This window comes from Ascaphus truei, chromosome 3, assembly GCF_040206685.1.
Source record: "Ascaphus truei isolate aAscTru1 chromosome 3, aAscTru1.hap1, whole genome shotgun sequence".
Classification (NCBI taxonomy): Eukaryota; Metazoa; Chordata; class Amphibia; order Anura; family Ascaphidae; genus Ascaphus; species Ascaphus truei.
The window spans coordinates 260,743,191-260,815,279 of record NC_134485.1 but is presented as its reverse complement, the minus strand read 5'-3'; the positions used below and the strand labels follow the sequence as shown (position 1 = coordinate 260,815,279).

Here is a 72,089-nt window from a genome sequence, read left to right as displayed (position 1 = left end):
AGGGTATGAATGGACCCAGATAGCTTCAACTCAGCCCCCTTTCCAAAGCACACCAAGTCCTGTTATATTACCTTCACTTAATTAGAAAAGCAGCAGTGAATACAGACACTTGTGGATGTGATGTTGTGTTGGGAGAGTGATTCTCTATAGGTGCTTCGTAGTTAAGGGCAGGTGAAAAGGAAAAGGCCTTGCTGGGAGGAGTGTAACAGAGAGGGGTACTCACTCAGCCAGTGGTCAGGAAGTAAAAGAAAGAGGGTCCTGCTTGTGACACAGGAATAGGGGCAGGCTAAACCAACCATCAGCAGGGACAGGGGGGAATGGAAAAGTCCAATACATAGGAGGACTGGAGATGTTGCCAGGGCAACCAGAGTACTGGCAGACTGGAAGGAGAAAGGCAACATTGTAATATATCACACAGGCACAGTGTGTGTGTAGAGCAAAATACATGCAGCTGGACATTAAGGAACTGACAAGCAGAAGCTGCAAAGAAGGGGGGTGAACAGAGATATAAATCTTGTTCCATGATACTTATCACTGCTTAATGAATCGCGCTGACTGGCAAACAACTGCACATTTGCCATTTTTTTGCCTGATCGGACATATTTTTATTCATTGGCTGAAAAAATGCCTTTTTTGGCCGATAAAGCACTGTTATCACTGCTTAGTGAATCGTGCAGCAGCCAGTATCGGTCTTAAAAGTCATTTATCATACTTAAAAGCAGTTATCACTGCTTAGTGAATCACTCCCGTAGTCACTCTTTCACAAGCATAAGCAGTGGGGTTTTTTTCTCTCTCTCAATTAGGAGATTCACACAAGCGTGATATCCACAACCGCATATTACCTTCTATTGACTTGAATGACAGTTAGCATAATCACAGTTATCACGTTTTTGTGAATTCCTCCTTAGGCTACGATTATACCAGCTCTGGCAGGGCGGCAGCACGATCCAGTAACGTCATCCTCGTGATGCCGCCTAGCAGCGTGTGAACTGCAGGCAGGAGGCAAGCAGAAGAGACAGGGAGGTGTGGCGGAGGCGTGACCGTGAGTAGTTCACCCTAATTGGCAGAACCGTCGCCTGAACATAACACATTTTCAAGTCTGTACTACAGTCTACCGCTTTGCAGTTTGGCACGGTATGTTCACTTTAATTGGATTTCTGCCTTTTGTTTTTGAGCCGCCGACTGATTTTAGTATAATCACAGCCTTAGATTTAGTTCAATATTGCAAGGCCATAGTAAACTACAATACTGACACTACTACCTACGTGCCCCTGATTATATTTACTGTGAGCACACCTCGACTGGTTCTAGCTATTTTGGGGCACATTTCCTCTATCCTTCTTGTTCTGCACCACAATCAAGTTGGCTACATCCCTCTCCCCTGTAACCACTATATAACTGAAGCCCATTTTCCCCCTTACTAAAGGAACCACCAGTGTGGCTGTTACCTGTTGGCTACCAGAAGGCCTGGGGTGTCACCTGTTCGCCTTGGTGCAGCGCTTCCACCTGCGAGAGATCAGAGTGTAATGGGATGAGCCCCTCACAGGAACCAATATGAACAGTAATTACACACATATATATATATATGACGCAGCATACAGTACACCAATTGTGTGTCCCCAAAGTACATTGGGTGCAGGCATCAATACCCTGATGTCCCATTTCCAATTTCAAGGCCCACCCAAAAGTTTGTATGGTAGTGCTGCCCATGAACCGTTGGTGCACTTAGATGAGGTACCTGCCCGGGTACTCCAATACCCGGGTGCTGCCGAAGAATGAACAGGGATCCAATGATCGAACGATGTTATCGTCTGCGACGGCATCCACCTCTGAGTGGGATGAAGTCCGGTTGGAGGGTCTCACCTTTGAGAGTCAATTAACGTAGGTGGTCTGGTCTCAGACCACAGGCTTGAGTCAACATGCAGCGTCTTCGCTGGTGCCTCTACTACCAGGCTACTGGAGAAATTGCCCTATCTGGGGCCTTTACCTGAAGCAGCCACAATCTAATAGGTGAGTGGGGCCTAACTTGGACCTAAGGGGTAATCTGGCCTAGTGTGGGAGTCACTGACACCCAAACCCTACCTTCCCCTTCTGTGTCCTGGCTCCAACTGCCTGCGCACGGTCTAAGCATGCCAAAAGTATCTTTCCTAACTGCCGAGATTGCTGCAGCCCTATTGGCTGTGCTGCACCATGTGATTTCAGCCCCTGGGGCTGCTGGGATATGTAGTCCCCTGCGGATGCGTGAGCTATCAGTAATGGTGGCGCCCTCCCTGGGCATCCACCACATAGCTCCCTGACACCGGAGCTCTCTCCCTCTACCGCCCGCAGCTCCTGCAGCCAGTCACAACCTGCATGCCGCACCAGCGGCACCTGATTGCTCCCGCAGCCATCCAGCCCCGTTCCCCACCTGGCACGGAGCTAAAGGGGCTCGGCTATATAACCTTGATAGGTTATAGGGTCAGTACCACATGTATTAAAGTGACTTAATGACAGTGTAACTTTCCTTACTCAACTCCAAAGGAGGTCACATCAGAATGACTATATACAGAAGGTAGGAGATGGTGGCTGTATTGGTGGACAATGGTGGCAGAAGCTTAGGAGGGCAGGGATGGAGCCTACCCCAGCGGTCCAACCCAGAAATCAATTACACCTTCTGATGTCAGCTATTAGGATGGGTTCCACTCCACAGGTAAGAGCTATGGACTCCAATTGGACAAGGGCTGAGAGATGTAGGAGGGATGAGAGATGCACAGAAGCTGTAAGATGCGGGAGGGGCTTAGAGTTGCTGAGAGGAGGGAGGCTGAGAGATACAGGGTGTCTAGGAGATGCAAAGGGGCCTGAGAGATGCACAAGGATGGGAAATGCAGGTGGGCTGAGAGATGGAGGGAGGAGGTGGGGAACAAATGAAGGGAGGGAGGAGAGGTGAAGAAATACTCTAGAGGAGAGAGAATGATGGGGGTGTAGGAGGGAAGAAATGAATAGATGGAGGTGAAGAGAAAGAGCTGGGGGGAGATAGAATGGCGGAGGGCCAAAATGGTGTGTGCTTTGTCACTAAAACATATAGGAAAGATATGGCTTTAAATTTAGCTTCCTACTGAATTTCGGCGTCCCCTATTATAAAACTTAAATGTGACAACTCTATTAAATGGTCAAAGCTATGTAGTACCATAGAGACCTAATGACAGTGTTCCCCAATAAACTAAAGCTGTAAATTCTGCATTCTTTGTATTTTTTTCCCCGTAGGAACACATGCACAAAAACTGGCACAGACATTGCTGCATATATTACACATGCATCGCAAAATAACAAGCATGATTATAATTAGCTAAGTATTGTAACCAGAGTTCAGATCCTCTCACCTACCTAGAACCATATTTGTTAAAGTGTAAATTAATCATTCACTATGCACAGGACTCAGATCAACAGTCACATAGTCACAGTCATATAGAGCTAGAGTTACAACTTAAAAGGTGATATTGAATAAAATGTGCACTGTCGGGGAATATTGCTAATGAGCATGCAAATAAGTAGTTATTGCAAAATGACTTAATCACTAAAGTCTGATGTCTGGAGCTATCAGGCTACCACCACGAAATGTTACAGATTTGTATACTATGATATATTTATATATTTGTATACTATTACCTTTTTCACATCATTTAGTGAGTCCAGACCAAAGGGACATATTTTCTAAGCATTGCTATTTATAATACACTTTCCAGTGCCAGAAGCCAATTCATATCAAGGGAATGAAGTGGCACCATTTAGTAAATATAGGTCACAATCTTTGGTCTCTTATGGTTTTACGACACAAGGCAAAATAAGGCAAATATGTAGAGTTCAGCACAACATTCATAATGTCTAAGGACACAATGCACAAAATGCATATTTTATTTAAAAAACTGAAACACTATCATTATATGTTGTCGGGTGTATATAACTGTGACATCTCTGAATATACAAGACCCAATGAATTCCTGCTGACAGTTTGTTTTCTCTGTGATCTTTCTACAAACAGATTTCCAGAGTGATTGGCTCAAATTCAGTCTTCTGCACTATCCTTTGTCACTAGCAGTCATTCAATGCTCTATTTATAACAAAGCCACCTACCGTAACACATTTCAGTGTGTCTAGATGTCAAGAGCAAAATGATTTATATACTTTAGGTATTTGTTAATTTGTATAATGCACTTCTAGTGTACACACTGTTTCAAAAGCCAGGACAAAACGGACACAATTCATCTTAAAGAGATTACAATACAGTTTGAAATGTGATAATGTATTAAACAAACTCCAATAAATGGTATGGTTGGTTGAAGGTCTATTTCATTTCAAACATTAGAGAGGACTATAACCCATAGGGTTCCGCGGCAGACAGGAGGGGGGAGCTGTCCCAGACATGCTGGCGCGGTGGCCCCCCAACATAGCAGTGACCCAGTGACTACTGAGCTCAGCAGCAACCGCATGGTTACTGCGATCCTTCCTCACCCTACTCCTGTCGGCACCGGAAATCGTGTTCAACTTCCAGCTGACAGGAGGGAGAGGACGGATCAGGTAAGAGCGTTCGCTCTCACTGCAGGGATATTTGCCACGTGCCAGCAGCCCCCTTAACGTACGTGTGTGTTTGCATATAGAAGAGAGAGGGGGAGTGTGTCTGTGTATAGAAGATTGTGTTTGTGTGCGTGTTTGTGTGCATGTTTGTGTGCGTGTTTGTGTGTGTGTGCACGTATATGTAGCCAGGTTCCCTCCTCTGAGGTTGTGCCCCCTTGTATGTAATTACCTCCGCACAGTTGGGAGAGTTGCGGCCGGTTGCGGGGTCGTGCGGATGCGCGTGCACGTGTGTCAGGAGCTCCGCGGGAGGGGGCGTGCAGTGGGAGGTTGCCGTGTGCGCCGGAACAGCAATTGCGTCGCCGGGGGCTCCGGTGATTGAGAAGGGAGCTGCCATCTTGGAGAAGCTCGCACATGCACAGAGCAGTGGCGGACATTCTATGTCGTGCATGCGCAGTGGAAAAATGCGCTAACGCTAGCCAATCAAGGAAGGCTCTGGGAATGGACTACAAGTCCCATGAGCCTTAGAAGTGTCCCACCTGATGCCAGTGAGCCAATAGGAGCTGTGGAAGTGCTGCAGGTAGGATAAGGAATTGTGTCACAAGGAGCATGCAGGCAAAGTGTGACAGGGAGAGGTAGGGGACAGAGGGTCCATGCAGAGGGCAAGTAAGCCTTTGCACTAGGCCAGCAAATACCCCCCCTAGGCCCAAGTCAACTCTAGCTTGTGGCTGCTACAGGGACAGGCCCTAGCATAGGGAACGGATCCCTGTAGTACCTAGATATAATTAGGGACACAGCAGACGCTGAACCCCCTGAAGAGAGGTTTGGAATTAGGCCTCATCGAAGAGACTACAGAGACATTGCTTGGTGGGATCACCCTGACGACGTCGGTGTAGGAGAGAGGATCGACGGATCCTTTGTGAAGTCTCATCAGACCGGGTGCTGCAGCACCCGGCAGGTAAAAGTCAACAAGTGCACCAATATACCGGTCTATACCCAGGCACTGATCACGCCTATAAGGGTGGGTTCTTTGGTGACACTGTGGGACTAGTGACCAGGGGACTTAAACATATTATGGTACTATTGGGGACTCTGTGAGGTACACAGTATTCGGGACACGGTGGTGGGTATCATTTCAGGGAAGTAGCCCTGCGAGGCGTGTGGTAGTTGTGCCATATATCTTATCCATAAGGGAGAGTAATCCTTTGACCTATAACAATTGCTAATACAGTAAAGGTTTCGTTATTTTACTGTGTGGGTGTTATTATTGTGTCCTGTGAGGGGCTGCTTCCGCTCTGCTAGGATCCCTCACAGGTGGAGGCGCTGAACCAGAGTAAGTATACGCCCCAGGCTCTCCGTGGAAGAGGCTCAGGCTCCTGGAGCCAACAGGTATAAGAGTAGCAATCGGTAGATTCCTGTGTTCTAGAGGAAACATATAGAAGAGAGAGGGGGAGAGTGTGTGTGTGTGTGTGTGTGTGTGTGTGTGTGTATATATTGAAAAGAGAGGGGGAGAGTGTGTGTGTATAGTAGAGAGGGGGGAGAGTATGTGTGTATAGAAGAGAGGACAGTGTGTGCGTAAGGGGAGAGGGAGTTTAATGGGGGGGAGGCAGGAGGTGAAGGGGTAGTAAGGCATGGGCGAGGGGGGGGGGGAAAGGTTTGGGGTTCCCCAGAATTTCACAATCTAATTCTGGGGTTCCTTACCCAGAAAATGGTTGAAAGCCACTGCCATAGGCCCTTACTCAACATGGTATAAAGCTGTTTCCTGTGCTGGAGAAGACTGTAGACACTCATTTGAATGGAGCTGAATGCTTCTGGCTATAGTTAAGACTACACACTTTGATACCAAGTAAAAGACAGTGATTGTTAAAGATCATGTGAAAAATATAGCCTAGTTTGGCAACAGGAATAGCTGCTTTAAAAATGTCATTAAACAAAGTTGATGTGGTTGTTACTCTTGTTTTTGAGAGTATCAAAGACTACAAATAAATGTCAAGTCATTGTTCAGGCATTTGTCTATTTCTGCAAAAAGTGATATACCAATAGTGGCGCTCTAATTCTAATTCTAAACACGTGTTAAATCAATATTAACAAATAAAAACCATATATTTAAAAAAAAAAATGTTGGTGATACAAACGAATCCTTAGAATGCTGCTGTGACCCAGTGCAGGACTGTTCTCTCAATCCCAGGTGAGTATGGCGACGTGGTGATCAAAGGGAAGCGCAAACATGTGGAAATAAAAGATATAGCTGATGGTGCAATATTGTCTTATAACAGGTAGGTATTCTTCTATAGGTGTAGGAATATTATACTCACAAATGTGAGGATGAGTCAATGTACATAAAGGTATCTTTAAGTAGTTCTCTTCGGTGGGGATGGATTAGCTTGGACCGTGATGTAAAGGTAAGTTCCTTAAATGGTTAAACACAGAGAAGCCAACATAGTGCGATCTGAATAAAAACTGTATTGAAGTGATGTATGCTAATTAAAAGCATTTAGATACGCAATCGATCTCGCCTCCGGTGTCTTTGGGCTTTTTACTTCCCTTCTCCTCAGCGTGCGTCTCACGACTGCATTCCAGCAGGGCGGATGTGATGTCAGCGATGTTGGGGAGTTCCGGTTTGGCGAGTTGACTGTGAATCAAGAAGGGTGAAACGCGTAGAGTGAAGGTGACTCATCCTCACATTGACTCATCCTCACATTTGTGAGTATAATATTCCTACACCTATAGAAGAATACCTACCTGTTATAAGACAATATTGCACCATCAGCTATATCTTTTATTTCCACATGTTTGCGCTTCCCTTTGATCACCACGTCGCCATTAGTCTATTTCTGCCTGCTGTTCATACCAAATGGACAATTACAGTATTTCTAAAAATGAGGTGACCAATTTATGAGTATTATCTTTCATTTGATGTGAAATAGAACAAAATCATGTTGTCTAGTCAACAGCATAACCAGATATATATGGTACGTCAGATTTTAAGGCGTATTCATAGAAGGGCGAAGAAGATAAAGCTGCATAACAATCATACCAGTTTTAACATTCACTTGATTAACATTATACAGCAGAGCAGCAAATGTCACAGAAAATAAAAAGCATACTAAGCTAAAGTACAAAGAATGCTGCAGTGATTCCAGACTTGCAGTGATCACGCTGACTTATGAAGTAGCTATTAGAAAAGACAGTGGTCAGTCTGATCATGCCTCACAAAAACAATATTTTTCATCAGTAGAAAACTGCTGGAGAATGTAAATTCTCAAAATCTACTATATTTACGAAGAACATTCCTGTTGATCCTTTGAAAAAGAATAAGAACCTGCAATGATGTATGTATACTGTTATTTACATCGCTCTAACAGTGTACACAGCGCTTTAAAAAAGGCAAATACAAGGTAAAAATAATATATGATCTACTATATCATATAATCAGCTTTAAGGCCAGGATCCACAAAGATCCATTCAGAAAATGAATGTGGCGTTAACGGAACTTAACATCACGCCAACACTAACGCTGTATCTTCAAAGGGGACATTACACACTGTGGATATTCTGAATACATGATACATAAAGCTTGGCCCCCTGCAGACGCACTTACCAGAACTCCCTCCTACTGTCTCTGTACGTTCTACCTACCTACCAATTAGACTGTAAGCTCCTCGGGGCAGGGACTCCTCTTCCTTAATGTTACTTTTATGTCTAAAGCACTTATTCCCATGATCTGTTATTTATATTATCTGTTATTTATTTGATTACCACATGTATTACTACTATGAAGCGCTATGTACATTAATGGCACTATATAAATAAAGACATACATACATACATACATACATGTGAGCCTAACAGGTAAAGCACCATGCTGGGTAATGCATATAGATCCCCTCATATACACCCTATCTGCGATTGGGGGGGAATATGGGCTACATTTGGAGGCACTGCTGAAAGCAGACCTGGGGTGCCAAAATAGTTGTAGAGTACCAAAAGTACGCAAGGAAAGATGTTACCAACCAAAAGCCACGAGGTCATATCTGGGCCAGTACGGTTCGGGAGCTGTATAGCCAAGTGGAGGCATTGGGGAATGGTCCCGCTCATGAGGAAGGGAGTGCCCTTCTAGAGTCCCTAAAGGAAATCCTGGGCCTAGACAGAATGTCGACAGATCAGGAAATATGCCGGGCAAATGCCCTACCAGAAGGCTACCCCCTTATGTATGGAAAGAGCCCTAGTGTAGTTGAAAGGATTGTAATCAAAATGGAGGCTCCATCAAGAAATGCTAACAGTGAGTCCCACCTAAAATGGCGTCTCGCGCCGAGTCAGGAGAGCGCACATGTTGTATGCCACCAGCCTGCACAAAAATGTTTTGCAGAAACTTGTCCGGGTCTGGCGGGCAAACCCGAGCCCCGCCCCTGCGAGGTGAGTGGCTTAGCACAGAGACAGAATATCCCCTTGATAGAATGTGTTCCTCCTTTGGATTCCACCAGGGGGAGGAAGCTCAGTGATCCCCAGTCAGTAACTTCTGTCCCCCGTAAGAAAGGCAAAAGCTGCCGCAAACAGCATCCTCAGTTGTATGGAGTCTGGAGAAGAAAGGGAGGGGACGTACCCTTTCTGTTGTGCCCAGGTGTACAAAAGGGCTTGAAATTGTCTGATGGTATGGATTTTCACCCCTTTAAGCTACCGGCAGAATATCAGGTGGCAGAAGTGGATGATGAGGGATGCATACAATGTGTCTGTAACCAATGTGACTTTCCAGGTGGCAAATTGACCTGGGGACCCCAGTGTGCCTGCTGCGGAGCACAGTTCCTGAAGCCGGGGCTGCTGCGGACTACGGAACCCGCCAAGAAGGAAGCGATCGACTTCCATACTGGACATGTCAATCCCGGTAACTCATCTATCCCCCTCACCGATGTTTTGGAGGACACTTGCCCTCTAACCGTGGTTCCAGATCCGGTTCCAGAGTCAGCCCCAGAGCCGGAACCAGCAGAGAAAGATGTGAGTGGCCTCTACACACAGACGGGAGGTACCCCCTGCTCTGACTTTCAACCCTGGCTGTATAGAGTCGTACGGGCTCCAACGTCAAGCTTGCCACTGGTAGTGTGCCCATGTGTAGTCAAAGACTGGACTGTGACTGGTGGCTAGGCGGACGGGTCCTCTACGCTACCCGTAGCGCTCACGACAACCGTGGTAGATGGGGAGGGATGCCTGCACGGCCGTCTGAACAAATGTGCTTGCCCCGTTGGTGAATTGACCCGAGGGCCCAAGTGCCCCAACTGTGAGGTACAGTTCCTGAAACCCAGGACCGCCAGAGAATGGAGAATTATCCCGTCTCCTGGAGGAAAAGGAATCTCTTGTGAACCAGCTGAGCCGGGGCAAAGCTTCCTTCACCCAGACCATCGAGGAACTGAAGAGGCAGCTAGAGGAGGAGACCAAGTCGAAAAATGCCCTGGCGCACGCGCTGCAATCATCCCGGCATGACTGCGACCTCATGCGGGAGCAATATGAGGAGGACCAGGAAGCCAAAGCCGAACTGCAGGGGTCTCTTTCAAAAGCCCACGCCAAGTGCTCCTCACTGGAGAAGACCCAGCACCGTCTACAGACAGAGATTGACGACCTGGTCAGTGACCTGGAGAGATCCAACTCTGCAGCTGCCGTCCTGGACAAGAAGCAGCGGAACTTTGACCGGATTCTGTCGGAGTGGAAGCAGGAGTACGAGGAGACGCAGGCCGAGCTGGAGTCTTCGCAGAAGGAGTCCCGCCGCCTGAGCACCGAGCTCTTCAAGCGGAAGAACGCGTACGAGGAGTCTCTGGACAACCTGGAGACCCTCAGACGGGAGAACAAGAACCTGCATGAGGAGATTGCAGACCTCCCCGAAAAATTATTCATGAGCTAGAAAAGGTGAAGAAAGCTCTGGAGAGCGAGAAGAGTGATATCCAGGCAGCTCTGGAGGAAACGGGGAGCGCTGGAGCATGAAGAGAGCAAAACTTTGAGGATCCAGATGGAACTTTCTCAGATCAAAGCCGACGTGGATCAGAAACTGGCAGAAAAAGATGAAGAGATCGAAAATCTAAGACGGAACCACCAGCGGGCTATGGACTCCATGCAGGCCAGTCTGGATGCAGAGACCAAAGCCAGGAACGAGGCCAGCAGGCTCAAGAAGAAGATGGAAGGTGATCTGAACGAGATGGAGATATCCGGTGAAGAGGCCCTGCCCGGTGCTTACTACGCAAAGGATCACCAAGTTCGTCTGTCTCAAGACCCAGAGCTCATGATGTATCCCGAAGGCATCACTTCAGAAGTGGCTAATGGAGCCAACAAAGACTGTGCTGTGACCACCCTGGTAACTATTGCCTTCTTCATGTGCCACAGGGAGCTTTTTGTTCATCATGTAGTGGACAGAGGAAAAGGTCAGGACCTCCCGGTATACCGCATGTGCGATGCGGATGGCTGGGTAAAGATCTGGCCAAGAGACATTGCACTATTCCTTCCACCAGGAGGAGGAAGTACTAAGGAGCCAGCGACTGTTACCTTTGAGCATGATCTTCAAGAGATTATCACGGCGAAGGCTCAAAAAAGTCAAAGTGAGGTACCCCCACATGATCAGTTAAGGGCACCCAACGCTTGGTCTCGGCAAACAGCAATCACTCAGCTGGCCTCGGGTATCACTGTGGGTGTTATGTGGTGTACCAAGTCATATAAAGGCCATGTGATAAGTTGTATATTCTATGTACTGCATTTTGCTTATATAACGTTTGTGTACATGGTTGAGTTGTGTCCCAAGCGAGGACGTTGGGGTTTTCACCAGGGGGAGGATGTAGCCAGGTCCCCCTCTGCCCGTCACCCTCCCTCACCTGATGAACGATCGTGGGTGCCGCCGAGCCCAATGGCGGACCCATCAGCGATTGCCTGGGTGAGGGGCAGACGAGAACCGGAGCGGAGGTTGCTGGGGACGCGAGCGGCTGGTTGTCAGGGCCGCGGGCGCGTTGCTAGGGCTCTGGCGGGTCCCGTGGCAGGGCGCCGCCATAGTGAATTACGCGCGCATGCGCAGTGGGGATTTCGGCGCGGGGACCGGCAGGGAAGTTCGCGCATGCGCAGTCATAAGGTGCGAATGCAAGCCTACCAGGGAAGGCTCTTTGAAGGGACTACAAGTCCCATGAGCCTCAGCAGCACCCCATGTGACGCCAGGGAGCCAATAGGGCTGAAGGATTGCCCTGCAGACCAAGAAGGGATACATTTCGCGGGGTTTTGGAGGAGAGAGTCAGTTGGCGCCAGGAGCAGCTAGGGGAAGGAGATAGGGTGCAGGAGTCAGTGACTCCCTGCATTAGGCCAGCAGCCCCCAAGGCCCCAGCTAGCCCTGAGTCACCCTGAGAGTTTTGTCTGGGACAGCCCCCAGGTTAGGGACCCTGCCACTTACTATCTAGAGTCAGTTAGGGGCCCAGCACACGCTGCGCGTCCGTCCAGAGGTTTGGGCTCAGACCTTCACTGTTGCTGCATCAGCCATCCGGGTGGGATCGCTCCGGATGGTAGTTCCTGTGTAAAGTCGACATCAGGATCCTTTGTGAAGTTCCTTGGCAGGCCCAGGCACCGGAGTGCCCGACAGGTAATCTACAAGTGCACCAACGAGTCATATCACATTCACAAGGGACATAGTGACTGCGCAGTCACACATATCTCTCTCACTTGAGGGTGGGGTAATACTGTGTGGGGTTACTGAACACTGGATGGGATCATCCGGTGGAGGTGGAGGTGGAGGTAGCATCCTGCGAGACGCAGTAGTTAGTGTCTCCTCTAGGGAGGGACACCTGTTGGTTATATGCAATAGTACGTTTCCTATGCTCACAAGTAAAGTCATTGTTGTTTTACATACTCTGTGTGGAGTGATATATATTGTGTCCTGCGAGGAACCACTCCCCCTCTGGTGGGAGCCATCGCAGGTGGAGGCGCTGCACCAAGTACGAGGTTGTTCATATTGTGTCATACGTGCCCCAGGCTCTCCGTGGCGGAGGCTTAGGGCTCCTGTGAGCCTAACAGGTAAAGCACCACGCTGGATAATGCATATAGATCCCCTCATATACACCCTATCTGCGATTGGGGGGGAATATGGTCTACAACAGTATTAATGATTATGTCACTGGCAAGACAGCCATGGTTCCTCATTAAAAAGCTGCAACAACAATGATAAATATTGTCCTAGTAGTAAGTTCAGGACAGTTGAACACTAGTACTTCTTGTTGACCTTAGCTTTTACTATTTTGTAGAGTTTGTGGCTCTGGGCACTTGGAGGCATTGGCAGAGTACATGGCAATTAACTATGCAAACAAAGATTTGTGCGACATCACTGCAGGAACCGCATCTGGTCCAAGGATGAAGAATTGTTCCAGGAGATGTGCAGTTCAAGCAAATGAAACAAACAAATGTTTCTGCCTGTACTGCGGCTTTTCAAGGCGAGTGGAGAGTGCTGAAGAGGCAGACAGATGGGGGCAGATGTGTATGAACAATTCATCAGATATGTAAAACTTGCATATTAATACCTTGTGCTGTAAAATATGATTTTCAAGTAAATTGTGATGAACAGCTCTAGAAATGCTCCGAACATAAAGAAGTCGATTTCTGCTGCGGGAAATTACAGATTTAGTGTTGAAGGGAGTTTTTTTTTTTCTTCTTCTAGGGAAACAAAAGCATGATCTATGCGAGCTGCACAATAGCATGTTATAAATATGGGTGGATGACGCCATTTTGTAAGAAAATCAGTCAGGTCATTGATACATTCCTGCCTGCTCCCCCCTTACTCCCTACCCAAATTGCAATCTTGCACAATAAACACAAATAGGGTTATTCACTAAAGTCTTCTGGCTGCATAACTGGGGGAAATATAACTGCAGCAGATTGCATTGGTTTTACCGCAGTGTAAAGTCAGAGACTTTAGTAAGTAAACCCTAAATTAGCTTTATTCATTGACACCATACTGACTAAACCCCTATGTATCAGTAGACTCGCTGAGAGTGGGTAATATGGAGTGGGCAAGGGTAAATAACATGGTGGTGGGGGGTGGGGGGGGGGAGTGCCCCTAAATTCTTTGGTGCAGATGTAGGGTCTTCAGGGGTTAACTGCAGATGGAAGGCTGCCTCTCTGCTGTTATGATGTGATCCCTGGTGTCAGGGGAGACAAGGAGTCTCTGATCTACAGTTAAACCATGGGGACAGACATTTTTCTGCCTCGGATTTGTGCCCATCCCAGATCCCAGTCTCCTTTGGTTAGACTTGGATCTATTGATTAATTAGGGAAGGGGAAGGGGGCTCGAATTACAAGCCTGCAAAACCTGCCTATTCTGAAAAAAAGGTTGATTTTGTTATTTCCTTTTTTGCCAGTTCCCTCTCAATCCAACTGTTACCAATGGAAGATGTCAGGGGTCGTACTTATTTTCCTCCCAAGTCTCTTCACGTGTTCAAAACACATACATAGCCACTGACTGGAGAAATCCAGATTCATACTGTACATAGTCGTTCAATGAGTATAAAACCATAATATTTAGACGTTCCCTTGTTATTATATATGCAAAATGTGATGAATTTGAGTCTAAAACTTGTGCAGTAAAAAGTAGTATTTTTTCCTCCTTTACTGCCAGAGAGGTTTGTAATATATTATGAATAGTTTAAAAAAAAAAATAAAAGCGTACAGGCATACCCCGCATTAACGTACGCAATGGGACCGGAGCATTTATGTAAAGCGAAAATGCACTACCTTTTTTCCATTTATCAATGCATGTACTGTACTGCAATCATCATATACGTGCATAACTGATGTAAGTAACGCATGTGTAACAGGCTCTATAGTCTCCCCGCTTGCGCACAGCTTCGGTACAGGTAGGGAGCAGGTATTGCTGTTCAGAACGTGCTGACAGGCGCATGCGTGAGCTGCCGTTTGCCTATTGGGCGATATGTCCTTACTCATGAGTGTACTTAAAGTGAGTGTCCTTAAACCAGGATATGCCTGTACCGTATTCCTATTCCGTAAAGTCTATAAATGGTTCTTAATCAAAGTTTATGCTTTAAAGGTGACCCTGAGAGGATGTAGGAACATTTAAACAGACTGCAAAGGAGCCTGTAAACAAAGACTTGTGTGACGCCAACATGCAAAACGTCCAACCATAGGAAGCTTTTATTTCACTTTCAGGTCTACTTTCATTGGGAAAGAGACGCACATTAAAGACACATGATTTAAGGGTCCATAAGGAATAAGGCAAATAAAGTGACTTGTCTCAAGTTTGCCTGGGTCATGAACCTGGCCTCCTTATTCACTGTTCATCAATTTAATCACTGAGGCGCTTAATCTAGCATCCTACATGATCTCAGCACATCATTACACATTCATTCTTAAGGCAGCCTAGTAAAGCAGGCACCTTTTGAGGACTACAGACCTAATAAATTGTCACACAACCCACACATTCACTCTCAGCAGTATTCCATTCTATGGCTGATTGCTCTCCTTTAGAGTTCTTCTTGCGCAGTTACCGAGTGCAAGCTCGTCTTGTGTACTTAAAAATGTGCTTTTACAAACCACCGAGCGGGTCATTTAAGTGGATTTACCATGGCAAAATCACGAAAGCCTTTAAAATAAATTGATTTGGAACTCTATTGAGGTATAGACTTTATCGTGTATTTTACCTCGTATCAGAGTGTTCATTCAATCAATTGCAGTACAGAAAAAAAGACAAACATGTTTTTTCTGAAATTGCACAGAGGTACATCTTGGGAGATGACTGAACAAATAGGTAAAATGTCAGATTAACTACTTCAGTGCTGGATGGATCTGTAAAGTATGGCTCAGTATAAACAAAAGACAGAGAACCTCAATGCTATATCCAACATGATAAATCACACAGTTACATATGTATCTGTTCTTCTCGTATAAGTGAGGGTCGCTTAGTTACATTCTTTGGCCAAAGCATTTGTAATCTTTTTTTGCAAGTCCTAACACTACCTCTGCAAATGTCTCTTTACTTCTTTAATATGAGGTAGAAGTCTAAATAGACTGGTCAGTCACAGCTGCATCTCAGGACTTGATATTTAAAGGTATGACTCAGTACATCAAGCCCAACCCAAGTTTTCCCTGTGTTTCTCTCTAGGGTCAACCTCATCAACCACTGGTCAGATTACTTTCAGCTCTTTACTTGATCCACAAGTGTTCTGAGGGCAAAAGGAAGACCCCTTTTTATCTCCACATGATGGACAATGTCAGAAAAGAATGTAGACAATAAATAGCAGCTAAGAGTTAGAAGAAAAAAACACGAATCCTCCAATGACACTGCTGGCTAACAGTTTGCATTGTGCTCCTTGGAACTGGGACAGCCCTTTTAAATATATATAGGTCCAGATATCTTTAACTGTGTCTGCAATGTTTTGTATATAATGTACTGTATAAACTTTTTCACTAACTGTAACCATGAATTTGTCATCATAACTCTGTTCCCAGGACATACTTGAAAACGAGAGGTAACGCTCAATGTATTACTTCCTGGTAAAACATTTGATAAATAAATACATATTTACTAAGTGGTACTATTCCGTGGGCTGTGAGGTTTCTTATGAAGCAACGCTGCTTAGTAAATATGGGACATAACATAATATGTGTTTCACATATTTTTCATAGGTGCTTCATCAACAGTGTTTCTACGGTAATACACTTAATTTTATATAGATGTAGCCAGGTCTTCCCCGTGCCTCTTACCTCCCGGTTGGTAGTGCGGTTGCGGGAGTGAACGGCTGGCTGCCGGCGGCTTGCAATGGTGTGGCGAGCCATTAGAGATAGGCGCGCATGCGCAGAAGGGCAGGAGAGTGAGGTGGTCATTACAGGAACTGACGCATGTGCATTGGCATAGCAGTTGAGGCGGCCATATTATATCATGATTCGCAGGGAAACTACAACTAGCAGGATTCCCGGGGGCAGCCAGATGACGCATCATAGCTCAGTCAATAGGTACATATCAGGACATTATAACAATCATCTGTTCCTTAGCAGGTCTTAAAATTAGGTAAATACAACCACAGATGAACAATAACACATGACATATTACACCGTGTCATGATTTATTTAACAAAAATAAAGCCAAAATGGAGAAGCCATGTGTGAAAAACTAAGTATACCTTATGATTCAATAGCTTGTAGAACCACCTTTAGCAGCAATAACTTGAAGTAATCATTTTCTGTATGACTTTATCAGTCTCTCACATCGTTGTGGAGGAATTTTGGTCCACTCTTCTTTACAACGTTGCTTCAGTTCATTGAGGTTTGTGGGCATTTGTTTATGCACAGCTCTCTTTAGGTCCAGCCATAGCATTTCAATTGGGTTGAGGTCTGGACTTTGACTGGGCCATTGCAACACCTTGATTCTTTTCTTTTTCAGCCATTCTGTTGTAGATTTGCAGGTGTGCTTGTGATCATTGTCCTGTTCATGACTCAATTTCGGCCAAGCTTTAGCTGTCGGACAAATGGCCTCACATTTGACTCTAGAATACTTTGGTATACAGAGGAGTTCATGGTCAACTCAATGACTGCAAGGTTACCAGGTCCTGTGGCTGCCAAAACAAGCCCAAATCATTACCCCTCCACCACCATGCTTGACAGTTGATATGATGTGTTTGTGCTGATATGCTATGTTTGGTTTTCACCAATCGTGGCGCTGTGCATTATGACCAAACATCTCCACTTTGGTCTCGTCTGTCCAAAGGACATTGTTCCTGAAGTCTTGTGGTTTGTTCAGATGCAACTTTGCAAACCTAAGCCGTGCTGCCATGTTCTTTTTAGAGAGAAGAGGCTTTCTCCTGGCAACCCTTCCAAACAAACCATACTTGTTCAGTCTTTTCTAATTGTACTGTCATGAACTTTAACATTTAACATGCTAACTGAGGCCTGTAGAGTCTGAGATGTAACTCTTGGGTATTTTGACATTTCTCTGAGCATTGCACGGTCTAACCTTGGGGTGAATTTGCTGGAATGTACACTCCTGGGAAGATTGGCAACTTTCTTGAATGTTTTCCACTTTTGAATAACCTTTCTCACTGTAGAATGATGGACTTTAAATTGTTTGGAAATGGCCTTATAGCCCTTCCCAGATTGATGGGCAGCAACAATTGCTTCTCTAAGATCATTGCTGATGTCTTTCCTCCTTGGCATTGTGTTAACACACACCTGAATGCTCCAGACCAGCAAACTGCTAAAACTTCGGCTTTTACAGAGGTGGTCACACTTGCTGATGATCAATTAATCAAGGGCATTTGATTAGCAGCACCTGTCTGCTACTTAGCATCTTAATTCCTATGGAAGCATTAAGGGTGTACTTAGTTTTTCACACATAGCTTCTCCATTTTGGCTTTATTTTTGTTAAATAAATCATGACACGGTATAATATGTCATGTGTTGTTTTTCATCTGAGGTTGTATTTACCTAATTTTAAGACCTGCTAAGGAACAGATGATTGTTATTATGTCCTGTTATATAAAACCATGGAATTCAAAGAGGGTGTACTTTCTTTTTCACATGACTGTGTATATATATATATATATATATATATATATATATATATATATATATATATATATATATATATATATATATCAATCCCAGAAAGCTCTAACCCCAGAACCCACTCTATATATATGCACACTGCACACACTGACACACTGCACACACACTGCTCATTGGACACACTGCACACACACTGCACACTGCACACACACTGCTCATTGCTCACACTGCACACACTGACACATTGCACACACACTGCACACTGCACACACACTGCTCATTGGACACACTGCACACACACTGCACACTGCACACACACTGCTCATTGGACACACTGCACACACACTGCACACTGCACACACACTGCTCATTGGACACACTGCACACACACTGCTCATTGGACACACTGCACACACACTGCACACTGCACACACACTATATATATATATCCATGTAGAGGTATCAGTACCGTGTTAGCCGAGCTTCAATAATCAAAAAATAAATAGATGATACCGTTCTGTGGCTAACGAAATGCTTTTATTTGTGCGAGCTTTCGAGATACACTGATCTCTTCTTCCGGCGATGTTACAATGAATGAAGCAAGCAAAAGATCAAAAGATACCTCTACATATATATATATATATATATATATATACAGCTAAACCCCGTTATAACGCGCCTCGTTATACCGCGATTCGGTTATAACGCGGTTTTCCCGTGGCTCCCGTTTTTAAAAAAAAAAAAAAAAAAAAAAAATTTAAAAAAAAAAAAAAAAATTTTCATTTTTTTTTTTTGCACACTGCACACACTGCACACACTGCACACACTCACTGCACACACACTGCTCATTGCTCACACTGCCACACTGCACACACACTGCACACTGCACACACACTGCTCATTACTCACACTGACACACTGCACACACACTGCACACTGCACACACACTGCTCATTGCTCACACTGCACACACTGACACACTGCACACACACTGCACACTGCACACATACTGCTCATTGGACACACTGCACACACACTGCACACTGCACACACACTGCTCATTGGACACACTGCACACACACTGCACACTGCACACACACTGCTCATTGCTCACACTGCACACACTGACACACTGCACACACACTGCTCATTGGACACACTGCACACACACTGCACACTGCACACACACTGCTCATTGCTCACACTGCACACACTGACACATTGCACACACACTGCACACTGCACACACACTGCTCATTGGACACACTGCACACACACTGCACACTGCACACACACTGCTCATTGGACACACTGCACACACACTGCACACTGCACACACACTGCTCATTGGACACACTGCACACACACTGCTCATTGGACACACTGCACACACACTGCACACTGCACACACACTGCTCATTGCTCACACTGCACACACTGACACACTGCACACACACTGCTCATTGGACACACTGCACACACACTGCACACTGCACACACACTGCTCATTGCTCACACTGCACATACTGACACACTGCACACACACTGTACACTGCACACACACTCCTCATTGCTCACACTGCACACACACTCACACACACTTACAGACACTCACACACACTCACACACACTTACGCACACGCACACACACTCACACACACTCCCACGCACACTTACGCACACTCACGCACACTCACAGACACTCACACACACTTACACACACTTACACACACTTAGACACTCACAGACACTCACAGACACTCACAGACACTCACACACACTTACACACACTTACACACACTTACACACACTTACACACACTTACACACTCACAGACACTCACACACACTTACACACACTTACACACACTTACACACACTTACACACACTTACACACACTTAGACACTCACAGACACTCACACACTCTTACACACACTTACACACACTTACACACACACTCAGACACTTACACACACTCACACCCACATACACACACCCATATACACACACACACTTTCTCTCCCATATATACATACACACACACACTCTCTCACTCTACACAGACGGGGGGTGGGGTCGGAGCACAGGAAAGGCCGCGACCAGCACCACCACCCGCTCCCCCCCCTCCTCCCGCGCAGGCAGCGGGAGCGCCAGGGACAGCGGTGGGGAGAAGAAACACCCCGCTACCACCTCCATGCAGGCAGCGGGATCTGAGGTAAGCGGCGACCTGAGGGACATCCCCGCTCTCATCTCCTGCCCCGCGGGCTGTCACGCGGTGACAGGGGGAAGCGGGGACAGGAGGGACATCCCCGCTCCCATCTCCTGCCCCGCGGCCTGTCACACGGTGACAGGGGGAAGCGGGGACAGGAGGGACATCCCCGCTCCCATCTCCTGCCCCGCGGCCTGTCCCGCGGTGACAGGGGGAAGCGGGGACAGGAGGGACATCCCCGCTCCCATCTCCTGCCCCGCGGCCTGTCCCGCGGTGACAGGGGGAAGCGGGGAGCGGAGGGACATGCCCGCTCCCATCTCCTGTCCCGCGGGATGAATATGCGCTAAAGCGCGGCGGCCATTTTTTTTTCTCGCGACCCCGTTAGTAACGCGGTGGTCTCGGGGTGGACCCCGAGACCCGCGTTATAACGGGGTTTAGCTGTATATATATATATATATATTTGTGTCAAAAGGAGTGTTACTGAGTGTAGCCAAATGTATACAACAAAAGACAAAATTAGCCAATGCTACATCCAATATGACAAAATACATAGATAAATACTTCAATGTTAGTATTCTCATGAATAAGCGTCATTTAGTAAAACCCTTTGGCCAAAGTGTTATAAGCCTGCAGCCATGTCACAGCATGACCAGTATGCAGGTCCTAACACTACCTGTGAAAATTCTCATTTACCTCTGCAGTGGAGGGAGAATGGTCTCAGTGGACCTTTCCTGCATAGGTACATGCAGAAACCTGCTTCTTAAATGTAACAGCCCTATCCCGCCCGGCAGCCAGAGACAGGGTGTACATGAATAAACAGTCTCTCTCTCTCTGAAAGAGTTTATGCTTGCTCGTAGAGTGTTAGATCAGTGGCTTACCTTTCTCTTCAGAGGGTCTCTCTCCATGGGTCCAGGCCAAGGCTGTAGTGGAGTGAATAATAGAACAGGACGCCAGGAACTTTTCAACTAGTGTATTTATTGGTTCACAGATCAGCCTACAGTCATGGACAGAATAGGTACTTTTCCTCTTGCAATTGAGATAGTTCCACTCACTGGTCCCTACATAAATCAGAGTAATGACCTTCACCTTTCCCTTCCAATCCCTACTTAAACTGGAGGTATGATGACCCTCACTCTGTCCCTTCCAATCCCTACTTAAACTGGAGGATAGGATGAAGTACTCTCTCTTGCCTCAGGATCTGCCCTTCTTGGTAAGAGAGGCTTCCAGTGGCTTGAGCCCCTGGCCCTCTCATAGGACTGCATACACAGGTCCCTTTCTGTCTCTCTTACCCTTCCCTACGGTCAGACTAGAACTCAGTAGTATGGCTCCCCCACCCAGGGGCCTCACTACCCCTGGGCAGGACAGGATAGTCTTCACCCCTCAGGGCCCCAGTTCTCCCTCAGCTCTCTCCTAATTGGGAGGAATCATCTTCTTATACCAGGGGAGTGTCCAACCCTCCCTACCACAGTAACTGGGCAGATCTGGTTGTATCCAAGCCACCCATCCTGCATGTGACACCAACTGCTCCCAGACACGTGCCTGAAAGCTGCAACATAGTACACTTTTAGAGGAAGCTTAACTCACACGCAGGGCCATGTGCTAGTTTTTAACCCTAACTCTGCCTAACTAACTATTACCAGAACGTATATGCTAGACCTTATAGATATAACAGGGTGCTACATTAAAATGGGGTGGGGTGAGTGTAAACCCTGGTAGGAGGGGCAGCCAACCTCCAACCAACTGATACAAGTTGAAAATTAAAATGAATTAACCCCAATCCCAGAAAGCTCTAACCCCAGAACCCATCATATCATATATATTTGTGTCAAAAGGAGTGCTACTGAGCGTGGACAAATGTATCCAACAAAAGACAAAAATACCCAATGCTACAAAATACATAGTTAAATACTTCAATGTTAGAATTCTCTTGAGTAAGGGTCATTTAGTTAAACCCTTTGGCCAAAGCGTTATAAGCATCTCATTGACCGGATTCTTGGTACAAAACAATACATGTATCATTTTGTAACTTGTACCACATTTTCAGACAATTTGCTTAAAACATTTCAATGAACATTTTCAATTAAAATAAATGGGTAACCGTGGTAACCAACAACACTGTACTACTACAACAACAACAACAACAACAACCTGTAGATTTCCTTTGACATCTAGGTGGTAGTGATACTCATTCACTGCAGAATAGATTTTTGATTGTTTTTTCCTGGTATCCACGATGTCATACATCATGGCCTTGAGAATAATGAGTTTTGTGTGTTGTTTTTTTGTTTTTCAACTTTCTAACAGTTTGTTGTGTGGAAGAGATTGTCATTGTTACATGGACGTATGTTGCAATTGGTGATATTATATCAAACATATTTATTTTCAAGTCCCAATAAAGTGGAATTCAGTATTTACATTTTTGTTTGAGTTCCAAACAGTGCCTGATTGTTGTGACAGACAATAGCGCCAATCTGGACAACTTTGTCCCCGGTGCATCGACTGCCAGTGGAAACCAGGCTTATTTATAGGCTTGCCTAGTACCACACAATAGTGAGAATTAAATTGGCCAGAAATTACCATTTCTAACCAAAGTTTGAGACTAATAAGACAATGAAACAATAATGAAACAATTCCCAAATGTATGATGTTTCAAATGTTGTTTTGCCCGTGTTTAATTCCAAGTTATGAATCTTTGTCCTATGGATTTACTCGTTCATTCCACAACGCTGTTTAAAATATAGTATTTTCCTAGTCATAGTTGAATGACCTAATTAAATATTTTGATTTATTATCATTTTAAGATTATACAATCATTATTTTACATTATAGGGAGATGATAGATACATACATACATTTATACATAGAACAAAGGGTGTAGTCGGCACTAATTAACTACCATCTGCGTAAATGTGAAAACGTGTTAAAACAGTGAATATAGATGTATATACAAAGCATAACAGCAAATGGTGAATATGTAAGCGCAAAAATCAAAAAGGAAGACTCAATGAAAAAATGTCAAAATAAAAATTATGTGAGTATCCGTGAGAATCAAAAAATACTTGTGGGTCTTCTCAATAAAAAGACCAGAACTGGGGGCAGCTTCTCAAAAAGATGAACCACATCATTTAAATAAATCTAAAAAAAAAAACACTAAATAAGAGATATGCACGCTCCAAAAATAGAAAGTGAGAGAAAATATATTAGACATGACACATTCTGGCAGCCTTTTTGAAGTCTCCCCAGGAATCAGATGCCGTTTGGTTGCTGATTTTGAACTCTCAGTGATTGTATTTACCCTGTATCCACACCCTCCGATTGGATTATTGACATTTATATTCTCAGGCTTCCCCATACAAGAGTCCTCACACTACCACATTTGCAATTTGATCTTTATGTCCTGTTTTCCATATTCCCCACCTTGTAATTTTTGTGAGTGGGTATTTGTCTATGTTGTCTAAAACATTTTTCCCCATATTATGGGCCTTCTATTTTTGGACCGTGGGCATCTCTAATTTTGATTTTATACACGTGTGTATGGTTGGACTCTTTACCTTTCTTTTTACACTGTTGCACTTACACATTGTTTATTCTGTGAAGTTTATTGTGTCATGTATTTTTGTTAATGTTGATATATAATCTAGATATAGTTATACGTAGTATATTTACACAATTTAGCTTTTATTTATCACTTTAGTCACCATTAAGGTTTATTATTAGTTATACTCTGGCGCTACTACTTTTGTTCCCATATATATATATAGCGCCAGAGTATAACTAATAATAAACCTTAATGGTGACTAAAGTGATAAATAAAAGCTAAATTGTGTAAATATACTACATATAACTATATCTAGATTATATATCAACATTAACAAAAATACATGACACAAAAAACTTGACAGAATAAACAATGTGTAAGTGCAACAGTGTAAAAAGAAAGGTAAAGAGTCCAACCAGTCCTTTAAGTTAGTCCATGAATATAACAGATGATTGATGCTGATATGGGGGTCTCCGGCTGCTCTCAAGTTGGATGGACCACATCCAAGGGTATCTAGAAAAGAGAAAAAAGAGAGAGCGCACGCCCCATAGCGTAAAACTGTGTATTTAATATTAAAAGGGAAGGGGGGGGAAGAAACGCACTCACAAGAGTAAAATGTCAATAAAGCAATTTGTGATAAAATCACCACCATCCGGTCTCTGTGCTGCAAAAGTCCGCAAGTGTAAGCTCCCTCAGGGCAGCGTGAAGAAGTCGTTGCTCACCGGAGGCCAGAGGTGTAATTTGTCACCTGGAATTCAGTCCATGAGGTCCCAGAAATCGCCTCTCCACCTTGAATGGCCGCAGTATGAATCTCGCGCTTGGTGCGGCCTCCTGCGCGTGCGCAGCGTCGTGATGACGTAATTGCGCAATCAGATTCCCTGACGCGTTTCGTCACCAGAGGGCGACTTTCTCAAAGGGCTGACATTTTACTCTTGTGAGTGTGTTTCTCTCCCCCCCCCTTCCCTTTTAATATAAAATACACAGTTTTACGCTATGGGGTGTGCGCTCTCTCTTTTTTCTCTTATATATATATATATATTTTTTTTTTCCTATATGGTAAGATTATACAGATGATAGATTCAATACTCAAATCTTTCCAAGAAGACCATTACTACTCTGACCAACAGGGCATTATAGAACAACAAATATCACCTGACATTTAAAAAAAAAAAAAGAAATCGATTTATTAAAAAAAAATCGTTCAGTTGGATTCTTTTTTCGAGAATAAAGCCAGTGCTGTTTTTTGCCCTAGTTGTTACCCCAGGTTTGCAGCTGGAGGACTTTAATTAATAGCCTAACCAAACTTGTTTTAGTTTCTTTCATCATTCGGTAATGCAGGTACATGCATTTGTAGCTGAATGGTTGTGCTGTTATCTGGTCAGACTGCCGAAAAAGATGCCAGTGGTTAGATGGGAGATAATCAGATTACTAAATAGTGTCGTTTTAGTTAATTAAAGTGGCTAGTCTGAGTACACAAAGCTTCAGGCATTTTAATTAACTGCTGGACAGCTGGCCCAGGCTTTGCAACAGATTGTCATTTTAGTGGTATACAATATCGGTATAGCTCCCCAATGAAATTCGTGCTAAGATTTGTCACTGGTTTCATGATATTTTACTCCATGCCTTTGGCAATCAAGAGTCTGGGAAGCAGACTTAACAATAGTAATGTTGTATGCCCTTATTGTGTGAACTTTATAATGCCAGAGTGGGTGCCTCACACAGAGATATTTGAAACAGAATTTCAACATATCCTAATTATTTTCCATGTTTCTCTTCTTTTTTTTCTCCAGGATTTAATGTAACTAAAAAAAACAATGTGTTCATGTATTCTTTCTTATGGTTTAAATATAGCAGAAGGCAACATACATTTTACTCACACTTCACTGTGCGTATGTTATGCCTGTTCACTTCCTTTCCCATGAGTTCTAAGTGCTGTTTCCTTTGTTACAAGCACACATCTTGAACATCATCACACTCACAACGAGGTGTGTCTGGGCTGATTATGTAAACATTTGTTACCTTCATAGAACTGCCTTTCTTATTGTGTGGCAGATTCATTTTTAAAGGGACATCCACTGGTTGAGAAAAGAGAGGCACATAGCTTCCAACATGATAAATTATAAGCAACACTGTATTATTGGATTAGTACATGATAATAAACCATGATTTGTATAAATGGCAACTAGTAGGCAACCACTGATAATATAAGAACTTATTGTATAAGTCAAAGTAAAAGACCTAAACCATACCTCCACAAAATCTTCTCAACCTTAAAGTCAAGTTATCTGCTCCTGGGAAGCTATAAAACATATGATAACACCCACATTTCCAGAAAATTATGATTCTTCTGGAATCAAATCCTACTAGTAGCGCTCACTCCATGAGAAAGTTGGCAGAAAGCGTAGGAGGGGAAAAAAAATCTGTATTCAAGGACAGCCAAGAGTATTGCCTGGAAAAGAGTGAAAACAACATGTTTGTAATGTACTCAAATGCATGCTTACAATAAGCATAATTGTGGGCAGATGGATATCATTTTTGAGGATGGATCTTTCAAGACAGATGCCCTCAGCCAGATGCACTATAGCCCTAAACATTTGAAAGAAAGGCAATCATGAGTTCTAATATTAATTAACCCATTCAGTGCCAGGGGAGCCTATAGCTCGCTGCCAAACATGTGGATGGGTTTATAAATAAACAATAATAATTTGCAGCCCTCAATGACACATATAGAAAATGTTTAGTCCACGTAAAATCCCTTACTGCCACCCAACATGATGGTCCCAACAATTGACCATAAAAACCATGCAACAAATTTTTGACAGATTTATTATAAATCATTCTTCCTAGTAACGTAGAGGTTATTAAGAATCTATTTTAGTTTTAGGAGCCTTGAGGCATGGTCTGCCTTGGAGGGGCTCAAGGGCTTACAACACTTTGGCCAAAGAGTTAAACTAAAAGACCATTTTATTCAAAAGATATAAATAAATAATACAATATATATATATATTTAGGCATTGTAACGTGTATTAGTGTATTTGGGTGTAGCACAGAGCTGTCTGTGTTTCATGTTCTGTCTCTGGTTTTAAATATATATTGCCATGCTCAGTAGCACTCCTCCGACACTTATACACATATATATGTTTTGTGGTTATTTTGGGGGTTCAATAGGAGCTTATAGGAGTCCTGTATGTTTCATAAAAACCATGCAAGGAAAATAGCAATAGCCACAGGTCATATAAAATGGGCAATATTAAAGGGGGCATTCGTGTGAGGATCTTCATTAGTTGGAACAGAGGTAGGGTACACTGCATATTAACTTTTTTGCTTGTATGCCTCATAGCACACTTACTCATGGAATATTATTTAAATTAATATACCCACATTTTTCTGTTATCATTACTGGGCTTGTTCATGTGTGTCACTGTTTTTTTTAATTTTTTATACAGTGTATATAACCCAAAATATTTTATAGCACATCTCTCATATTAAAGGTCATCAGTTTAGTGACTAGCAAGAGAATAAATCATTATGCAATAATTACTCGTGTAGACAGTAATTTACATCTATAAAATGATGGCAGGGACTTTTGAGCAAGCATTATTGATTGACTATCCAATGCAAGCAGCATTTATTGCATCTAGTAAAATAATATTCTAATCAAACCCGGTGTTGTCATTCAAATGAACCTTACCGCAGTTAGATAAACCAGTAATTGAACGAACTTAAAAGATAAAGTTGTATTTATATTGATATGTTTGTGTTTTTCTTAACCAGCCATTTTGGTGAGAAACATTACTATGCATATACAGAGTGCGGAATTTAAAGTGACTATCAGCATAACAGCAAACACACAAAACAACCTCATTCCTATGTAATGCTAATGAATTGCAGTAACAATGTTCAAACAACAAATGTATCACTGTCAGCACTAGCAGATATCACAGGGTAATGTTCCTTGTATGGGATAACCCTTTTTCACGTGGATGACAACCTGAGCTTTTGAGATAGATATGACCTGCACATTACCATTCCCCTTTTCATTGAACAGCTCCTATCGACTCATACAGATGACTCTTCATTCACAACTGAAGCAGTAAATTCCCATTTTGTCCTTGTTTGATAATTAATAGTGTCATGTGAACAGCAATGACACAAATGCAAGTACCTCTTCTGCTTGAGCCATAAGATATGCTAGAAGCCATAAGCAATTGCCTTCTTTTAGGATCTGCTCATGCTAATGTATTTGCAGTCTAACACAGAGTTTGACCCTGTAGAGCTTTAGGGGCTTCAAACAACATTTCAGAATAATACATGCAGACCCTTCTAGTGCAAGAGGGGCGAGCAAAGGTTTATTGAGGGGGATATCATTTGAAGTCTCGCCTTTTTAGTATTCTGCCTTCAGCATGCAGGAGTTGCTTGGCTGCAATGTCAACAAGGTACATTTAAAACCATCTGACAAGCTACAAGGTTACTTCAAGTCGAGTATTCAATAATGATGTGTTTTTCCCCCTATATGCCCATGCTTTAGCAGCATTATCTTGTCAATCATACCATCTTAAAAGACAAATAATTCGACAAATGGGAGCCACGGAACCACATCACTGAATATCTTGCAACGTTGTGGAATAAAAATGCAGCCGTTAGAAAGCAATTATTAACCACCATAAATCTTTGGCAATTCAACCACATTGCTTCAATGCAGAAAAAGCTTAAGGTACCACTAATTAATATAACACACACACACACACACACACACACACACACACACACACACACACACACACACACACACACACACACACACACACACACAAACATACATATATATATATATATGTTGCCTTTTCTCCCCTTGTGAGTGCAAGTCCTGGTGACTTTCTTTCTATGTGTACCTTAACGCAGGGGCACGCAAACTATTTTTGCTGTGCCCCCCTGCCTGCTCTCCTCCGTTGTGTGCCCCCCTTCTTACCTCACACGGTGTCATGTGATGTCACGTGACCGGTGGCGTCATTTGACGTCACGTTGCCAAGGCAACCTTGACGTCACATGACCCAGTGTCGTCATTTGACACATTGCCATGGTCACGCGTCCTGAAGCCGGCTGAACCTCGGTAAGTAGAGGTTTCAGAGGCCTCTCCCGGTTCCCCGGAATTTAATTTAAATGCCTTGGGGAAGAGCGGGGGACCTCTGCAACCGCCCCCTCCCTCCCAAAAAAAAAATCTCATGGCCCCCAGTTTGCCCACCCAACCTGATTTTTGGCTGGATCTCGAATTTGGGTAAGGTATGCATTGTGCATATGTGTGTGTATGTGTGTGTATATGTGTGTATATGTGTGTGTATATATATATATATATATATATATATATATATATATATATAAAAATATATATATATATATATATATATATATATACACACACACATATACACACACACATATATATATATATGTGCACACACACACACACCATTTTCGTCCTCCCACACCTCCTGCCAAATCTCAAAAGTCTTTCAAGATGACAGTCCAAATGATGCCCTTCATATAAATGAAATATGCATCTTTGTTAAATTACTGGTATTTGCGGTAAAAGGAGATATTATTTATGAAGTGTGGGTGTGGATTCATTTATTCCAAATTGTTGAGAGCTCCACAGCCACATATCATCCATTAGCCCTGACATTTACTTGTTTTATAATCTATGAACACACGAAGGAAGGGACACCTGGATTCAAATTGCTTTTTTGACCTTGAGAAAGTCACAACTTATAAATATATATAATTATCCTACTACCATAATCATAATATATTTATACCTGCCTTGTATTATGCACAATGTTTCGAAATTAAAACATATGGTGTTAAACATGGGACAAACACATATAAATAAATCTCACAACACAACAATATCCATAGGAAAAAATATTTTATTTTTTTAAGAACAAATTCAGTTTGAAACAGACGTGGAATGTGAAATTTCGGAGGTTTGTTGTCTGGGAGGGAACGGGTAGAAGGGCTAAATACAATGTGGAACTAAAGCAAAATTTTAAACCTAGGAAAGGCTATTTAAAAAAAGGAAACAAATATTTATAAACTCAGGCATAATACTGTTACTTACAAAATTGAACAAAAATTATTTTAAATAAATATTCATGGTACACAATTACGGCACATATATGCAGCAATTTGGCAACCTTTTTTTTTTACCATTTCTTCCTCATTACAGTGCAAAGGGGAATGACACTGCCTTTAAACAAGCGGTAGCTAAATACATTGCAAAAATTCAAATTTTATACAAAACATTTTGCTTAGACTTTGTAAAAAAAATCCAACATTGCTCTATGTACACAATCTGATTAAGAAAATCAATTTTCTGTCTTTTTTTTCCATGTGTAGTTTTTTTTTTCTTCTTCTCTATATTAATATTTAAAAAGGTGAATAAGGCTACGGACACACCCAAAATCCAGATACAGTTCTCAACTTATTTACAGCATCTTCAATTTGACGTATTGGTGCAAATTCCTAAGTCGGGGGGACTAAGGAAGGATCGGAGGACGATCATACAAGCAAGGCATTTACAGAAACGCTCAGAGGCTGGACCAACTTCCAAATAAAAGGGAAAACAGTTTAACGATTGTCATTCGGCGTCAGACACAAAACAGACACACAGTAAATTCTTTGACACTGGTTGCAGGTTGCTTTTCACCAATTGATCTGATTTTCACAGCTTAGCTCAGAAGGACACTGTCAACTGATAACAAAAGAAAATGCTGCCCATCCCTTTCCATGCCATAGGGGCAGGCAACGCTACATGTTACAGATCTCTGTGGCACAGAAAGAGTTAGACCTCCCCCATCTTCTAGCCCAGGGGTGGGCAACTCCAGTCCTCAGGGGCCACCAGCAGGTCAGGTTTTCAGAATATCCCTGCTTCAGCAGAGGAGCAGTAGCGTAAATGCCACCCGGGACTGTCCCGGGGGGGGCCCCAGCTCGGGACATCGGGACCCTTCCTCTGGAATCGAGATGAACACCCCCAAGTGGTTACAGAGGTCCCAAGCTCTTCCCCACAGCAATGAAACCGATTGCCGGGGGAGAGAGCAGCTCCATCGACGTTGCGGCGTCATACGACGTTGTGTTTGTCATGGCAACGTGTCGTCACGTGACGCAGCAACGTCATGATGTCGCGGGATGAGGTCCGGCAGGTAAGTGAACTGCCCGGGGGTCCATTACACTGAAGTTACGCTACTGCACAGGTGGCTCAATCAATGGCTCAGTCACCTGTGCTGAAGCAGAGATATCCTGAAAACCTGACCTGTTGGTGGTTCTTCAGGACTGGAGTTGCCCACCCCTGTTGTAGCCTGACTGTGAGAAAAATAAATACATACATAACATTTGTGTGTTTAAAAAAAAAAAAAAATTCAATTGCCAAAATAAACTTTACTTGATGGTGAATATGCTAAGAAATAGTGGCCGAAGTCCTGACCACAGAACCAAGCTTTCACGTCATCATTTTTAGATTCAAGAAAAGAAGAAAAAAAAAAAAGAGCAATTATTCCTGCGACAGTTCATTTTTGCAGGTGCTCCTTAGAGATTCGAGAACCTTAAAATGCTGTTTGCTAATTTTTTTTCTCCCCCTTCTCCCAATTCAGAGAGCAAAGTGTTACCATAGTAACAGGACTAGGTTGATGATGTCTGTTTTGCATAGCACATAAAATAGGATTCTCTAAGAAAGAAAGAAAAGCCCAGCAAGATATTGCGCTCGGTGACCTGCTGAATTCTAGTAACATTAAGGCGAAAGGAAATCAGAACGCAGAATAGAAAATTCCCGAACATCTTCTTGCCATTATTAAACACATGATGCAGTAACACCAATTTCCTGCCTTTCGGGGCCTTGACTTCCTAGTCTGCTCTTGTGCGAGACGCCTTAAGAGGACTTTGTTATTTTTGAGTTTTTTCTCATTGTGTGTTTTTTTTTGTAACACAGTTGTTTTTTCCCCAGAAGCGGTGTCCAATTCTCTTCTGCAATACTAACAGTAAAGCCTATCTAACTACTGCAAACATGAATTTCACATCTTCTGTTGGGGCACGCTGTGCAATTTTTAAATTATATATTAGTAAAATCTTTTTACTATATATCCCCCGTGTGCTATACACCTATTATAAATAAGTCCTTTTTTTTTTTCTTTCCTGCGCTCTAGACTAATAATTTATTGTATTCCTAATAACCAAGAGGTTTGCCATCTGTGCTTTTATTTGAAACAGAGCACCGGTGAACTGGCATGTCAACTACTACCATACCTGTGCGGCACTTCTCCGGGATAGCTTTACCGTAAACCAAATGTGCCCAAAGATGTAGATAAAGAGGCTCTCTCAAAACAAACTAGTTTAAAAAAAAAAAAAGTTGTTGTTAAAGGACGTGGAATCAACGTCCACTCTTCTTTGACCTTGGCCTCTAAAACCTGTAGGCCCGATTTGGCTTTCTGCTATTTCCTTGAAAGCTTTCCCTGTCTTGAGGAATAATATGGTCAGTATAGCACCTGAGTCTGCCAATAAAATCAGTCACAACAGACTAGGAGTTTCATACATCTTCCTTACAGTAAAGCTTATTGCCAGTACCTCCAACAGTCTTGCCTCCACATATCAATGCCTTACTACTGTCCTTCTCCACCTGCTTACTCCTTGCTCTAAGTATATGTCTTTGTTCTACTGTAGTGAAGGTATGATGGAATTCTGCACACTGCTATTTGATTATAATGAATTCCTTCAGTTGCAGCCCTACTCCACTGCATGCCGTGTCTCTCCCTTGCCGCTCAAAAATTGATACCAAAGTGCTGTGCTACCTACATTTTTTTCTGACTTCAGTTTAATTTCAGAGGCAGCCACATTTAACTGCATTCGGCAGATTATCCCAAGGACTTCTGGATTTGACTCTGCTGACACTCTAACTTCTGGCTGGAAGGATCTGTATTAGCAAATACAATTTCCATAATGTATTACCCATTCAAGTGTGACTAGTAGAAATGGAGGAAGAAAGAGACTCCAAAGGTTAATGCACCATTAGTGATACATGAGGTGGAGTGAAAGATGGTGGGATCCTGGACAACTGAAGAAAATGAAACAGTGATGGACTTAAAGCAAGAAAACTTAGTTTGTTTTTTTAAGTCTTACTTGGTTGCACAGTCCTCTGAAAAATCCAGTATGCACTGAGAAAGCTAATAGATATTAAGTCAGAAGATTGCATTTCAAGGTAAATATCCTAAAAGCACCTTTAGGATGCCTAACATTATTAAGGTCCATGAATCACTCCATATTCACCTGGCTTTTGTATATGCCTGAATGCCTGGCGCATATGGCTTAGAGGAGAATGAATATGACCAGAGTATAGCTATCAGAATGGGTATCTTTTTATAGAAAGTCTTCCAGCTTGCAGTGAAAACTTCTTCCTAGCAACAGGAACCATCAGACTCCATAAGCTATCCAGCTTAAGAAGGCTCTCTCTGAAGAAAGGTTTTCTCTTGTGCCATTTCCCCATGCAAGTCCACTTTTAATGCATAAGGAATCACCAAAAAAAACCATCAGAAAGCACTGGACCAGTAAGTGTCCTCTACGTGTCAAAGGTACCACAGAATTCCTCAGACTTTGTAGTAAATATTTGCTGGGCTCTGAGGTGGCATCTCCTGGACGATGTAAACAGGATGTCCATAATCTCCGCTGACCTTTTCATAATGAGGGCAGAAAACACTGTCTGCAGTCCTTAGTGGGATGATAATGTCACTTGGCTCTGAACCATTATTATTGCCACTGCGCTTTGGGGTTGCTAATGTACTAAGTGACAAAGTCGTCGTGTGCTGAGGTGAATGCTTTCTGTGCCGTCTTCGGTATTTCAACAAAAGCACCACCAGAGTGATTATGATGACAATGAAGATGATGCACCCTGAAGCAATCCCTGAAAATAAGGCCACCTCGGATCCAATGATGCTTGAATGTCCACTGTTTTTGCCGTCTGTACTAGAACCTGGATGGATGAAGAAGAAAACACAGAGTTACAACTCTCCTGAGCCTTGGCTTACAGTCATCTTACATTCACTCTAGAATTTTATTCCGCTATCTTTAACATTTCGAAATCTCAGCAGAATCTAAAGAATTAACTGGCAGCTGAACTTTGACAAACCAATTACCCTTGGAGGTAGCCAAATGCAAACAGCGGGAGTCAGCAATCAATATTAAACAAGACTTTGTGTCTCATGATCTTACTTTCATGCTGCTCCTAAGCCACATTGTTTTTGTTATGTACATCATCATCCATCAGCAAAGTGTACCAGAGCTGACAGGCAGGCAGGCTTTAATGTATGCCTCATCTCGTAACCGGTGTTGGCTGCTCTGTAACTCCACTGAAGAAATAGCATTTCCCAACATCGTTGCCACTGTTAGTGTGACAAAGCGGTATCTTATTTGATTCCTTTCTAATGCTGATTAACCCTTTTAACACTGCAAGACTGATGCCTCAGTTATAAAATGGGTTAAATTTTTCACTGGTGAAGAGGCCTGTAACATGTTGCTTGTATTTGGTGCGGTTAAGAGGGTTTATCAATGCAGTAGAAACATGAAAGCCAAAGTAAATGTGGGCAATATAGCAGAAATATTAATGATTCAGCTAATTTGTAATACACAATTAACTAAACAAATGTCTGCACATCTGGCTAATAGTAAAAAGTGTCACGTTGAACAGGCTGATATTCAATGCGCTCAGCACATTATGAATTCATTAGAATAATAAGCACAGATAACAGAATGAGCACAATGGGGAACATTGTAGAATGCGGACGTTGTTTATGACTCCTCCCATCTTTCAGTGGCTTGGGTTATAGTTTATGTTAAGAGCACAGATGATGGAGATCTGGCACATAATACATTCTACAACAGTTAAGCTACATAGAGTCAACTAAAGCAGATGTCACTTATTCAAATGATCCAGCAGCTTTGTTTAAGCAGTTTCAACTATTATCAATATGACTTTCCTATATAACATTGATAACATATGTAGTGTCTTGTAATATCAATATTCCAGCCTGTTTATACAGAGATTCAATGTCAATACAATGGTGTTCACATAGCTGCAACAGAACTTCCTGCCTTTATGTGACATTGTTGTCTCAGAGCAGAGCTAACAGTTAGCAATCACACACGAGTGTGTCTTCTTGCTGTTTTAGTTCCAGAGAACAGTGAAGACAATTTGTTTTCACCAAAGCACCATCTTGCTAAGGGCTCCTATAATGCAGTGATTCTGATAAAAACAGAGTGATGCTCATGTAACGGAATAGGACTTGTATTGGACCTAGAATGGGCATCACAACGTGTAATACATCTACAATTCTCCAGTAGAGATATAACCAGCAGAGCTGTGTATGGCTGAAGAAACAGAGACTATTATCAACTAGAAAAGGCTTGTGTAATGCAAAACAAGGATTTTTGAGATATCTAAACACTATGTACCTGCAGGGCCATTAACAAACGGACTAGTGGTTGAGCTCTTGCCATTGGTACCGGACTCCTGATCTGAACGTTTTGTTGGCGCTGCATCTCGACTATTGCCAGCATCAGGATCTACAATAGAACAAATCATTAACTGCAAGCCGAATAGCAGAGGATCTAAAGGAATATAAACACTCACATCACTATAAACATACATATAAAGAGTGCAGAGATAGCAGTTTATAACAGGGATTTTTTTATGCATATGGTTAGATAAGCAAGAGTGCAATTTTCCCTACAAGAAACCATGTTATGCAAGTTATTTTAGAGGGTGAGATTGTAAGACCATCTGCAGAAACTGTAGGGATCCTCACAGTTGGCAAGCAAAGCTTTGCAGATGACATTTCAATTTAACTGAGCAAGTTGATGGACTACTAAACTAACTTCTAATTGGAAAAATAATTAATTCCTGGTGAATAATAGGTTATCTATATGTGAAAACACAAAAAAAAACTCTTCCTAAGTCTGTGATTTGTAATATGCCTCAGAAAATTACGAGTTTCATTTTGTTTTATTCATTATAAACATTCAAAACAAACTACAATTATTTTGTTCTGCTTTGAGAACTATAGAAATGTAGAAACTATAGAAGTATTTGTTCATTAGGCAAAAATATTTGTCAACGTTTGTGCTGCATTTGTTACAGGCTGAAATATAGCATGTACTGGGTGTGGCAGAATACATGCCATGGTCAAAGTGCCTAACAAAGTGCCAAAGCACCACAGCAGGTGTCTCCTCAGCATGCTTCTACTTGGGCCTGCTAACTGTTTATGTAGCATCGATGTGTAGTACATTGGTTCAGGGATCGTTAGTATTAGAGACAGGAAAAGAAGGGGGTAGTCTCATTTGTAATAACAGATTACCATACACTTTTCTTGCTCTTAAAGAAGCAGAACAGGCTGCACTGTGTTTGAATTTTTGTTTAATTTGCTATTACAGGTTTGAAGCAGGGAGTCTCCGGAGCTGAACTGTATTAATTTCAGCTTCGGTGTCCCCCTGCTTCCCGAGATACATACCACCATAGGGTGCCTGTATCACTGTGCAGTTTAAATGTCCCGGTCACGCTGGCCAATAGGAAGCTGAAACGGATGTCATGGCTTCCAATTGGCCCGCGGGACATTTAAAGAAGCCATTATGTTATGCACACAGTTCCCTGGCTGCAGGGATACCGGCACCCTTGTGAGAGGTATGCATCTCTGGAAGCAATGGGTCCCTCGAGCTGAAATGAAAACAGTTTACCTACGGAGACCATTTGCTTCAATCGTGTAAGTTAAAAAAAAATGTTGTGCATTTATTGTATATGGTTAAATCAGCAAAGTATGATCATTGGGCATCCAAAATGAAGACCTGCATTAAGGTTTTACTCAGATATTCTGTGCACGTCCCGATACCAAATTCCCTTATTATGAAAATCTCAGTCACATGGACAAAACAAGTCTAACTTTTAAATGTAGAAGGTGAGAAGGGTTAAGGCTAGAGAACAAGTTGAACCCATTGCTCTATACCTGGGTTGTGCAAACTGGGGGATGCCAAAAAAAAATTAGGGGTGGGGGTGTTACCTGGCGCTTACAGAGGCACCACGCTCTTCCCCAAACCATTTACATTGTGCATGATGACTCTGTAAGTTCCCTTAACTGATCTCCGGCGGCTTCTGGTGATGCGTCGCCATGACAATGTGACGTCACCCGATGGCAGAAGACGCCGGAGAACAGGTAAGGGGGGGAAGGTGGGGGGAGCGCAGACTGAAAAGTTTGCACACCTCAACTCTATACAATCGAACATGGAATGTAGGAAAGGTAAACATTTCCTGAAAGATAAAGTGGTCCTCACCTTGCCCAACTTTCATGAGGATCTTCATGGCTTTATTTTTACATACTCCCCCTTCTTGGTTATCCACACCATCAATAGAGCCGTTAGATGTAGCTGTGAAAGAGGCAAAAAAACAGATATTGGCCGAGTTAAATTATGATTAATAGTATGTCACGTTAAGCATGTGAATGTTGTCTCTTTAGAATGGAAACCACGTTTTCTCATGCATCCAGGAGGAGCCTAAGAAAATATTTACGATCAAATATTGTTCTGGGCTTTATTTGTTCAGGTTTCCTTTTTCCGTCATTGATGGTTTTTAAGTGTGTTCCTTGCTAAAGGAACGTGTAAAACGAGTTATGAAAAAGGAGCGTTTTTAAAGTGTGTTTAGCTGTGAATTTGAAATGTATTTGCTCACATTAAACCCATTTATAATGCTATACAAATAAGATCAGGAAATTACAAGAATGGTGTAATGTATCGGCTAATTGTTGTCATTAACAATACTTAGCTGCTTCTTGTCATACTGAACTCATAACATTGTATCATATAACATTGTCATTCAGCCAAGTCAATTAGAAACAGTGGTTCTTTTTTGCTACCAGGTATCTGCAGCACTGGGGGGTTAATTATTCCTGAAAGTGGTTCTAGTAAATTAAAAGCAGTAAATCCCAGAAGCCTGTATGAGTTTAACTCGTATAATGTTAGCATCTTGCCCCCCCTGACCATGTTCTGCTCTTTCATTTTTTTTTTATTAAAGTGTTAACTGATGATGTTCTTAAGTTGTAACTTCTGACGTTACCATGGTAACATTTAGGCAACACCGGCGAGAACTCCATTTTAACTTACTGTTACAAATGTGAATATCTCCTGCACGGACAATCAAATTACAAATATAAATAAAAACAGCATTGGAAAGAGCAAAAAGACTTGTCTTCATGCAAGTAAAAAAATTAAATGAAAGGGAAAAAAAATGGTAATCAGTGCAAACTGCAGCTTTGATGAAGTCAAAAAATCCACTTTCTTTCACAATGTCAGTATGTTCTGTGTCAAACTACTTGTATATGACCGGAGGCAAGACCACAGTGACACCAAAACATACATAGTTTATACACATACATACACACACACACACCTTTCCAGCTGAATATTATGAGTCATTTAGGTTATTTATGTCTTTTTTTATACTCTTCGTATTATAATCAGTCTGTGTATTTGACCAGAACATTGTCCATTTAAAAATCCTGCATGAATAGAACGGTAGTTTGCATTTAGCCTCGCACAATACCTTGCTCCTGAAGGAGGGCCTTCATACAGCATCCACTAATTGTCTCGCATACTCGTGTTTCCCCTTTGTATGAGAGCAGCACCCTTGTACCACCCATCCATCTATTGTAAGCGACTCACCGCCTCTCACACTACACATAAATCTATTTCTCCTTTTCAAATTCACACAGTTGTTTTCCTATGCTATGGGATCTGCAGACTCTATGCCGTTTTTGTTTCTATTAAATCCAATTTACATCCTGACATTCCAATGTTGTCCTACACTCTGAGAGTTATATTGATAAAAAAAATATCATTTTATCAAACCCATTTTTATGCCGAACCCCACCTTTAAAAAATAAATAACTAAAAAAAAAGGGAGAGAAAAACACATAGCGATAGTAATCTAATCTATGAGAACATCTGACAGCGTGACACTGGAACACAAGACTCACAAAATAATGGAGACATAGTTTTTTTTAGAGGAAACAAAAATCAATATCAAGCAGCAGCCCTAGACATAAATCAAATGTGTCTGAGATAAAAGTGTTTTTTTTTTTTTTACGACCTATTTGCCAATGTACAGGCAAGCAAGATAGAGGAGGAATAGATACAGAGAAGCTAAATGCTGAGCTGTAGCTGAGGCTGCAACTGGAGTAGCTTTTATTTTAATCAAAGCTTCAGGGTGCCCTATTCTGGCAATTTCAAAGTTTATTTGGAAAGGATGCAATCCTGCTTCATAACATCCGCTGCTTTTCAATCAGGTGTAATATGTATACCTCCGGTGTCAAAGAAACATGCAGCACACAAGGGGTTAATCTGACAGCAGCATTTCTGCGCTGGGACTGCAATAGAACACAGCAAACCTATAGACTTGCTGATTACTCAGTCGCCAGGATCTAATTCCAGCGAGAAACGGCACAAAATAGAATGCCAATGTAAATTTGTCTCAAACCAGCAAGCCTGAGCTTAAGAACAACCACATGTTCTGTATCCCTCCACACACACACACACACACACACACACACACACACACACACACACACACACACACACACACACACACACACACACACACACACACACACACACACACACACACACACACACACACACACACGTTTGTTGTATTTTCTTTCTTTTTGGTACATGCTAATGAATACATGTTCCACCTATGTTGGGGGAAGGCATTTGTGTGGAATGCTAGATGTCACAGCCCTTTTTGGATGATCTCTGAGAGGTTCCTGAAATAGCTCTGGGCACTGCAAGACCCATCCTCAAAACCAAGCGTTATCTGGTAGCACAGCAAAAGGCCATAGCCACACATTACACCCTTAATTAAAGCTGACTACTTGTAACAACATCTGGAGGGAAAGTCAGAACAGTAGTAATTTGGATGGATTCCTTTGCTCCCTATTCAAAGCAAGCATTTTTATTAAGCAAAACGTATGATGTGACTTGAAGGCCCTTCTGATAGTGGAGGAGTATTCTCTGTGGCCATTTTGTATTCTAAGCATCCAACAGTGACATTTAAAGCAAAAGCCCCAAATAACAACTAACATGATCACCATAGAAACAACCAGTGAGGGACATCGAGCAGGGGACACTTTACCATTCAGGCAGTTCCACATGAAGGTGCAGTAGCAAATAATATGATACATCACGAAAGCTGCAGTTTAAAAAAATAGTGCTTAGTAATTGTATTTAGATAAAGAATAAGATGCGTTCTGTTACAACCCAAATTTAGATTTTGCTTTCATACACATTTTGAAATAGTTTTTTGTTGTTTTGGGACGTTAATTTGTGTGCATTTTTCAGATCACGGTACTCTGGCTAATTATATGTGCTTTGCAAGGTCCATCAAATATTTAGGAAGGTATGATATTTCCTCTATCTCAGTGAATATTACGGTGTGATGGTGAAGAGCCCTATATGCAGAATGCTTATATTGTGCATGTCCAAAAAGATTTGTAAATAATGTAGAAGTCATTTTGAACATGCAAAAAAACACGACTATTCTCATTGCTCTGACTTTTTTTTCTTTGGATCTAATCACTAAAATTAAATAAGCATTTAACATTTTGAAATACACCCCTTAATGAAAATCATTCTAATGTGCTGCCTTCACTGTTAAAAATGTACCCACAGCCCCTTAATACACTTTGAATACAAATATCAATGCTTTATCGTGCTGAAGCAGACTATATACAAGTAAGACATGGGTATTAAAGGACCTAGAAAGTTGCTGCTACTGATTGGAGGCAGATCCCAGGGTGAAATAAGTTTGCCATCCCAATAATACCGATTCTCAAGAACGCCTTCTTAGTCTGTCTCATTCAAATGACTTGATAGCCCTTTATTTTAAGAAGTTACCCAATTTGTGCTCACGTTACAATGGATCGTTTTTGGCTCAATAATAAAATCACAACATTAATTTCCTGCCATTTAAAAGGGAATTAATATTCTCACTGCTTTGTTTTTACAAAAGTCATGCCAAAAAAAAAAAAACTTAAAAGGCTCAGGCAAAGTGCTGGAAATGGAATGTTCAATTTATAATGCCTCAGGCTGAAAGCTGTTCCTACTTTAAGAGCATTTGCTCCAATTATTTTATCATTTGCTCTTGGTTTTTGTTGTTCTCAGAACAAAGTGCTACCGAATATTTAATTTAGAAGGCGTTGCTTGAATGTGAACACAAAAGAAATACTAGATCTCAGATTATAATCGCAAGTATTTTTCTTTTTCTTTAAATCAAGTAATATTGCAGAATATTGCCAGTGGCATGTATTTTATTTAAAGATATGTGGCTGATATGATCACAAAATAAAGTTTGTGATATCCATACTCGTGTGTTATTAAACTAGAAAGCTTGGCCATACTGTTTTGACTTTCTGATACAATGTACAACTCAGAGCCAGCAGCCAAGCTGGCAAGTCCTAAATAAAGGGTGAAGCAGTTGCACATGTCAGTAGCTGGCTCGGTAGTTCCTTAACCCAAGTTGTGCTGGCTCACTGGGTGTCAAAGTCTTGCTGTCAACTACAAGGAAGTGATTCCCAGACACAAATCAGATTCTGATAAAGCAATATTCAGATCTGCCAACCACCAAGGATAGAGATCAGTGACCTCTGGACCAAAGGATGGCATTTTAGTGGAAAAACACCGATTTGAATCAGTTAGCCTCCACTGTAGTCTAGGAGACTGATGTTAAAAAAAAAAAGTGATACTCGGTCCAAACTGAGACTAACAGAAAATCATCGAGGGCTAACACGTCTGCAATTTTGGAAGCGATTCATAACTGGCACCAGTTAAGAAATGCTTTGTAGTTGGACATTATGCTGGATTGTGGAGCCGGCATCTAGCTGTGTTAACAGAGAATCCTCTGTGCTACCTGACTTTAGACCATCTCCAGAACAATGTGAAGGTTCTGTTTGCTCAGAGTTTGTCAAATGCCCACAACATAGGCTGAGGCACGCAATGCTTTATCCGAAGATAAATGTCGTAAAAACTGGACTACTCTTGTTTACTATTTGAAATACATAACCCACAATGGGAAAAGGCACTGAATCAGCAGTTGAAACAGAAGCAGCAGGCACAAGCTGTCTCTGGCTATGATTTTTATATAGTCCCCATGGAGGGGAAGTAATATCACATTTTAATATGTCTTCATTTGATCATTATTACGCTGCCTCCCAGGAGGTTAAGCTGCTGCATAGATCTTGGCTGTTTTTGGCCTATCAGGATAGTAATGTTGCACTAATCAGATAGAGCATTAAGCCGCTGGATTTCTGCCTGTGTATCTACACTCGCATTCACATAGATTAAACAAGGAGGGAAAAATGAAATTCTCCCCTCTAACAAAATCATTTGCGCCTTAACTAGATCAGAGTATAATAGTTTCAGATCGAGTCTAGGTTTTCGAATCAGCATCCATTACTTCCTTACATTTTGTTCACATTACGCGGTAATTTAATAAGGGTATGATTTGAATTACCTGGAAATGTAAAAGCCTAGTTAAAACTTATATTCGTATCTCACAGACGTATTAGTTTGGATTTTGCAGAGCGAGAGAGATAGGCATAATACAAAAAAAATAAAAAAAAATCCATTCCACTCAGTAAGAAAAAAAAAAAAAAAGTAAAAGCCTTTAGAATCAAGCTCTAATAAGAAGCAATCCTTAATGCAATCTGTAAAGCAAAGCTGTACTTGATCTAATGTCCGCTTCACAGGATTATCAAGCTCACAGCCCTTTTATCAAAGAAAATCCTTTGGCAGCAGAGTCATGCAAGCACACACTGGCTGCTCTCATTTGTCTCTCCCCCTTTTAATGACTCTCTCACCAGTTCACCTCACCAATACCCCTGTTTGTTATGCAAATATTTACTCATGCCGAAACTTTCAAGGGCAGTACAAGCTGGCAGAACACTGGACACTATATACAGTATGTCAACTATGTATAATAAAGAAATACTCTCCGTTTCAATGTAAATCAATTATTCAAGTTCTCAACGGTGCCCGATTATAATGTCCAGCTACTGAAACAAACGTATATGTTTTTATAGTATGCCATTGAACCTTTGAATAACCAAAATCCTTTGGGGGGAGATTTCCGTTCAACTACTTGTGAGGGGTAGAGAGCAGCTCGCAAAGGACGAGGACCAAGAAACGGATTGTACCATCCGTTGTCCAAAGGTCCTGAAAAATGGCCCGAATTTATAATCAAACACACGTGTGGTTCATAAGGGAAATGAGTATATTGCAGCATGTTCATTTTTTGGGATCGGACATTGTCCCCCTGAAAATGATGCAAAAAAAATAAATAATAAAAGGGCACATTGAAATTCCATTAAATAAAAAAAAATTAAAATATATATATATATATATATATATATATATATATATATATATATATATATATATATATATATATATTATATATATACTACCAAATCATCAAAGCAATTTTTGCATCAGTAATCATCCTCTGTGGCTCCAATTCTGTATTAATATATATCTCCAAGGTGACGGCTGTCAAGATTTATACATTGGAATTCATATTTACTTTCAAAGATTTCATAAAGAGAATGTTATTTTATGTTTTGGTTTTTATGTTTTCAAGTGTAGATTCCGCTCCGTTCTGACACCTACAATTAAAGAAATAATAATAAAAAAAAATAAAAAGACAAAAGCAATACATTGTAAAACAACTGTTTTTTGTAAAGCTATTGAGTGAGGCCAATGAAACGTCAACCTTTATGCCACCAGATCTCATCCCATCACTGGGAATTCTAGTGCTGAAACAAAAGCATGGTGGGAGCTTATGAATATTCCTGAGTGTAACTTCCCCCCTCCTCCCAATAATTGTAATTGGAGCTGTATAATACGAAGACATTTGTATGGGGGGTGGGAATAAAAGAAAGAAGAAAACCCAGCAGATTTTCACCTCCTCCTTTTTCCATCACAACCATTTTTTTGAGAGCAAATGCCAGCGTCGCCATTATTTTTTCTCATGTACTGGTCTTTCAATAGCTACCAGGAACACTTAAACCCGAGTGTCTTGATTTAATGAGCACACATTTCACAGGCCACAGCTGTCTTTGTAAAACACAGTTCCTTCCCATCCTCGCTGATAGCAACAAAAAAAAGGAAAGAGATTGACATGGACACAAGTACCTTCCCAGGCCACAGCCCAATACGCCTGCATTTTCTCTCAAGAAGATCAAATAGACCTAGCAGTAATAAATTGTCTCTCTTCCTCTGCACTGAAGGCAGAGGAGGGAGGTGTTTTCTTATTTAAACACACAACACACAATATTCAGCACAGAGGCTGGGGGGAGAAGGGAAAAAAAACATGTCTTATTGCCATGGTGATCTACTGTCTAACATCCTTTTAGACGTGCATTATGGATACTGACATCTCAACTAATTCGCAGAGATAGTATTTAAACACCGGCTTAAATGCATTGCAGCACTTTTAGTTACATTTACATTTTCCTGGGTTTTTTTTTCTTCTTTTCTTTAGTACTGATCGTTTCAGACTGTTTTGCTTTCCTGGTATTTTTTTGCTAGTTTATGAGAAATTAAAAAAAAGGTTAAGAATTAAAATATTTTACCTAACCGGGCAAGATACCATTAACAGTGATTTTTTTAGGAACATGTTAACCCTTTAAGTCAGGCCTGCACAACATACGGCCCGCGGGCCGCAAGCGGCCCATCTGGCCTCTGTGTGCGGCCCGCGATGACTCTGGCCGGGCACCAGTTAATTAAATAAATTAAAAAAGTTTAAAAAAAAAAGTTTAAAAAAATGGCGGCGATTCATCCCCCCCCCCCCCTTCTCCCTCCGTCTCCGCCCCCGGGTTTTGCGGTGCGCGGGGGCAGCAGCAGCATGAGGAGGATGCGGCAGCCGTGTGGTTTTTTTTTCAATAGCAGGATGCCGGGGAGGTCAGCGTATGCCGGGGACGGGGCTTAGTACTGGTGAGAGGATGTGCTGATCTAAGGTGTGTGTGTGTGTGTGTGTGTGTGTGTGTGTGTGTGTGTGTGTGTGTGTGTGTGTGTGTGTGTGTGTGTGTGTGTGTGTGTGTGTGTGTGTGTGTGTGTGTGTGTGTGTGTGTGTGTGTGTGTGTGTGTAAAACGGGCTGGTGGGGGGGTGGGTGTGAAAAACGGCCTGGTTGGGGGGGGGGGGTGAAAAACGGGCTGCTGGGGGGGTGGGCTGCTGACATGTGAGGGGGGGGTGGGCTGCTGACATGTGAGGGGGGTGGGCTGCTGACATGTGAGGGGGGGGTGGGCTGCTGACATGTGAGGGGGGGGTGGGCTGCTGACATGTGAGGGGGGGTGGGCTGCTGACATGTGAGGGGGGGTGGGCTGCTGACATGTGAGGGGGGGGGCTGCTGACATGTGAGGGGGGGCTGCTGACATGTGAGGGGGGGGCTGCTGACATGTGAGGGGGGGCTGCTGACGTGAGGGGCAGGGGGGGAAGTGATGTGAAGTGCAGGGGGGGGGTGATGTGAGTTGCAGGGGGGGGAGAGAGTGTCATATTGAGAGGAGGGGGAGAGTGTCATATTGAGGGGAGGGGGAGAGAGAGTGTCATATTGAGGGGAGGGAGAGAGAGTGTCATATTGAGGGGAGGGAGAGAGGGTGTCATATTGAGGGTAGGGGGAGAGTGTGTCATATTGAGGGGAGGGGGAGAGAGTCATATTGAGAGAAGAGAGACATGGGGGGGATGCTGACATGGGGGGTGCTAACTTGGGGGGGGGGCTGCTGACATGGAATGGGCTGGGGGGATGTAGAGGGGGTATTGTAGGTTTGATGTGGAGGGGGGTATTGTGTGTTTGATGTGGAGGGGGGTATTGTGTGGGTGAGGGGGAGAGATGGGGGTATGAGAGATAGATGGGGAGTATCGTAAAGGTTGATAGTGAGGGGTTCTGGGGGAGATATGAGGAGGATGATGATGATGATGAGAGGTGCTGGGGGAGAGATGATGATGATGATGATGATGATGATGATGATGATGATGATGATTTAACCCGTGCGGCCCAAATTTTTTTTCCTTGGAGCAGTTCGGCCCTTCTCACTTTACGAGTTGGGCAGGCCTGCTTTAAGTGCTGGAGGAGAGCGGTGTGCATCAGTACAAAAAAAATAAATAAACAGACTTGATTACAACATATATTAAGTTGGATACTCAGGAATGCAACTCCTTCTCCAACAAGCTGCTTCGAAAAAAAATGACATGTTTCTGAAAGCTTTTCAGATTTAGGCCTAAAGGCTTGACTGATCTAACAAATATAACATAATACACAATATTCACTGAATTTATTACTGTCTCTGCCCGGCTGATGAACGAACGCTGCAGGAAATCCAAAGTGATCAGGGCCGAGTTGTAACCCAGATAAATCACATTTCCAAGAAATGCCAAAAAAAAAATATATATATATTATTTGACGCTATTATTTCTTCAAGACTTAATACTACTGAAATTTCCCAGAATGAGAAAAGCACAGCTAACAGGTTCTATGTAAAGAAAAAAATAAACTGCAAATATGAATCCAATCCACCTTCAAAAGTTGGTTTGGTGAGTGAGAAAGCATTGGTGGAGGCGATAAAGAGAAATAGGTGAGAGAGGCTGTGGGGCATACAGTATGTCATGAAATCAAACATATTTAACCAACACAAGTCCACTAAAAGTCAGACAAAATGGCAGCGTTATTTAGTAACATGGCAAATGGAGAAGTGAAGCAGATGTGTGCCCTCAATGTAACCCGTCCCATGCCACATTCCTTTGCCACTTCTCACTACCCTACTAGTACTGCAGTGAATCACTTCAAATGGTTTGGTGTAAAAACATCTCATCTCCCCAAATCCCACGTGCCCTTATCAATTTAAATTTATCAACTGAAATCCCTGGCTAACAAAGGGTCATGGTAAGAGAAAGACACGCACGCTCGCTCTACTGGCACTAATTGCATGCAATGATATTAATGACCCAGTAATTGCCGTACGAGTGGCACTGAAGTGGAAAACATCATTTTGAGGCAGAGTTCAGCTCTTGGTGGTGAGACTTCAACATTGACTGAGTTAATGCCAGCTGACAGCTTGGAATATAACACTACAGATTAGAAAATGCTACGCTCTGATAGTAGAATAGTTCAGATGGACATGGCGCCATTTGCTTTGACCAAGAATCGCCTGGTGGTAACCCCAATAAAGTGCCACAGTTATACTCTCTGCCCCAGTGATGAACCCAATTCCTCTGAGAGGAGTTGCTCTAGACTATAACAATCCAGTGCAATTTTCTACATGCTTGCTCTAATGAAAAAATAACTTCACCTTATGATTTTACATCAAAGCACTTGAAAACGTGGAGCATAGAAAAAAAAAACAGAAAAAAAGGACTATTCAACAGAAATACAACCCTACATCCTGTTCAACATCAGGAAGAAGGGATACGGATGTCACCTCTCCTCTCCTCTCTCCTTCCCTCCTCCCCCCGCCCCCCCCCCCAGCTTATCTCTAAATTCAAACTAGAGACTGGCTACCTATATTTCTGCATTTGGGCTTCAACCTTGACAAGCAACTTTTAAATAAAGGTCTCCAAACCGTTAAACCCTACAAAAAAGAGCATGTGCAGACTGATCATTTACACAGGGACTTCCAGATCAAGAGAAAATGATCTCCTGTCTCTAGAATAGAAACAAAATAAGGGAGAGGACAACCCTGTAATAATTTGCCGGGGGCTATTTTACAATTACATTTTTTTTTAAAGTCGACGTGTTGGCAGACAAGTTAATAATTAGGAACATTTTGAAAAACTTCGGCTTTTAAAAGTCATTAGTAAAATAGGATGTCTGAATAGGTTCGTTAAAATGTTAAAATTGCAGGGAGATTTTTTTTTTCTTCAAAAAAGTAAGCAAAAAAAACCTTCTACATAAACATTTAGAAAGCTAGAAACATAAAAATAAATAAAGTAGTAATACAATTACATATACAGTTTTTGGTGGTTTTACACTGTCTGCCAGAATTATCAAGCATAGTTTGATATGAAACAAATCTTTCATGCCTTTCAGTGAGTCATGTTGGTGCCCCGTCTGCTTTCATACCGATTTTACTGATTTTACACAGGTTTTCTTCATTTTCCCCCCTACGAATCAGCGTTTCAGCTATCAAAATGATCTTGTTCTTTCACTTGCTGCCCTTGGGAAAAGAGAAGTGGTACTTATATATTTCCTGCTGCAGTATCTCTGCCTTTCTTTAACTAAGATAAACTGTCAGTATTGCCAAGGTAATGGCACTGAATATGAGCAAAGGACATTAATCTTATAACTCCATGCTCTGTTATGAGATTTGTGTGGTCTGGGATGGAAATCCCAATGGACCATAACTCCATTAGGACCTGTAAGCCCGAGGCCCTGATACAAACATAAAACCATGCAGACCATGCCCTCCTCTTAAGATTATATGAATTCGTCTATTGTGTATTTAGATGGCGTTCAACATGAATTAAGCATTTAAAGAATATTGGTAAATTCAAATGTATACTAATTAGTTCAAAGTAGCAGTTGATGAATAAGATAGCCAAGTTTCCCGAGACTATAAAGAGAGTATTTTACATCCCCCGATGGTAACATTACATGAAAAGTGTTAATGTGGTTACAGACTTCTGGGATGTGGGGTAGAGTTACAATTAAAGATGCATTAAAAGTTCAGTCACAATTTCAGTCTTTGCAAATTGCCTTTGAATTTTCTTTTACATCCTGATTATGGACAATATAAAAGCACCCAGTAGGTTTCTAATTGAGAAAATGATGGATGTAAAAAAATACTTTTGGTGACTCGTATAAGAATAGCCACCTGTGTGTGTTTTCTGACAACTGCTTTTTGAACTCAGTCGTGATTATTTCAACCATGGAGTTGCAACAGCATCCTTTATTTGCACTTGAGGGACAATTCTCTATACTTCGGAGTGACAATTCAGGTTGCTTTTGGACAAATGTCCCCTTTGGCATTAACATGAAATTGTCAGGTGAAAACGGTCCAAACTGCAGCTTTGTAATATTATATTATAGACTTTACCCCCTAGAGTTAAGCTTTGAGATCTACATTTGAAAAGACAAGACTGTAAAAACTGGCCTGAAAATTACATAGCATTTTAGGGATTTTAGGCCAGGATTTATAGATGTAGAACTTGAAAATATGGGTTTATTTTAACTTCTTCCAAGCTATTCTGATTTCAGAATCAGGTTTATTTAATTTTTGTCCTGAAAATTCTCAAATAGAAACTAGAAAGATGTATTTTGCTATATGGTGCGATACAAAGTTTGAATAGGTATAGGGAAAATATTAAATAACAAAATAAAAGTGAAGGATGATAGAGCATGTGAATCCACCCCCGCCCTCCGACCCCATTGGAACAGATGTGTGGCTGGACCAATATCAACGCTATCAAACATCCCCTAACATCCCCACCCTCTAACATTAATGGGATCAGCTGTCGGGCGGGACCATATTCCAACCCGAGACATACTCCATTCCACAATGAGCAGCCATTTCACCTTTTGTTTCAACATTGTCCCTCATTCGCTCTAGATTGTAATCTCTCACGAGCAGGGCCCTCATTACCTCTCTGTATCTGTCTGCCGTTATTTATGTGTTTATGTCATTGTCAAATCTCTGTACTCCCATTGTACAGCGCTGAGGAATATGTTGGCGCTTCAAAAAGGAAACAATAACAACAAAAGTGACATGTCTGAGTGGTTTCATTTTTTGGCAGCTCCAGTATGTCACAAAGACCATTAGTCATTACAATGATTGTACAGGTAACCCCTGGAGTGCTGGTGCAGGCCTTCATTTATGGCACTAAATGGGATAGAGACCATAGCTTTATTTAAATAAGGGCTATGAATGCGTTCTCAGCTGTGCAGCAACAGGTTTAATCTCACAGGCAATCTTGCATGACTAAAACCTGTCCTAACTGACTGCATTCCACATTAGGTCAACTCACGGGATTGCTTAGGGAATTAGATTGTTTGCACTGAGGCAAGAGGGCAATTAATTAAGAGGGTCACTTGAAACTGAACAAAAATCAAGACTTAAACATTTAGGGAAAACTACATTATTGCGTTTGTTCATGTCAAAGTAAATGATCATCTGACTGTAAGCCGAACTAATGAGGTCCGCATGCAGGCTGGAGGTTTCCCGAGGCACTTCTTTACCCACTTCACAGGTCATAAAAGATGTTTGTAAGTCAAAAAAAAAATGATTATATTTCATGATAGCCTGGGCATTACTTTCACAAAGGTTAGTAACTGGGTTTTGAGGTCTGGGTAATGAAGGTGCGTTTTTTTTGGTTTTGATGCTTTGATCCGTTCTCAGCCAGCAAACCCATTTAATGGAACTAAATAACTGTGTGCACAATGTATATTTCATAGCTCGAGTGCTGCTCAGGTTCATTCTATTTCTTCTCCTGGAGAAAATTCAGACACCCCCTACCTATTTCAAAGGGCCCATATATTCAATCTAGGAGCCCTTCATCTCAATGTCAGCAGTGGAACCCTTAAGTTAATCCATTTTAAAGATGGAAAGTTATTTTGGAGACTCCTTTGAAATTATATTTGGGAGGAGGATCAAGCCGATATATTTCAATTGCTAATCACCTGTCTGAGTTAAAGTCACAGATGTGCATGGAAAGAAAGAGTATACATTAAGAAAAAAAACAACAAAACAAACGTTATTTACACATTAAAATTAGAGATGGGCAATTTTTGGGGGCGGATTTGGATCTGTAGCCGATCGGCCGGTTCCTTTGGATCAATCTTAAAAAGTGTGATTTGCATTATGCAAATTTTTTATTATTATTACCAATACACTCTGCGGATTCTGCAACCCGTGGACGGATTTGTAGAATCCAATCAGCAGTGGATTCTAAAGAATCCGCCAACGGATTGCTAAATCCATGGATTGGATTCTACAAATCCGTCCCCGGTTGTATCCAGGGGTAGATTTTGATGAATCTGCGCGGATTAAAAACAACCAAAAACGGCTTGTGGATTTTACACCGCAATACGGATTTGGGGTTTAAAATGCGAGACAATCCAGTAAACGGATTTGGGCGGATTTTCTCATCTCTAATTAAAATGGTACACAACATCTTCCAACAAACTAGGATTTCACTCGAGAAAAATAAAAACAAACCGGTGTGAGGTATACGTACATATGATGTAGTAGTCTTTGTTCCTTTGGAATTCCAGGCCCCAGAGATTTGGGCTGAACTCTTGAAACTTGATAGTAAATTTCACATCTTGATCTGGCTTAGCACAGTTCAGCAAAGGCGTGTTGTCCTTTTTAATCGTACAGCTTTCTGCTTGATCTTTATCCACCATGTAGACTTTGTAATACTCATACTGGCCAGCAGATTTGGAGTCCATTTTGGGGCAAATAATGTCCAGTTTATCTCCAATTTGTGGGTACAGTATCAGCCCTTTTTCAGGGAGGAATCTAAACAAAAAGAAAGGTGTATGAGAAATCAATCAAGAGCCAATCAGAATTGGTAAACATGCATTACAGTTGTCGTCAACAATCCCCAGGTTTCTCTTCAACACAGAACCAAAACATTCTTAAAGTGGGAATGATATCTGATAACTACTGTAGGTTTTCATGAAAGCATCAAGTCTACACATATCACAATGCCAGGCCTGGTGAGGGGCTATTTAAGTTATGTTAGCACTCAGAAGAAATAACTCCAGTGGACATGCAGCATATCAAAATATTCTGTATAATTTTACTACAAAGTAATTAGAGAACGGAGGTAAAAAATAAAAATATGCCCAAGGCGTATTTACACACACACACACGTTTTTAACATAAAAGTTATTAGTGGGTATATAATGTAACCCTTTCATTGACAGCGGGTCATGCCACGCTGTGCAAAGTAACACGTCCGGGGTGCCGTTTGGCAGCAAAAGGGTCAAGTTATTTTTATATGGTCATTTCTTATTTCAATGTGTATGGAAACGTTAATATCCTCAGATACCCTTCATCACAATTTGATGAATCCCTGTGTATCACCCCCCCCCCCCCCCCAACCCAGCGTGAACTTCCGTCACCTGGAATGGCAGGTAACGTCAGCTCTGGGGGCGGTACTGTGCATCGGAGTTTGGCGAATCTGACCCGTGATCCCTTCAGCATGTGAGACGGCTGCGATAACTGCAGCCTATGGCCTGCCTACCTCACTGGGTTTAGTGGTTAGTTGTTTATAATTCCACTGAGAAAGGCAAGAGGAGAGGGAAAAAAAAAAAAGTCTTGACCTCATTCAAGCCACCCCCAAAAATGTATAGACCCGTTATATTGAAAATGCTGGAGTGTATAAAGGGCATAGGTCACAGTCAGGGCATCCTCGTCTTTACAGCCCTATTTATAACAGCGCTGAGAATCTGTCTCCAAATTCTTTGTGTCTATTTTGAAGCCGTAGAATAGTCTTTACACTCTGATTGCTATGATAAGCAGAACTGTGTATGATTCAACAGCAGTCCAGGAAAACCTTAACTTTGCACAGTATCTGAAAATAAGGATTTAAAAAATAAAAAAAAGCTATTGGTGTATTCGTACCTTCTTGGCTTGTGTCCTTTTACCTTCACGGTGACTGCTAATTCAGACTTTTTCAACTAGAAATATTTGACACAACAAATTAGTTGCTTTTATTGACCAAACAAGTGTTTCTATCTTAGATTAAAAATGCCTTCCCCGGGCACTGTGGATTTGACTTCAAATAACCATTTACAATATTGACCTTGCTTTAAATAGAAGGGCTCTGTCTTCAAAACCATAATAGTTAAACTACACAATCAAGCAGCTCTTTAAATTCTGGACACTGACTACAATAAGCCTTATGTCTATGGGAAACAGTAAGCTACCGCATCCATGCAACTAGGCTTCTCCGTAGATATTGCTTAAGGGAGAATGCCTGTGGGAAATTGAAACAAGAACCTTCTAATCAACATCCTTTGCGGAGCAGGAACATTAAACACCACACTTAGAAAACCCTACTCATTTGTAAGCAGCCAAGCCTGCAGGCTCATTAAAATATTAAAGGCTGAGAACAAAGCTCTAAGCCAGGAATCCCTTCGTATTAAAACTCAAGGAGGCCACCAGGTAGGTTTATTAATTGCTAAATCAATTCTCATGTCAGCAGAAAGGCACCATGTTTGGCCTAGCAATTTCGTATGTCACATTCAAGCCTATTTGATCTGCTAACTTTATAGTAACGGCTTCTGTTAGTTAACATTGTGTGTAATCAGAGCCACACAAGAACATTGCTTATTTCCCTGCAGCTATTATCCAGAGTCACGCTGCCAACGTAAACCTCTTATCAGTACTGATCTACAGGGCAAAGGGATTATAGGGCTTCCTGGCAACAAAGGGTTAACGGAACATTCAGGCTACTTGTATACTATTAACCCATTCCCCCCTGGAAGGAAATGAAGAGTGCTGTATTGCATTGTGTACAGGGTTTAAAGGATTTAGGGCCACATTTACCAAGTAGCGCTACACTATCAAAACACCATCCGGCACCGGAAGACACCTTATGGGGCCCCATTCACTTGAATAGGCTTTAAAGGCGTCTTCCAGCGCTGGAAGTGTTCGTATGGAATAGCACCGCTTAGTAAATATGGGCCGTCTCTTTCCAATATCTGACGGGCTTGCACCTCATGGTCGCGCAAAACTTTGTGATAACGAAAAAGGCCTGAAACAATATTTCCACAAATGCAATCGTTTGCCAAAATCTTGCACACTGCGGAACTAGGCAAAGGAGAAGGGGGGCGGGGGGACGGCAAAAATCTATTTTTTGTTTTGCTCCCATAATAAATTTTCCTAGCACTGAAGGACTGAAAAGCTCTTGAACAAGATAACGATTGGAGAGTAAGCTGAGCCACTCTGATATCTGTAAATGCACAAGCAATCAGCGGTGCACTGTAATTAGTTGCTCTTTCTAGTTACTCTTGATAAATGATGCTTTCTGCTCGGGATGAGGGCCAGCTCTTGACCCATGACACTGCTACACACTTCAACTCAGCACAGCACTTCAGCTCAGCATCCCACATTCTGAAGAGGCTGCCGGTCACTTAGCAAAAAAAAAAAAAAGAGGGGGTTTTAAACCCAATGGGGAACCCCTTTTGTTCTCCGCGGTGTATCCAAATTCACAGGTTTTAAACTCGATGCAAAACAAAAAAACTCTGCAGCTCCTATTCATGAAAGGGCAGGCAACCAAACAAGGGTGGAGTGTGTGTTGCAGGCACTCCTGTCTGGTGACAAAATTGTGTAAGGACACATTTTGCAGGGGAAAGAAAATATTTACAGTCTTGTATCAAATAAAACAATAAGAGGCTTTAGATGAACAAAATATCGACGGCGAAAGTTAACCAAGAAATGCAAAATATATACAGATGAGAAACAGCACGGTGCTGCCCCCTTTTGCACTCGAACAGCAGTCAGATGAGTGAAAGAAAAGGGAATTTATTTGGTAGATAGACCATCATAAGTGCTGTTAGTTAGCTACTATACACACACATAAAACCATAAAACCCAAAGACGGCATTATATTCGTCTTGCCTACAATCTGTTTTATGAAGCAAGCCAATAATTAAAAGCTTGCATGAAACTATTTTCTTTTCTCAGAAGCTGTGTGTGCCTCCACTTGGGGGGAGATATGCCGTCTTGTTATCACAGATGGCTCTTCTCCATTTTGTAAGGAAAAGATTATCTTTAATTTCAAATTAATTTAAAAAAGGGACAGCATAAGGCCATACACAGCTTAAGAGCCGTGGCTGTGTTTGATGAAAGCCCGAGGACAACGTGTGGGTGTTTTTCAAACCACAACTTCACGCAGTGGCAAGAAAACATTGTCACGATACTGGTGGTGCAGAGATTCAAGTAGTAAGATAGGAAACTAACCAGTTCAGCAAGTAAGTGCCTTTGTGGATTGTTCTAGCTGCACATGTATGTATTGTCTGGAGGCAATAGGGCCACACTCTAATGCACAATTATTTACGAAATAGTAATGTATACCAATATAGCTAGAGGGGGCTCTTCTTGCACCAAGTGACCTCAAGTTCTTCTTGACAAAGAATAAGCTGCTGTGTACACTTTTGTCCAAACGTAATCAATTTCCCTCTGTCATTCCACAATTACTATACAGGTAAAAATAATATTACATTTCACAGCCTACAGGACTGCACAATTGAACCTGAACTCTAATGAAAACCGACTCCCTTTGATACCATAAGTCCTGTTACACCCCCACGCAGACATAGACTCTCGGGGGAATTTTAAAAGTCAGCAGAGTTATACCCAACGCTAAACAATTCCCCAGTGCTGATGAGAACATGAGTACTTGGTCTTCGTATAAGCAGGAGTTTATGCAATGACTGTTTATAACAGGATGATGCTACCGCTGCAGTGCGGCCATAATTACAAAGAAGGGGAAAATGTTAAAATACTACAAGCCCATGAAAGTAGGGAGAGAGCTCATAGTTTCTGAGGAGTTAGCCACCCCAAACCATCAGCACCTCTCATAGAACATAGGGGAATGTTTGCTTTGGTTAACCAAAACCAGCTGGCACCTGTTAAACAACTGACTGGACACGGGCACCATAAATCTAAAGATAAAGATGATTGACAGAGGGGGGGTGGGTGGGAAGCAGAAATAGTCAATTGGCCATTTGGATTCACCATGCTGTATAACCAGAAGAGCAAATCACTTCTCCACCCAATAACATGGGGCTAACCTGGAGCTTTCTATTACTCCCATCTGCAGATAATTTGCACCTGTACAGTCTTGTTCACAGTAGCAATGCTCCAAACCAGTCTGTGACAGAGGGTGGGGCCTGTCTGGTTATGTACAGGCGAGGCGCAAGGCAAACAATGACAAGGCCTTTAATAATGCAACCTGATTTCATTTCTCATGTGACATCTGAAACACTGTCAAAAAGAAAATAAGTTTTTCAAATGGGAATGACATATTTGCATTGCATCAGTGAATAAAGAAATGTGTGTCTATTATTTTCTGCTCTCGCCAGATTAAATGACAATCATTCGCATACATATGCACATAACATACTTTATTAACCAATTGGACGCCTGTAGGTGCCAGTCTCTCTACTTCATTTTTAAAGTGCAGCATTTATAAAAGGTGGATTTCTATTTTGTTTTATACACTCTGGAGTTTGTCTACTTTTTCCTCTCACAGAGGTGCCAAGAATGAGAACTAATCAATAATATGATTTTATATAGTCTGAAGGGAAAAAACCCAGAACAGCTTAGGAGGGCTTCAGTTTTTCTTGCTCTGCCCTCCAATCTAACACATGAAACGTTTGTCGGGATTGCCGTTTTACAGATAAATAATACAGCATTCTGTTTTACGGCGTTTCTGCCGTACCAATGAAAGCTGTTGGTTATACCCAAGGTTTGCAGGATGCTCTTCTGGACAAGGATGAGTTAACATGTGTATGAAGTGGCCAGACAATAGGCACTTTCAGTTGGAAATGGCCAGGGTGGAAGAGGCTAGCGATATATTGACAGAAGTGGGCTTAGTTATAGTTCAAGTGATATTAGCTGATACGATGTGAATAAATCTGAGGCCAGGCTGTAATTTCAAAGTATGCAGCACCATTCTCTCTTTCTTTTAATTGGCTGCATTTTGTTCCCTTTCATCAAGAAAATGTTCCACTCTTCACCTCTCCCCTGCAATCACTCCACCTTAATGCTCCAGGAAATGATGAAGAAAATGTGAGCTTGAACTTAAGGATCTCATGAAGCCGTGATTGTATAATAGCCATATTACTTCATTTTCTGTCCCTTATTATGCGCAGAACAGGCATGCATTGTTGGGCCACCGGCCCTAGCAGCCGCAGAGGGAGGCTGACCTCTAATGTCCTGACGTCCCAGGACTTTGGAAACAAAATGAATGCATGCAAATGTCTATTACTTTGCCTCGCATGACACATGTTTCAATTCACACAAAAAAACACAATAAAAAAAACAAAGATAGCAATATGTGGAGGAGGCAAACATGTTTTTGTTAAAATGTTGATATTTAGATGCAGTAAGGGAGACTGTTATGAAAAAGCATGTCATGCTTATGATTGCCATTAAATGAAATGTGCAACTATAAAGCAATGCTATAGATTAGAATGAGAGTGTCGTCTAAAACAGACCCCCACACCCCGAAACAAAATATGTGTGTTCTGTCTACTAGATACAGCTGCTGTCCCACATTATGCATGCCTACAGCACTATAACCGTATCTAAACAATTACAATGAAACTACTGCATTTGGTATTCCAATGTTTGTTATAGGTATGGGTCTGAGGGGAGGATGGGGGCCGACACCATATATAATCAGTATGACATACCTTGTTTAGTGTCATATTTTCATCAGTGAAATCTGCCGTCATGTAAAAAGTGTGTTGTGCCTCTTTAGGTTCTGAAAGTACATACAATGCATTGCACTGCCGCAGCAATACAATGGTTAAATAAACTGCTTGGGAACTACAGAACATCAAAAGCCAGATGGGTCTGGTTGAACACATCAACAGGCAAAGAGCCAGGATTCCAGTTTGAGTAGAAATAGGCCTGGACATGATTGGAGCCTTCTCAACCCTGACAGGGTGAAAGCTGGCAGAGTTCCCAAACCCAATATAAAATGACATTTAATTGTGACTAGACGTAAGAAAAACAAGTCATCTTTTCTCCGGAGCTCACATGCACACCTAAGCTTAAACTAGACTGATTGCTGACATCATCTCCTTGGCTATCTGAAAGAAAATGCAACTCTCAGTGAAAGGGTGATTTAAGCCCCTTACAAACCAGAGACATCTTAATACCTACCACTATTATATATACAAATCTCCAAACCTTTAAGGATCTGCATTAGGGTCCACTCTGTGTGCCAAAAAATATATCTATTTTCCATTTCAACTTAGTGTCACTTTCAATTAAATGTATGTTTGTGTTATGCACATTTACAGTATATCATGCTAAATGCCCTCTGTTTTCCAGAATTGCTCGCCTTCCTGCTTACTTAGTTCTCTTCTTTTATGGTGAGACCCTTGTGTCTCACCACCAACCCCACAGTAATGTGTGGCGCATTCTTTCATTGTTTGGAACCATTTAGGACAGTATTTTGACTTCAGTCTTCGCCCCCCCCCCTCACCCCCCAAAATATATATATATATATGTTCATACATCATAAATGATAGATTTACAACACAGCAATGTTTTTGGTCACTCAGTAGGCTGAGAACTCTGCTGGAAGCCAGAAAAGGAGCTTGACTTTTAAACTAAAGTTTAAATCAGCGGCATTGTAATTAACAGCCATGTAGTGCAAGGAAATACTGGGTGTTGGTTGGTCACAGCTGCCAAAAAAACAAACACACATACGAGTCTTGTACTTTGAAACCAATTCTGAAAATGTTCAGGGGGAGAAAGCCGATGACTAATACATATAAAAATTCAACTCCCATCTACAGATTATTATGCATTCAATGTGTCCTACATCATAGATAAAGAATTTGGTTTGTAAGACACAGAATAAATGTGTGACTCACAGCAAGGCCTTGTAATACCCTATCACACAGGCCATGTATGCTCACCTTTTGCTATGCCAGGTGTTACCACACTGCGGAGAAACCCACTACATAGCGAAATATTAAATGAAGGATTTTCAATTGTTACATGAAGAAAATGTTCTGTCTGTGCAAACCCTATTTGGATGCTGATTTTTTTTGTAAAATCTCCTTATTGATGCATCAGAAGACATGATCATTAATGAAAGCTTCATTATGGCTATTATTCTCTAATTTTGTTCAAAGGGTGATTGATGTCATATGTTTCTCTTCTCCCTTGTTAAGGATTTCATCTACATTTTTCTATGCTTGAAATCACAAGAACGCAGTTTTGCTAGCTGCCAAATCTCCTGGACTGTAAGAATCTTTGAATTAATGCAGACAAGTGAATAGCATTGTAACAGCCTGCTGCTGATTTTCTGTAGGGACAACATAAATAGGATTACCTAGCACCTGGCGAATAGGACACAATGCAGAAATGCTTCCCTGTCCAGTGCTTTACCCAAATTCAAGCATTCTTATGTTACAACATTTCTCATATGTGACATGACAGATAAACGGTAAAGCAAAATAGCCAATTATGGTTGGAAGTGAGAGTACACTGCTTTGCATCAATTATTTAAGCACTGTAACCCTTATTACAAAACTAAGCATGGGGCCAGAGTCATTCAGTTTCTCCCTTTGTCATTTGGATGCCATAAATGTGCACCAGTCTGCATTTCAAAGACTACTGGAGGCAGTAAGCTTGCTGGACACACACACATACAAACACACACATACATATATATAGAATGCTGGACACACACACACAGAATAGTCTGTTCTCCATAAACAATTTCACTGAATGGCCCCTTACTAAACATTGCCAAGTTGCAAGGCACTTCTATGTAAGCAGCTTGTAAATTAACTCATTTGCTGCAAAATGTACACTGCAACACACTATTAAACTTAGTGCATTTCCTGCAGTAAAAACAAAAACAAAAAAAGAGAAATTCCATACTTAAACCTCTTTTAAAATTAAATTCTCACCAGTTAAATCAATCAAAATCTAGAATATATATATATATATATATATATATATATATATATATATATATATATATATACATACATACGATTATTTGTAGTTGATGTTGGTACAGCTCCAAAAACTGTTCCTACAGCCGAGTTCAGAGTGGATGCTACGGCCGCGAGCGTCCGTGCGCGCCTCCGCAGCCCAGCGATCTGTGCCTTGGCTGCAGGAGTTGGGTTTGCGGCGTTTGAGGGCGTGGCGAACGTGTCACGGAGCTGGTTCGCTGAACCAGCTCACGTGACGCGACTGCAGACCCCAAAATCATTTTGGGTTGTAGCGGCAAAAAGTAGCAGCGTCAACGCAGCACTTTGCCGCCGGTGGAGTTTTCAGTTTGAAAACTCCCACCGAACAACCCGAAATTGCGAAGCACGTGAGCGCGTATGCAAGCGCGCGCACGTCGCGTAGCATCCACCCTGAATTCGGCCTAAGGCCTCGTGCATAGTGATCGTGACCGCGCGCGAGGTGTCAGCAAGAGACGGCTCCTCTATGAGCCCTAGTGCGCGCGAGAATCGCGACAGCACGGCAGCATTTCCAAAAGACAAGATTGCTGATCTTTGGTGCGGCGGCGAGCGGCGGCCGCATCATGTGGGCGGTTCAGCCAATGAGTGCGAAGCAGCCTTATGATGTCACTGCCACGCCCTCCCCGCTCCCCCTCCCCCCCCCCCCACTTCCCATCGCAAGCGATCTGAAGTCCACAGATTGCTCGGGCGACAGGCGCTTGCAACACCATGCACTCTGTCGCGCGTGCTCACCTGCACTATGGACTTGGCCTAAAGGTTGTATATAAGACTTTTAAAGGTTAAATATCCATGTTATGCAAAAACATATTTGGCAAAACAGTATATTGTAACATATATTTATACTTTCAGTATATTGTAACATACTCCTTTTTACAATCTGACTGAGGGACAAAAACACCTGACTTTGGCATGCTGTTTCTCCGGTTGTATGGCGATTTGCTCATTTCAAATTTACTAATTTCCCAGCAAAAACATGCAATATTACAGCGCAATGTTAGGCTGAACCCCAACCTAAAATGTTAGGTATCTGTTTTGGAATTCCCAGCAACAAAGGAAGATGTAAAAACCTGGAAAGTCGTCCAAGCCGTGCTGCCAAGAAACATGATTTAATGAAATCATCTGAGACACACTTAATCAAAAAAGTGTGTGTAGGATTATTCGTGCAGACAAGCACAGTTACTGTTGGCTTCTGTGTTTTCTCTCAGTCTGATCTATCCTTCAGTCATAAAGAATTCTATTCTACTAGCACACAATCAGCCAAGCCATAAAACAAATATTCTTTATTTGTCCTGCACCTGTAAGACTGCAGCTCAGCATGATGTTTAAAGACCTCCTTAGTGTCACTCCTTCATGTATCTTGTGTCCACAATGACAAAGTGCAGAGAGACACAAAAGTGAAAGAGTTCTCTCTCCCCCCTCCCCCCCCCCCCTCGCTTTATTTTACAAGGCTGTGTCAGCTGCAGAGCAAAAGTCAGGAAATTATCTTTCTTTTTATTGCTTTTCAATGCATAAATTGCATAACAAAACCAATTACTTGAAATAAAGGAATACCTGACTCATTTTGTGTGACATTCTGTGCTGCTCTTGTACAAGTGAACATAAATCCGTATTTAACCTTGATTATTGCAAGCAAATGGCCTATTTTAATATAAACAACATGTTTTTCCCAGGTTGAAAACGTGAACTTTGTTGGATAGATTTGTATCAAGTAATAAAGACAAAGTGGCGAGTTTATCTTTGCTCATCCAATGTGGTGGTGACATTCAGACCTGCTGTATTGGAAAAGATGGCTGAAATCAAAAGGCCTCTATGTTCTATTCAGATAACCCCTGTCCTACCTACTCTCTGCTCTCTGCTGCTTCTCAGCATGTGCTTGCCTAGAGCCAACATATACAGAAGACCCTCCCAGTATACTGCCTAATCCCATAGAATTGTCACTTGCTGCTGCGTTTGCCAGAGCTCCAGGAGCTAAGAGAAAACCTTCCAAGAAAAATAATCTGAGGCATTAATAAGAGAGATCAAAATGAAAGAAAATGCAAAATAGCTGCAACATTTTACATGCCAGAATTGGGCAATCTGCTGATTTAACCCCTGCATTGCATTGCAGACTCTTTTGACACTGAATGACGTATCCATGCATAAAGCCACAAGCAGACAAGCATTTTTACTCCTGCTGTCTAATCCTTGCTTCCAAGTTTTCTGCACTCCTCACATAATACCCAACAGCCCCAAGCGAGGCCTTTAGTTCCAACACCCCTTTCAGAAACGTGTCACTTCTAACATCAAGCTAATCTATATGTTGCCATGGTAGCAGAATTTATCTGCCTTTACATCTTAGGAACTGCATTAGTACCTTAATTTTTTTTTTTCATCTGGAAGACAGAAAGAAATGGTGGTTTTATTGCCATACAATCAGATTACTGCTGTTAGTTTCTCTATGCCTTTTTACCACACTTCAATCAAAAGGGATCAGTTTCTTTATACTTTGTCCTTGATTTACATTACCTCTGTATAGATCTAGCCTGGGATGTAATCCCCTTATTAACTATGACCAGGGGTTGATTTGCCTAAAAATAAAAGCAAATTGTGTCAGCTTTGTTTTTAAATCGAAACTACAAAATGGATTACTAAAGAAATCTTCAGAGTTCACATGGCTGGTACGGTTCGGAATTTAAAATGAGAATTAAACAAGTCAAACAGGAAAGCCGTGTGAACGGTTTACATTTTCCATCACGAGAGAAGGGGCCGAATTGCTCATGTCTTTGTTTTCTTGGGCTTTACAGAGACAATGAAGCCACGGGAGTTTTTCCAAGCTGTTCTAACACTAGCCATTTGCCATCCCTCCATTTGCTTTTCATATACCATTGGGTGGAAGGGGGGAGGGAACAACGCTGGGCAGAAGCCTATGGCTCTGCATATCTGCAGCCAAATATTTTAAACATGTGAACACACCCATTTTGGTCCCCAGAAAACCACACAAAGACTGAACTCATAAGCAAGTCTGCGAAAAATGGATGCTAGATGACCTGAAAAACAGGTTTTCCTTATGTCAGCCACCAAGGAAGGAAAAGATTAGGCCCTCGTGAACAATGTAATCACTGACTTTCTTCTCATTTGCAAGTAAGCGCACCATTCAGAAGTGACGCTGCCTTTTAAACATTGGCCGAAGTGTGATGGTACCGAATAGGTAGAATACCATGACTCGTTCAAATTTGCAGACATACTGGTTTAAATTAGGTCTATTAATCTATAACAAAGTAAAACAAAAAACTGACTTGGCTTTGTAATAACATAAGCCAGTTGAATATTAGGCCCAAATAATCGATGATTGCTTATCAGAATGAAGTATTCCTGTATTTATTGGCTCAGTATCACTCAGAGGGGCAGTCCATTCTAGGCCCAAAGTAATATAATGTCAGTAGCATATTTCATAGGTTAAATGTAGCTGTTGGCCACCTTTTTCTAAAGTATAAGTATTTTTAATTATATATTTGTTTTTAACATCTCCACAGTAATCAAAAGCTTTGGGGGATTTGAACTATATTTATCCAATGCCACTTGGTGATAATTGTGTTCCATAGCATTTCAAATTCAGTCCCAAAACTAATATCAAAATGTACAGCAACAGCAATTTTACTAAATACTCAACTTACGCCCCCACTTTTTTTTTGGAGGCAGTTTAGTATAATGACGTGATGATTTAGTTATAAAAACATTTCTTAAAAATTCCGCAATTATCTTTTAGGATAATAAAGAATAAAAGGATTGATAATAACGTTAACTTGTATCCAGCCAAAAGATGGAGAATTGGGATTTTACGCAGATACCTTCTTGCCGATCCGTTGCAAATGTGGGCGCTTTAAATATAATATGATACTGTGCGGCCTTTATCGTAAGATTTAGATTTGAAATGAGCACACACAAAAAATGTGTGATGGTAAAGTGAAAACATTGTTATAGATATATATATATAGATATATATAGATATATATAGATATATATAAATATATATATATATATATATATATATACATACGTAAGTACATACATGTGTGGACTGAATAATCCAAGATAGGTGACAGGATTCAAATAAAGCTAGAAAGCTGGAAGGAAAAGTTAGAAAACAAACTGTGATTTCGACCTGTCTTGCAGTCACAATATATAGTCAATTACTGCACTATACAAAGTGCTTTACCTGAGCGAGGTTTACCGATAAGAGGCTTGGAGATAATTACTATAGATAATGTAACAATTAAACCCCAGCTGAACCATGCAAGTAGGATAAAGAGAATCAGTATACCTAAATCCCAGCCTCTTCTGAATGTACTAGATGTCAGTAATTCACCTGAGCTAATTCCCGGTGCAGGTGTCGAAGCTGCGTAAAGGATAATAATTTAAAGATGTTTGCCTTAGTCCACCAAGTGTCATCAGCAAAACTTCGGGTGACTGAGATTTAGATGCAAGTGCTTAGCAAACCATTTTAGCCCCGGCTCTTGTTTCTTCAGCTTCAAGCTGTAATTGTGAGGGTTAAAAGGGCCATCCCAAGGGAAAGGATTCCTAAATACATTCTTGTCTACAGCAGTTTACCAAGGACTGAGATATGGTTTCAGCGGGCACTTTGTTCAAGGGCTCGCTCAGTTGTCCCTTGAAACAAGGACCATTACCTTCAGTTTATCATCCTGACAAAATGTAAGGAATGTGCATGTAAAAGCACAAACAATTCCACCCCTGGTGCTTTGTCCTTTCTTCTCCCTCTATATTAAAATCGACAAGATTAACCTAAACGCAAACTGCAGAGCATAGTTCAAGGGCCTATTCACATAACAGTGAATGTGCATTTGTTTACCTAGAAAACTAGGCATCTAATATACAATGAATGGTGGCCTGGCACATGGATAAGAGTTGAAATAGCTGGTTTATCTAGACCGTACACATGTAATGTATTTTTATTAATACTTATTTGCTACTAAAGGCGAATTTGCATATTATTACACGTTAATTAAAAGATCTAAAAAACAGCAAAAGATGTTTTAAAATGAAAAATAATTATAATAATTGTGTCCACTTTAAATAGTACTAAAATGGATGTCTCCTGTCTAAGTTGTGGTATTAATTATACTTAATGTGCATTTGCTTTAGAAGAGCATTAGCCAAGCATAAAATAAAGGCAATAATGTTAACAAATGCCTAAAATAGTCGATGCATGCATTTCGTGTATTTCCGCACGCTCTACACTTCCATCCATCTCTTATAATTATGAAATATTTGTGCATCATAATTATTAGTGACAAAATGTGAAGCATTTATTTTTACCCCGTGCAGCTCATCAACCCAGCAATTGTTTGTCATAAGTATAATGCACCCTTTCCATTGGTTTCAAGGGTCTTAACATGGAAACATGAAAGCAAAAGAAAGCACTCAATCTTCTAATTATATGGAAGAGCGAGAAGACATTTTTAGAACTAGAAATAAGCAAAAAAACATATTATTTTTCCATATTCCCAAAGTCACATTTTTTACAGCTTACAGCTAGAGATCATTTTGCTGAATTCACAAGCGTTGCCATTCTTAGTTAAAGGATGCAAAAAGCTCACAATTATTTGGAAATTAAAAATATATTCCACTACCATCCAGCTAATGCAAATAAATGAATGCACATTGTAATTCCCTCAACTATGTGACATTACAGCTGTAAAAGCACATCGTATCTCCAGGGTGAAATTCCAGGATCATAAATGCACACAAGTATGATACCAATTGAAACCGAGCTCAGCTTATGAAGGTAAAAAAAAGGTGACTATCATAATGTCAGTTCAATATCATTAATTGATATGTAAGCTTCCTCAAACATGTTGGCCTCCAGGAGCCTATAAATCAACGGCTCCACAAAAAGAAATTGCAATTCTATAAATCACTCAGGGACACATTTTAAAAAACAACCACCGACAGGGTAGACCGACATTATAGAGTGCAAGTGGAGGCCACAACAAAAACCGAGATATGGCATAATACAAAATAGGAGGTTAACCCTCAAGGATGAAGATAACGCTGGTTTTAAATGGACGGTGAGGATTAGTGAAGGTACAAATTTACAAAAAAGCAAGCTACCAAACTTCACAAAAAGTGATGAGAGAAAAAAAAAACAAATGAAAAGATCCTAAATATGATGAAATTATTAAATAGTGGGACTTGAAAGGCTGAAACAGGAACATTGAGAATCGGAGTAAAGGGCCCAGATATGTGCATTGGAAGAGTGACCTCTGTAGGGCTAAATTGATCACTATTCTGAATCCTTCCATTTCCTCGAATTCGGCAAGCAAGCCTTTTTTTTATGTGTTTTATAACCAGTGGAGTTACACTGATTGAATATGTCCAGCACTGACAATATTCTCAGTTACAACTTCACAGACAGGGTACAATGTATAACTGAAAAACATACAGCATGGCTCTATGATTAAAAAATGTAATTCTATAAATGATTAAGTGAAGCGGTTTGTACTATTCAGTTTGCCAGTTGTGATCATTACTGAATCACTATGAATTGGGAAGTACAACAGTTAACTTTATTATGGCTGTTTTTATAGTTAACCCTTTCCCTGTTAGTGGTGCCTGTGGGCCAAAAAAAGCTTAGGGGATATACTTTATACCTCCAAATGTGTTATTTGACATACAGTTTAAGACATCACATTATCATTCAAAGCACAGAGACACTGATTCTGCTATGAAATGCTCTGCTGATACTTTTGGCCCTGGGGAAGGGAGGTTGGGGAGGTAGCTGCCTTTTTTTCACCAACAGACCAAACAAATTAAGTATGTGAAGAGCAGAATATGGATAGATTAAATTATATAAGGTTTTCCTTGTTAGATTATAAAGATTCACATTCATCAGATACCGTCTACATTGTGTTATTATTACCAAACAGGGGGGAAACATCAACAATTAATATCTCCCATTTAGCCTCAGAGGGTCATGTATAATGCATTGCTATGCATGGAACAGAGACCCTGTTATTTATATGCAATGCCTCAGTCCCATTGTATTTTTTACTCCAGATAGATTTGACCTTCTGCATGTTGTCCGAGTTCTAAATATCTCCACTACGTGGATATTGAGCTTTCAAACAAGACTACTGCTTAATTTAAAAAAAATGAACAAGGAGTGGTACCAAAAATGATCAAATACCATGTTTACGGGTGATTGTTTGGCTTACTTTCTTCCTGCACCCTCTGGTCTATTCAAATGTTTAATAACCCAGGTTCAAGATAGAGTGAACTCGAAATATACTGGAATGGGTGCCCAAGACTTAATGTGGATCCACTGGTGATCCGTGTTTAGATCTATATGCAGGGACTGCAAAGTGCATTGTATGTATTTCCTATCTGCTCAGCTCTAAACATACTCCCGATCACAGTACGTGGTCTCAATCTACGGTCTAAACTTCCCTTTCTCGAAGTAGCGGAAGAGGAACAAAAAGAAAACGCGTTGACCTAAAAAAAATAATAATAGTAATAATAATGGAAATAAAGCATTTCTTACATTTTGGTGACCTCAAACCCCCTCAAATTGCTAATTGTTGTCAAACACCTGCACTTAAAGTCGCTTGAATGAAGTCGTTAAAAAAAAGCAAGTGGGTATCTCATTTCCAGAAGAGAATGAAGACAAGTCATTGTGTGGGGTTCATTATATGTGGGGAGAAATGCATGGACCTGAATAATCCCACAGGCCGCCCAGCCCTGTCACCCAACCTGTCCCTGTAGCCTACTCCGCCAATGCTGCATTCAGTGGCATTACAAAGTAGCCCGGTTGGTTTAAAATACTAGTGGGAGCTGGCACATCTTGCCAAGCTACCGCTGGGGCGGCCCTGCCCCTAACCTAGGCAAGCGCCGCTAAACTGCGCTGCGCCCAGCAGCAAGGGCAGGGCACACAGGACCCGCCTGGTGAGGTGGGTACGTGGGCAGGAGGTGGCCGGATCTGGGTGCAATGCGGCTCCCACCGCATCAGCATAACCCCACGCAATATTTGCAGGCCCCTCTGACAGCAAAAAGAGGGGGGGGGTTAAGGTGCCCTCATCAAGGACGTGTGTCCCCCCCTCCCTCCCGAGCGTCCCCCCGCAGGCTGCCCTCCAGATACAGCCCCCGCGGCTCAGCCCTCCTCCCCCTATAGGAGTGCAGCTGAGTGCAGCCGGGGCTGTTATCAGCCGATCCTTATCGCTGAGTGTCTGCAGAGCAGGAGACGGGGCTACAGAGGTCCCTTATCCTGCTGCCACTATCTCACCACAATCCTACCCGCCTTCCCTTCCTACATCAAGGAGATCACCAGACCGTCTCTCACCGTGGTTTTATTCATGTAAATGTCAGCCCCCCCCCCACCCCCCCCCCCATGTGCCTACTTTATTTCATTCATTTGAAATGCCATGTTATTGCATATGGAGATCAAGCCTAGTATCTTAGGGGGATAGGTTACTGTTGATAAGTCACAGTGGCAATTCGTGGCTTTGCTTCTGATCACATTGCACTGCTCTGCTTGTATGTTTAACCCCATTTGCTATCAAGGACGCCTGCAACGCTTTGATTGTGAATTAGGGGGGTTGAAGGACCCACAAAGCCCCCTCCTGCACCACGATACACGTTAGGATAACTAGCACAATACATCCTGAAGGCGATCAATAATAAGAGTGAAGAAACTTACTTGGGGTTTGACGAATTCCAATATATGGGATCTAACACTATGGATCTGGAGATAGTAGTCCTGACCAAGAGAATCCAAACTCCCCAGCAGTACTTCCACAAAGAGTCCCTTCTGAATGCCATGGTCTGGGGTCCCCGGCTCCTCCCGATCCTAGCACCGGCAATGTTACGTGCAAAGCTGTTGCTAGCTCCAGTCAGACTTTGTTCTAGTGAAATATATAGTGGTAGCGAGTCCGGCACTTGATCGGCAAAACTGTCGAGGCTTATAAGCAAGCTGTGTACCCAGCCAGCTTGCCTGGCAAGGAAAGGAGTAAATCAGTTTTCACTCCGGGTTATTTGCTCACTCCCGATATAATGTGCAAAAAATAAATCAACTCCAAACTGCTAACTCCAGCTCGGACACACTGTATCCACCTAAGGCATCTGCAATGGCAACATTGGTAAAAGAGAGACCCCTCATCCGGCAGCCCTTATTGCTCTTGATTTGCCTGTGTATTACCAGGGATCCTCGGGGAACCGGCCCGGAATGTGGATGATCTGGATCAGAACCTCTGCTGCATTAATCCAGCTCTATACAAGCGGACAGTCCATGTGTCACACCCTCAGTATTCCAGCCTCCGGGGAGAAACAATGGGGACAATTCCACGCAGCGAACTTCTCCTCTGGGGTCCCAGCAGTGACTGTATGCCGCTGCCTGCGGTAGCTGTATATAGCTGCCCGCGGTGCGTGCCAGTGGCTTGCGGCAGCTGCGCAGGACGGGAGGATCTATGCACAGCCCCGCCGCTGTGCTGCCGCTGTGCTGCCGCTGCTGGTGCAGATTAATGTGAGAGCTGCTGATCCTTCAGCCACTCGCTACTGAACGAAAGTAACCGCGTCCTGCACGGCGCTGTATCCATATAAACTCAGCCCACCCTCTCAGTCCCGCCCCGCTCATTGGCTGGTTGTCAGCTCGAGCCGATCTGATTGGCCGCGCTCGCTGTCAGTCCCGAGTCCTGGCAGAGAGTGTCTGGGTTGGGGTTGGGTATTGTGTCTGACAGGTACAGACCTCCCATACAACATTACATGAACTCATCAGCATCCTGAATACACTTCATTAATATTCATTACGTGACCCACTGAGACCCACGGCTTTTTTCTTTTCTTAGACCTCCAAAACTAATTTAAATAGACAAGGTTTACTTTTGTTTGTGGGGTTTTTTTTTTTTTGTCTGAATATGAAAAGTTTCTTGTGATAGGAATGGGTTTTATAATGAGAAAGTAAAAAGAAAGCAATATGAAAGAGTTAAACGTCTTTAGATTAAACCCATCAGATATATGGTTAGAGCTCTAGCAACTTTGTAACCGAAATGTGAAGAACCATCAAATATTTCCTGTGGTGTAAGAAGGCCGCCTAATAAAAGACAGCGGTGACGAGACAACATGAATATGAAAAATAGTCTAATATGTGCATTTATTTAAAATCTTACAATAATTTAGCCTCCACATGATCATTGTATGTCAATAAAAGTCATTCAATTTCTACAATGACAACTTGTAATTTATTTTGGATAGCAATTGACATTCAGTTACGTGCTGCATATATTGACAACACTTACATATACGGAATTAGGATACGATGAATGCTGTACTTTCGAACACGTGTGTGTGTGTGTGTGTGTGTGTGTGTGTGTGTGTGTGTGTGTGTGTGGCAGAGAACAATGTTTATTAGCATAATGTCGAATTACACCAGTGACCTTAATGCTAATATATATATATATATCATGATGTATATTTTATATTTCCCAGATGTATTACTCCAGAATCACCTCATTCCCTTGATTTGCCCATTAAAGAATTTCAAAGCTGCACATGTGAATGTAGAGTGTACATACATTTGAGTCCGGCTTCGTGGCACCAACAACCTGTGTGGGTTGGTGACCTTAAAATAAGAAGATCGGGGGATGTGCCTGATCTCACGGCTGCTGTGTACACTTTATTACAAGTCACAGGGTCGCTGCTCTGTAATATGCTTCTAGATGCTCTGTACGGAAGGGAGTTCCCAGCAAGATTTCCCACGTTGGGCTGTAAACTTTATTTTGTTAGAGAATGACTGATCCCATGAGCCCACTGAATAAATACGTTTTGGGGAAGTAAAGATCATTTAAAGAGAGCGCTACAGATGATCCTCAGCACTGCTGGATAGGCCTGACTGGATGAATATAATATATACATTTACACTGCACTACTGGAGGGCTTTTTTGACGTGTCTGATTTATCATATATTTTATTGTAAGAGGGGACTTTTCTCTACTGAGTTGAAATAGTTTCATAAGAACCCTGCGAGGTTCCAAAGATTATACATAGTATCTTTTGGTGAAATAGCATGTGTAATGTGTCTTTTTATTTGCCTTTCTTTCTTGTATCTTGAAACATAGGCCCCTTAGGGTTTCTCATATATCGTTCTTGTTTCAAGTAAACAGGGGCTATGGAGACCCTTGTCCTGCCTCCAAATATAAACTTAAGTATTCTTAAAGTATAACGTCCTACAATTCATGGTAATGTTCAGGAGATGTTTAACAAGCATGATCAAAGTGGCATAAAACAATTGTGAAACTGTGCTCGAATGAAGCAGAATATAATGTGGCAGTAATAAAGTGGGAAAGCTATTTATATACTGTACCATGTAAGAAAGATTTCTGAAAACAAAATCTATCTACCTTTAACCTCTCAAGACAACTGATCCAATATATATATATGTTTTCTACTGAAATGAGGAGAAAAATTAGTGTAAGTGTGAGCCTAATAACTGAAGGTATGTGCTTTAAGACCTGTATGTACACACACACAATACATGATAGAGAGCAGGGTTTGTGTATTAGTACGAAACCTAAGTAAATCACCTTCATTTTCTGGCAACATGTATTTTTTTACATCTAGTTCTCAGTATATATTCACCCTATATTATAGAATGTATATAGAATATATTGTAGAATATATATATATATGAATTATGTAGAAATAGCTGTGTTTGACCAGGTGTATAGTGCAAAGTAAATGAGTACATCAGTAATACCTTTTTTATTTGGACTAAAGATTATCAGACTATAAGAATATCTGTGTATGACAAATAACACAATAACAAAGTGTGTATATATAGTAATTTTTGTTACTATGTGTATAACCTGATATATTACTGGAGGGGTTAATGAAATAATGAAAAGCCCCGACTGGCTGTCTCCCCAGCAGACACTTAGTTCCCCTGTGCCCCACCCCCCAATGCTCACACATCCCCCTGGGGCCTGTTTGATTTACACACTGCAGTACAACACGGGCCTGCACACTGTCACACAAGGCAGTGTCACTTTTTGCGACAAGCAAAGAGGTGATAAAATAAAAATTGTTATCACAGACCCTGGCTGGTCCCCTCAAGAGTTTCCAGCACGTCTAGGAGGTAATCTCACTTTGTTAAGAGGTGTTTTAGTGGGGAAGAGATAACAAGCAGACAGATATTTGCACCAGTCTGCAATGTAGTAGGAGGTGTGGATATGTATATATTTATGTATGCATATATCAGGGCCCCTTCAGCGGCACAGAGGCTTATTCTCAGTACAAACACGATTGCAAATGCAACGACCCGTACCCATGATATAGGGGTCTTACAAACACGATTACATGTACTATTGATCCCTTGAGCTATCTAATGTTATCCAATGCATTGCAGGTCCCTCCACAATCAAAAGGGTTAGCTGCGACTAAGGAGGCGTGAGGCTGGCGGTTCCAGTCACTGCCGGTCCTCAAGGAAGGATCAGG

The 72,089-nt window shown here is 41.8% G+C and overlaps 1 protein-coding gene across 1 annotated transcript; it reads right to left on the bottom strand.

Annotated features, from left to right (window-relative positions):
- Positions 1-30,162: 30,162 nt before the first annotated feature.
- On the bottom strand, positions 30,163-69,138 carry LOC142489627 (ephrin-B2-like). Its single transcript, XM_075590729.1, has 5 exons — positions 68,302-69,138; positions 51,113-51,396; positions 37,174-37,266; positions 35,305-35,415; positions 30,163-33,826 (listed from the first exon to the last, which is right to left on the bottom strand). The coding sequence occupies exons 1-5, from the start codon at positions 68,421-68,423 to the stop codon at positions 33,444-33,446; spliced, it is 993 nt and encodes a 330-aa protein (XP_075446844.1). The 5' UTR covers positions 68,424-69,138; the 3' UTR covers positions 30,163-33,443.
- Between the last annotated feature and the right edge of the window lie 2,951 nt (positions 69,139-72,089).

Excerpts from the sequence above, each read along its gene's own strand:
- LOC142489627 (XM_075590729.1), bottom strand. The coding sequence starts at position 68,423 with ATGGCATTCAGAAGGGACTCTTTGTGGAAGTACTGCTGGGGAGTTTGG. Across the intron at positions 37,267-51,112 it reads CAAAGACTACTACATCATAT|CTACATCTAACGGCTCTATT; the intron begins GTACGTATACCT and ends CCTCTTTCACAG. Across the intron at positions 35,416-37,173 it reads CCTCATGAAAGTTGGGCAAG|ATCCTGATGCTGGCAATAGT; the intron begins GTGAGGACCACT and ends GTTCTATTGTAG.